This window comes from Sycon ciliatum, chromosome 8 (genome assembly GCF_964019385.1).
Source record: "Sycon ciliatum chromosome 8, ocSycCili1.1, whole genome shotgun sequence".
In the NCBI taxonomy this organism is placed as follows: domain Eukaryota; kingdom Metazoa; phylum Porifera; class Calcarea; order Leucosolenida; family Sycettidae; genus Sycon; species Sycon ciliatum.
In genome coordinates, this window is record NC_088650.1 from 33,779,823 (window position 1) to 33,850,685 (window position 70,863).

Sequence of the window (70,863 nt, forward strand, 5' to 3'; positions counted from 1 at the left end):
ACTCTACAACAGACTGTACATTTGGGTGTGGTCTGGTGTACAACTCAACAACAGACTGTACATTTGGGTGTGGTCTGGTGTACAACTCAACAACAGACTGTACATTTGGGTGTGGTCTGGTGTACAACTCTACAACAGACTGTACATTTGGGTGTGGTCTGGTGTACAACTCAGCAACAGACTGTACATTTGGGTGTGGTCTGGTGTACAACTCAGCAACAGACTGTACATTTGGGTGTGGTCTGGTGTACAACTCAGCAACAGACTGTACATTTGGGTGTGGTCTGGTGTACAACTCAGCAACAGACTGTACATTTGGGTGTGGTCTGGTGTACAACTCTACAACAGACTGTACATTTGTGTGTGGTCTGGTGTACAACTCAGCAACTGACTGTACATTTGGGTGTGGTCTGGTGTACAACTCAGCAACAGACTGTACATTTGGGTGTGGTCTGGTGTACAACTCAACAACAGACTGTACATTTGGGTGTGGTCTGGTGTACAACTCAGCAACAGACTGTACATTTGGGTGTGGTCTGGTGTACAACTCAGCAACAGACTGTACATTTGGGTGTGGTCTGGTGTACAACTCAACAACAGACTGTACATTTGGGTGTGGTCTGGTGTACAACTCAACAACAGACTGTACATTTGGGTGTGGTCTGGTGTACAACTCAGCAACAGACTGTACATTTGGGTGTGGTCTGGTGTACAACTCAGCTACAGACTGTACATTTGGGTGTGGTCTGGTGTACAACTCAACAACAGACTGTACATTTGGGTGTGGTCTGGTGTACAACTCAGCAACAGACTGTACATTTGGGTGTGGTCTGGTGTACAACTCAGCAACAGACTGTACATTTGGGTGTGGTCTGGTGTACAACTCAACAACAGACTGTACATTTGGGTGTGGTCTGGTGTACAACTCAGCAACAGACTGTACATTTGGGTGTGGTCTGGTGTACAACTCAGCAACAGACTGTACATTTGGGTGTGGTCTGGTGTACAACTCAACAACAGACTGTACATTTGGGTGTGGTCTGGTGTACAACTCAACAACAGACTGTACATTTGGGTGTGGTCTGGTGTACAACTCAGCAACAGACTGTACATTTGGGTGTGGTCTGGTGTACAACTCAGCAACAGACTGTACATTTGGGTGTGGTCTGGTGTACAACTCAACAACAGACTGTACATTTGGGTGTGGTCTGGTGTACAACTCAACAACAGACTGTACATTTGGGTGTGGTCTGGTGTACAACTCAGCAACAGACTGTACATTTGGGTGTGGTCTGGTGTACAACTCAGCTACAGACTGTACATTTGGGTGTGGTCTGGTGTACAACTCAACAACAGACTGTACATTTGGGTGTGGTCTGGTGTACAACTCAGCAACAGACTGTACATTTGGGTGTGGTCTGGTGTACAACTCAGCAACAGACTGTACATTTGGGTGTGGTCTGGTGTACAACTCAACAACAGACTGTACATTTGGGTGTGGTCTGGTGTACAACTCAACAACAGACTGTACATTTGGGTGTGGTCTGGTGTACAACTCAGCAACAGACTGTACATTTGGGTGTGGTCTGGTGTACAACTCAGCTACAGACTGTACATTTGGGTGTGGTCTGGTGTACAACTCAACAACAGACTGTACATTTGGGTGTGGTCTGGTGTACAACTCAGCAACAGACTGTACATTTGGGTGTGGTCTGGTGTACAACTCAGCAACAGACTGTACATTTGGGTGTGGTCTGGTGTACAACTCAACAACAGACTGTACATTTGGGTGTGGTCTGGTGTACAACTCAGCAACAGACTGTACATTTGGGTGTGGTCTGGTGTACAACTCAGCAACAGACTGTACATTTGGGTGTGGTCTGGTGTACAACTCAACAACAGACTGTACATTTGGGTGTGGTCTGGTGTACAACTCAACAACAGACTGTACATTTGGGTGTGGTCTGGTGTACAACTCAGCAACAGACTGTACATTTGGGTGTGGTCTGGTGTACAACTCAGCTACAGACTGTACATTTGGGTGTGGTCTGGTGTACAACTCAACAACAGACTGTACATTTGGGTGTGGTCTGGTGTACAACTCAGCAACAGACTGTACATTTGGGTGTGGTCTGGTGTACAACTCAGCAACAGACTGTACATTTGGGTGTGGTCTGGTGTACAACTCAACAACAGACTGTACATTTGGGTGTGGTCTGGTGTACAACTCAGCAACAGACTGTACATTTGGGTGTGGTCTGGTGTACAACTCAGCAACAGACTGTACATTTGGGTGTGGTCTGGTGTACAACTCAACAACAGACTGTACATTTGGGTGTGGTCTGGTGTACAACTCAACAACAGACTGTACATTTGGGTGTGGTCTGGTGTACAACTCAACAACAGACTGTACATTTGGGTGTGGTCTGGTGTACAACTCAGCAACAGACTGTACATTTGTGTGTGGTCTGGTGTACAACTCAGCAACAGACTGTACATTTGGGTGTGGTCTGGTGTACAACTCAACAACAGACTGTACATTTGGGTGTGGTCTGGTGTACAACTCAACAACAGACTGTACATTTGGGTGTGGTCTGGTGTACAACTCAACAACAGACTGTACATTTGGGTGTGGTCTGGTGTACAACTCAGCAACAGACTGTACATTTGTGTGTGGTCTGGTGTACAACTCAGCAACAGACTGTACATTTGGGTGTGGTCTGGTGTACAACTCAGCAACAGACTGTACATTTGGGTGTGGTCTGGTGTACAACTCAGCAACAGACTGTACATTTGGGTGTGGTCTGGTGTACAACTCAGCAACAGACTGTACATTTGGGTGTGGTCTGGTGTACAACTCAACAACAGACTGTACATTTGGGTGTGGTCTGGTGTACAACTCAGCAACAGACTGTACATTTGGGTGTGGTCTGGTGTACAACTCAGCAACAGACTGTACATTTGGGTGTGGTCTGGTGTACAACTCAGCAACAGACTGTACATTTGGGTGTGGTCTGGTGTACAACTCTACAACAGACTGTACATTTGGGTGTGGTCTGGTGTACAACTCAACAACAGACTGTACATTTGGGTGTGGTCTGGTGTACAACTCAACAACAGACTGTACATTTGGGTGTGGTCTGGTGTACAACTCAACAACAGACTGTACATTTGGGTGTGGTCTGGTGTACAACTCAACAACAGACTGTACATTTGGGTGTGGTCTGGTGTACAACTCAACAACAGACTGTACATTTGGGTGTGGTCTGGTGTACAACTCAACAACAGACTGTACATTTGGGTGTGGTCTGGTGTACAACTCAACAACAGACTGTACATTTGGGTGTGGTCTGGTGTACAACTCAGCAACAGACTGTACATTTGGGTGTGGTCTGGTGTACAACTCAACAACAGACTGTACATTTGGGTGTGGTCTGGTGTACAACTCAACAACAGACTGAACATTTGGGTGTGGTCTGGTGTACAACTCAACAACAGACTGTACATTTGGGTGTGGTCTGGTGTACAACTCAACAACAGACTGTACATTTGGGTGTGGTCTGGTGTACAACTCAACAACAGACTGTACATTTGGGTGTGGTCTGGTGTACAACTCAACAACAGACTGTACATTTGGGTGTGGTCTGGTGTACAACTCAACAACAGACTGTACATTTGCGTGTGGTCTGGTGTACAACTCTACAACAGACTGTACATTTGGGTGTGGTCTGGTGTACAACTCTACAACAGACTGTACATTTGGGTGTGGTCTGGTGTACAACTCAACAACAGACTGTACATTTGGGTGTGGTCTGGTGTACAACTCAACAACAGACTGTACATTTGGGTGTGGTCTGGTGTACAACTCTACAACAGACTGTACATTTGGGTGTGGTCTGGTGTACAACTCAGCAACAGACTGTACATTTGGGTGTGGTCTGGTGTACAACTCAGCAACAGACTGTACATTTGGGTGTGGTCTGGTGTACAACTCAGCAACAGACTGTACATTTGTGTGTGGTCTGGTGTACAACTCAACAACAGACTGTACATTTGGGTGTGGTCTGGTGTACAACTCAGCAACAGACTGTACATTTGGGTGTGGTCTGGTGTACAACTCAACAACAGACTGTACATTTGGGTGTGGTCTGGTGTACAACTCAACAACAGACTGTACATTTGGGTGTGGTCTGGTGTACAACTCAGCAACAGACTGTACATTTGGGTGTGGTCTGGTGTACAACTCTACAACAGACTGTACATTTGGGTGTGGTCTGGTGTACAACTCAACAACAGACTGTACATTTGGGTGTGGTCTGGTGTACAACTCAACAACAGACTGTACATTTGGGTGTGGTCTGGTGTACAACTCAACAACAGACTGTACATTTGGGTGTGGTCTGGTGTACAACTCAACAACAGACTGTACATTTGGGTGTGGTCTGGTGTACAACTCAACAACAGACTGTACATTTGGGTGTGGTCTGGTGTACAACTCAACAACAGACTGTACATTTGGGTGTGGTCTGGTGTACAACTCAACAACAGACTGTACATTTGGGTGTGGTCTGGTGTACAACTCAGCAACAGACTGTACATTTGGGTGTGGTCTGGTGTACAACTCAGCAACAGACTGTACATTTGGGTGTGGTCTGGTGTACAACTCAGCAACAGACTGTACATTTGGGTGTGGTCTGGTGTACAACTCAGCAACAGACTGTACATTTGGGTGTGGTCTGGTGTACAACTCAGCAACAGACTGTACATTTGGGTGTGGTCTGGTGTACAACTCAGCAACAGACTGTACATTTGGGTGTGGTCTGGTGTACAACTCAACAACAGACTGTACATTTGGGTGTGGTCTGGTGTACAACTCAGCAACAGACTGTACATTTGGGTGTGGTCTGGTGTACAACTCAGCAACAGACTGTACATTTGTGTGTGGTCTGGTGTACAACTCAGCAACAGACTGTACATTTGGGTGTGGTCTGGTGTACAACTCTACAACAGACTGTACATTTGGGTGTGGTCTGGTGTACAACTCAACAACAGACTGTACATTTGGGTGTGGTCTGGTGTACAACTCAGCAACAGACTGTACATTTGGGTGTGGTCTGGTGTACAACTCTACAACAGACTGTACATTTGGGTGTGGTCTGGTGTACAACTCTACAACAGACTGTACATTTGGGTGTGGTCTGGTGTACAACTCAGCAACAGACTGTACATTTGGGTGTGGTCTGGTGTACAACTCAGCAACAGACTGTACATTTGGGTGTGGTCTGGTGTACAACTCAGCAACAGACTGTACATTTGTGTGTGGTCTGGTGTACAACTCAGCAACAGACTGTACATTTGGGTGTGGTCTGGTGTACAACTCTACAACAGACTGTACATTTGGGTGTGGTCTGGTGTACAACTCAACAACAGACTGTACATTTGGGTGTGGTCTGGTGTACAACTCAACAACAGACTGTACATTTGGGTGTGGTCTGGTGTACAACTCAACAACAGACTGTACATTTGGGTGTGGTCTGGTGTACAACTCTACAACAGACTGTACATTTGGGTGTGGTCTGGTGTACAACTCAACAACAGACTGTACATTTGGGTGTGGTCTGGTGTACAACTCAGCAACAGACTGTACATTTGGGTGTGGTCTGGTGTACAACTCAGCTACAGACTGTACATTTGGGTGTGGTCTGGTGTACAACTCAACAACAGACTGTACATTTGGGTGTGGTCTGGTGTACAACTCAGCAACAGACTGTACATTTGGGTGTGGTCTGGTGTACAACTCAGCAACAGACTGTACATTTGGGTGTGGTCTGGTGTACAACTCAACAACAGACTGTACATTTGGGTGTGGTCTGGTGTACAACTCAGCAACAGACTGTACATTTGGGTGTGGTCTGGTGTACAACTCAGCAACAGACTGTACATTTGGGTGTGGTCTGGTGTACAACTCAACAACAGACTGTACATTTGGGTGTGGTCTGGTGTACAACTCAACAACAGACTGTACATTTGGGTGTGGTCTGGTGTACAACTCAACAACAGACTGTACATTTGGGTGTGGTCTGGTGTACAACTCAGCAACAGACTGTACATTTGTGTGTGGTCTGGTGTACAACTCAGCAACAGACTGTACATTTGGGTGTGGTCTGGTGTACAACTCAACAACAGACTGTACATTTGGGTGTGGTCTGGTGTACAACTCAACAACAGACTGTACATTTGGGTGTGGTCTGGTGTACAACTCAACAACAGACTGTACATTTGGGTGTGGTCTGGTGTACAACTCAGCAACAGACTGTACATTTGTGTGTGGTCTGGTGTACAACTCAGCAACAGACTGTACATTTGGGTGTGGTCTGGTGTACAACTCAGCAACAGACTGTACATTTGGGTGTGGTCTGGTGTACAACTCAGCAACAGACTGTACATTTGGGTGTGGTCTGGTGTACAACTCAGCAACAGACTGTACATTTGGGTGTGGTCTGGTGTACAACTCAACAACAGACTGTACATTTGGGTGTGGTCTGGTGTACAACTCAGCAACAGACTGTACATTTGGGTGTGGTCTGGTGTACAACTCAGCAACAGACTGTACATTTGGGTGTGGTCTGGTGTACAACTCAGCAACAGACTGTACATTTGGGTGTGGTCTGGTGTACAACTCTACAACAGACTGTACATTTGGGTGTGGTCTGGTGTACAACTCAACAACAGACTGTACATTTGGGTGTGGTCTGGTGTACAACTCAACAACAGACTGTACATTTGGGTGTGGTCTGGTGTACAACTCAACAACAGACTGTACATTTGGGTGTGGTCTGGTGTACAACTCAACAACAGACTGTACATTTGGGTGTGGTCTGGTGTACAACTCAACAACAGACTGTACATTTGGGTGTGGTCTGGTGTACAACTCAACAACAGACTGTACATTTGGGTGTGGTCTGGTGTACAACTCAACAACAGACTGTACATTTGGGTGTGGTCTGGTGTACAACTCAGCAACAGACTGTACATTTGGGTGTGGTCTGGTGTACAACTCAACAACAGACTGTACATTTGGGTGTGGTCTGGTGTACAACTCAACAACAGACTGTACATTTGGGTGTGGTCTGGTGTACAACTCAACAACAGACTGTACATTTGGGTGTGGTCTGGTGTACAACTCAACAACAGACTGTACATTTGGGTGTGGTCTGGTGTACAACTCAACAACAGACTGTACATTTGGGTGTGGTCTGGTGTACAACTCAACAACAGACTGTACATTTGGGTGTGGTCTGGTGTACAACTCAACAACAGACTGTACATTTGCGTGTGGTCTGGTGTACAACTCTACAACAGACTGTACATTTGGGTGTGGTCTGGTGTACAACTCTACAACAGACTGTACATTTGGGTGTGGTCTGGTGTACAACTCAACAACAGACTGTACATTTGGGTGTGGCCTGGTGTACAACTCAACAACAGACTGTACATTTGGGTGTGGTCTGGTGTACAACTCTACAACAGACTGTACATTTGGGTGTGGTCTGGTGTACAACTCAGCAACAGACTGTACATTTGGGTGTGGTCTGGTGTACAACTCAGCAACAGACTGTACATTTGGGTGTGGTCTGGTGTACAACTCAGCAACAGACTGTACATTTGTGTGTGGTCTGGTGTACAACTCAACAACAGACTGTACATTTGGGTGTGGTCTGGTGTACAACTCAGCAACAGACTGTACATTTGGGTGTGGTCTGGTGTACAACTCAACAACAGACTGTACATTTGGGTGTGGTCTGGTGTACAACTCAACAACAGACTGTACATTTGGGTGTGGTCTGGTGTACAACTCAGCAACAGACTGTACATTTGGGTGTGGTCTGGTGTACAACTCTACAACAGACTGTACATTTGGGTGTGGTCTGGTGTACAACTCAACAACAGACTGTACATTTGGGTGTGGTCTGGTGTACAACTCAACAACAGACTGTACATTTGGGTGTGGTCTGGTGTACAACTCAACAACAGACTGTACATTTGGGTGTGGTCTGGTGTACAACTCAACAACAGACTGTACATTTGGGTGTGGTCTGGTGTACAACTCAACAACAGACTGTACATTTGGGTGTGGTCTGGTGTACAACTCAACAACAGACTGTACATTTGGGTGTGGTCTGGTGTACAACTCAACAACAGACTGTACATTTGGGTGTGGTCTGGTGTACAACTCAGCAACAGACTGTACATTTGGGTGTGGTCTGGTGTACAACTCAGCAACAGACTGTACATTTGGGTGTGGTCTGGTGTACAACTCAGCAACAGACTGTACATTTGGGTGTGGTCTGGTGTACAACTCAGCAACAGACTGTACATTTGGGTGTGGTCTGGTGTACAACTCAGCAACAGACTGTACATTTGGGTGTGGTCTGGTGTACAACTCAGCAACAGACTGTACATTTGGGTGTGGTCTGGTGTACAACTCAACAACAGACTGTACATTTGGGTGTGGTCTGGTGTACAACTCAGCAACAGACTGTACATTTGGGTGTGGTCTGGTGTACAACTCAGCAACAGACTGTACATTTGTGTGTGGTCTGGTGTACAACTCAGCAACAGACTGTACATTTGGGTGTGGTCTGGTGTACAACTCTACAACAGACTGTACATTTGGGTGTGGTCTGGTGTACAACTCAACAACAGACTGTACATTTGGGTGTGGTCTGGTGTACAACTCAGCAACAGACTGTACATTTGGGTGTGGTCTGGTGTACAACTCTACAACAGACTGTACATTTGGGTGTGGTCTGGTGTACAACTCAGCAACAGACTGTACATTTGGGTGTGGTCTGGTGTACAACTCAGCAACAGACTGTACATTTGGGTGTGGTCTGGTGTACAACTCAGCAACAGACTGTACATTTGTGTGTGGTCTGGTGTACAACTCAGCAACAGACTGTACATTTGGGTGTGGTCTGGTGTACAACTCTACAACAGACTGTACATTTGGGTGTGGTCTGGTGTACAACTCAACAACAGACTGTACATTTGGGTGTGGTCTGGTGTACAACTCAACAACAGACTGTACATTTGGGTGTGGTCTGGTGTACAACTCAACAACAGACTGTACATTTGGGTGTGGTCTGGTGTACAACTCTACAACAGACTGTACATTTGGGTGTGGTCTGGTGTACAACTCAACAACAGACTGTACATTTGGGTGTGGTCTGGTGTACAACTCTACAACAGACTGTACATTTGGGTGTGGTCTGGTGTACAACTCAGCAACAGACTGTACATTTGGGTGTGGTCTGGTGTACAACTCAGCAACAGACTGTACATTTGGGTGTGGTCTGGTGTACAACTCTACAACAGACTGTACATTTGGGTGTGGTCTGGTGTACAACTCAACAACAGACTGTACATTTGGGTGTGGTCTGGTGTACAACTCAACAACAGACTGTACATTTGGGTGTGGTCTGGTGTACAACTCAACAACAGACTGTACATTTGGGTGTGGTCTGGTGTACAACTCAACAACAGACTGTACATTTGGGTGTGGTCTGGTGTACAACTCAACAACAGACTGTACATTTGGGTGTGGTCTGGTGTACAACTCAACAACAGACTGTACATTTGGGTGTGGTCTGGTGTACAACTCAGCAACAGACTGTACATTTGGGTGTGGTCTGGTGTACAACTCTACAACAGACTGTACATTTGGGTGTGGTCTGGTGTACAACTCAACAACAGACTGTACATTTGGGTGTGGTCTGGTGTACAACTCAACAACAGACTGTACATTTGGGTGTGGTCTGGTGTACAACTCAACAACAGACTGTACATTTGGGTGTGGTCTGGTGTACAACTCAACAACAGACTGTACATTTGGGTGTGGTCTGGTGTACAACTCAGCAACAGACTGTACATTTGGGTGTGGTCTGGTGTACAACTCTACAACAGACTGTACATTTGGGTGTGGTCTGGTGTACAACTCAGCAACAGACTGTACATTTGGGTGTGGTCTGGTGTACAACTCAGCAACAGACTGTACATTTGGGTGTGGTCTGGTGTACAACTCAGCAACAGACTGTACATTTGTGTGTGGTCTGGTGTACAACTCAGCAACAGACTGTACATTTGGGTGTGGTCTGGTGTACAACTCTACAACAGACTGTACATTTGGGTGTGGTCTGGTGTACAACTCAACAACAGACTGTACATTTGGGTGTGGTCTGGTGTACAACTCAACAACAGACTGTACATTTGGGTGTGGTCTGGTGTACAACTCAACAACAGACTGTACATTTGGGTGTGGTCTGGTGTACAACTCTACAACAGACTGTACATTTGGGTGTGGTCTGGTGTACAACTCAACAACAGACTGTACATTTGGGTGTGGTCTGGTGTACAACTCTACAACAGACTGTACATTTGGGTGTGGTCTGGTGTACAACTCAGCAACAGACTGTACATTTGGGTGTGGTCTGGTGTACAACTCAGCAACAGACTGTACATTTGGGTGTGGTCTGGTGTACAACTCTACAACAGACTGTACATTTGGGTGTGGTCTGGTGTACAACTCAACAACAGACTGTACATTTGGGTGTGGTCTGGTGTACAACTCAACAACAGACTGTACATTTGGGTGTGGTCTGGTGTACAACTCAACAACAGACTGTACATTTGGGTGTGGTCTGGTGTACAACTCAACAACAGACTGTACATTTGGGTGTGGTCTGGTGTACAACTCAACAACAGACTGTACATTTGGGTGTGGTCTGGTGTACAACTCAACAACAGACTGTACATTTGGGTGTGGTCTGGTGTACAACTCAACAACAGACTGTACATTTGGGTGTGGTCTGGTGTACAACTCAGCAACAGACTGTACATTTGGGTGTGGTCTGGTGTACAACTCTACAACAGACTGTACATTTGGGTGTGGTCTGGTGTACAACTCAACAACAGACTGTACATTTGGGTGTGGTCTGGTGTACAACTCAACAACAGACTGTACATTTGGGTGTGGTCTGGTGTACAACTCAACAACAGACTGTACATTTGGGTGTGGTCTGGTGTACAACTCAACAACAGACTGTACATTTGGGTGTGGTCTGGTGTACAACTCAACAACAGACTGTACATTTGGGTGTGGTCTGGTGTACAACTCAACAACAGACTGTACATTTGCGTGTGGTCTGGTGTACAACTCTACAACAGACTGTACATTTGGGTGTGGTCTGGTGTACAACTCTACAACAGACTGTACATTTGGGTGTGGTCTGGTGTACAACTCAACAACAGACTGTACATTTGGGTGTGGTCTGGTGTACAACTCAACAACAGACTGTACATTTGGGTGTGGTCTGGTGTACAACTCTACAACAGACTGTACATTTGGGTGTGGTCTGGTGTACAACTCAGCAACAGACTGTACATTTGGGTGTGGTCTGGTGTACAACTCAGCAACAGACTGTACATTTGGGTGTGGTCTGGTGTACAACTCAGCAACAGACTGTACATTTGTGTGTGGTCTGGTGTACAACTCAACAACAGACTGTACATTTGGGTGTGGTCTGGTGTACAACTCAGCAACAGACTGTACATTTGGGTGTGGTCTGGTGTACAACTCAACAACAGACTGTACATTTGGGTGTGGTCTGGTGTACAACTCAACAACAGACTGTACATTTGGGTGTGGTCTGGTGTACAACTCAACAACAGACTGTACATTTGGGTGTGGTCTGGTGTACAACTCAACAACAGACTGTACATTTGGGTGTGGTCTGGTGTACAACTCAACAACAGACTGTACATTTGGGTGTGGTCTGGTGTACAACTCAACAACAGACTGTACATTTGGGTGTGGTCTGGTGTACAACTCAACAACAGACTGTACATTTGCGTGTGGTCTGGTGTACAACTCTACAACAGACTGTACATTTGGGTGTGGTCTGGTGTACAACTCTACAACAGACTGTACATTTGGGTGTGGTCTGGTGTACAACTCAACAACAGACTGTACATTTGGGTGTGGTCTGGTGTACAACTCAACAACAGACTGTACATTTGGGTGTGGTCTGGTGTACAACTCTACAACAGACTGTACATTTGGGTGTGGTCTGGTGTACAACTCAGCAACAGACTGTACATTTGGGTGTGGTCTGGTGTACAACTCAGCAACAGACTGTACATTTGGGTGTGGTCTGGTGTACAACTCAGCAACAGACTGTACATTTGGGTGTGGTCTGGTGTACAACTCAGCAACAGACTGTACATTTGGGTGTGGTCTGGTGTACAACTCAGCAACAGACTGTACATTTGGGTGTGGTCTGGTGTACAACTCTACAACAGACTGTACATTTGGGTGTGGTCTGGTGTACAACTCAGCAACAGACTGTACATTTGGGTGTGGTCTGGTGTACAACTCAGCAACAGACTGTACATTTGGGTGTGGTCTGGTGTACAACTCAGCAACAGACTGTACATTTGGGTGTGGTCTGGTGTACAACTCTACAACAGACTGTACATTTGGGTGTGGTCTGGTGTACAACTCTACAACAGACTGTACATTTGGGTGTGGTCTGGTGTACAACTCAGCAACAGACTGTACATTTGGGTGGTCGTGGATGAACAGGACAGGGCTTTTAGACCATGTGTTGACGTGAAATGGTGTGTTGGAGTGCCGTTGCTCTTGCTGCTGTTTCTGTTACTGCGTGTGCTACTGCTAATGTTGTTGTTGTTGTTGTTGTTGTTGTTGTTGTTGTTGTTGTTGTTGTTGTTGTTGTTATTGCTGTTGTTGTTTCAAATCTTTATTCTCACGATAGCCAGTGGCCAATAAGAGATAATATTGTAAGAAAGGAGAAAGAGTGAGGAAGAATTGGGTGAGCAGAGCCTAGGGATTAATGACTACTTATGTCCAGAGGGCCAGCATAGTGGCAGGAGTGTGTGGTGAAAATTTCACTCGAATCCATTGAGAGACACCAAAGTTACGGTCAATTGAATGCCATAAGAAATTTAGGACCAGGCTGCTACCTTCAAAATGTACTGGCAGGGGTGGTCGCTACACGAGCATACAGAGTTGTGCAACAGCAGGGATATCTGGGATTTGAAGAGAGTACGAGGAGGGATTTCGCGAAGCTGGGTGGGCAAGCAATTAAAGTAATGAAGGGCCTTGTACAGGGGAGAATGGAGACAGCGATCATAGTGTGCGGTCCTATTTCGAAAAACAGTCATATTTAGAAGTTTCGTGGCAACTAGGAGCTCACAATTTTTTTAAGAGCTGTTTCTGACTAAGTTGTGGCTGCTGAAGACGATAAAAGTATCGGCAAGTCTGTACAGTTGTCCGTTTGCTAGATTTGGCGATCTTCCGCTGAATACGGAAATTATACATGTACTCGAACCCAGTCATTCTAGAGTAGTGGGTTTCTGCATACAGCCTTACAGAGTCCGTCAAGAAGCCTTTGAGTCAAAGTTTGACGTTTGAAGAAAAGATTGCTCTACAATGTAGAGTGTTTGGTCGTTTTGGAGCCGAATCAGGCAGGCAGACCCGAATCAGGCAGGCAGACCCGAATCAGGCAGGCAGACCCGAATCAGGCAGGCAGACCCGATGTACGAAATTCTCAACATACGAATTCCGTGGGAACTGGAGGATTAACTAAATTTATATCCTCATCACTGACATCAGGCTCATGCTCATTATTCCAACAAGAGAATACATCTTGACTCTTCCTTTCAATAATTATTTGCTCCAAAGAAGTCCAAGCAATGGACGACAGATAACTCGAAAACAAGAATGATTTCATTTTACAAGAGCATAGCAAAAAAGGAACAGCATGCGCACACAAAGGGGTGCGCGCGTATGTAGAACAAGTTATACGTGCACACGTTACACGTATCTGTGTCCGCTGAAGAAGTTACCGGTACGTAGAAACAGTTACGTAGTATGAGACGCACACTACAAACGAGCGTCTGCAATAGCCAAATGGAATGAAAACCGGTAAATAAATATCTGAGAAGACTGTAATTTTAATGTAAGTTAGTTAGTGACTTCAGACAAATAAGAAATAAATGAATAAATAGATTCTTGAACTTTCTAGCAAAATGAGCATTTCCTACACTCCCCCCAATTGGTCAGTTATGGACAATTGTGACTAGACCCAAATTAAATGCAGTTATTAGTGATCAGCGCTTGTCTCATCTCATTTGCGTGAGCAGCTGCGCGTCTCTGCGATCTTGGTCGGCGTGCTGAAGCGTCTTCATGCTGGTCAACGTCAACCTGCTGACTGTTAGACAACTCTACAGGATAGAGGGGCTGGACTGGTCTCTTCAAGTAATGGCGCTTCCGAAATTGTCCGGCAACAATGGATGATCGTCCTTCCATGGTGGTCTGACCTCATACCGTCCATTGTTGAAATCGATTGTCTCAACGAGTTCTTCATACTCCGTCTTGTCCTGGTCTGCAAGTGATTCAATTTCCCAGAACCTTTGCAGGGAGTCAGTGAGCTCTCGATCTGCTGCTGATGCCTCTTCCTCGACGGAGAAGACGTGCGTGGCCAGTGCACTGGTATCTTCTGGCGTGGGAAGTATGGTGGCTGGACCGGATAGGACCCACCCTAGCTTTGTCTCAATGGCCACAGGTCCGTCGGCATCTCGGATGATGTTACCCGTTGCAATAGTCCAGTATAGGTCCGCGCCGATTAGCAGATCCACTGATCGAGTACCTGTGTCATATCTGGTGTCGGCTAGCGCCAATCCATCGAGGTGACTACAGCACTCCACTGACGTGTGCATGGATTGGCCAGTAATCGGGTCACACAATAGCAGCACAGCATAGGCTTGTACCGTGATGTCCTCGCCGTCGGGGACTCGGATTCCAAGTTGAACTACATCAACTACTTGGGACATTGTGTTGTCCTGGCCGAACGCCTTGATGATGACCTTACGTTGATCCAGGACCGGCAGTTGCAAAGCGTCACGGAGAGCGCTCGTAACATACGTCCGTTGGCTGCCGCCGTCCATCAACAGTCGGATAGCGGCGCTGCGATCGGACTGTGTGACATTATAAGCCACGGCCTTGGCGGTTTGTAGCAATACCGATTCCTGTCTGCGAGGGTCCACGGAAGCATTCGCAGCAACAGCCTGCGTGTTCATCTCTGCCTTCTGCTGCCTCTCGCCACTACATATGGCTACGTTGTGGCTCCCACCACACTTGACACAAGAGTATGCATTCGGACAGGTCTTTGCCATGTGATTGCGTTTGAGGCATCGGAAGCACCTGCCTTGCTTCCTCAAGATCTGTCTACGGGTGGCAACATTCGTCACTGTTACGCATCTCCCGGCAGTGTGACTACCATTGCAAAAGAAGCACTTCAGTTGCGCAGGCGCACCAGTGTAGAGTGTTGACGTTGTGGCTGGTGCGGACTTTCTGGGTTGGGCTATCGGGATGGTTGGCTTAGCTGCCGGTGCCGCTCGCTCCCTGGCACACAGCTCCAGATGGACAGCCGATAGCAGCTCACCGATCTCCCAATGCTGCTCAGTCCCGGCAATCTTGCGGCTGACAATGAGCCGGAACTCTGTGGGTAATCGGGACATCAAAACAGACGTCAACAGGGATCCATAAGACTCGCGACTCATCCCGAGGGACTGTAAACTACGAATGTGTGTCTCAACGGTGGTGTATAGCTTCCTGAGGCCAGTTACATCATCCTCGCTGGTGACAGAAGCAACATTCAAGAGGCCCTCCATGTGGCTGGCGACAATGACCTGGACGTTGCCGAATCGTTGCTTGAGGACGTCAACTGCAGCCCTGTAGTTGGCTCCTGTCAGGGCAAATCCGGCAATTGCCTCTCGTGCCTCTCCCACTACCAAGGACTTTAGGTAGTTGAACTTATCAACGTCATCCAGGGTGTCATTGCCATCAATGGCCGACCCAAACATGTCCCAAAACGAGGACCAAGCTCGGATGTCACCGCTGAACTTAGGAATCTCGAGCTTGGGCAGCTTCATCCGGTGGTGGAAGCTGCTTCCACTACTGGCACTCGTACTAGATACTACACTGGAACGCGAGTCACACGGGGCGACAACTGGCGAGTCCTCACCAGTCTCATCTGGAGCTGGTTCCCGACTGTCCAGATTGCCCTTGGCTTTGCTTGTTGTGCAGCACTCATCCTTTCCGGAAACGGGTGACAGTGACTCTGACTTTGGCTGTGAGGATTGGGAAGCCCGTACACTGGCGATATTCTCCAACAGTTGACTTGCATCTGAAATGGCTCGCGTAGCCCTGCCGATGCGGGACTCGTACTTCATAAGATAATCCGCTGCATCACAAATTTCAGATTCAATGTCGTCGTTCTCGATGGCGTCCAAAATTTGGGAGTCCAAGCGACCCAGCAAATCCACTTTCTCCCGGAGTTTCTTCAGGTCCAAGGCACAATCCTCTCTATCATTTACGCTGAGATCTTCCCCTTGCCACTCGGGTGAGCTTCTCGTAACATAGGAAATCCTCTCCACAAAATCATCGATTCTAGATACCAATTTGGAGGCAGCTGACCGATGTGCTCCACGCAATCGAACTAACCGTTGGACCGACACTGTTGTCGTCTTTGGCTGATCCTCAGACTCCGTCTCGGCCATAATCACAAATCAAATTTCTCGGGCTCGTGTTGAAGCTCGAAGGACCATGTACGAAAATCTCAACATACGAATTCCGTGGGAACTGGAGGATTAACTAAATTTATATCCTCATCACTGACATCAGGCTCATGCTCATTATTCCAACAAGAGAATACATCTTGACTCTTCCTTTCAATAATTATTCGCTCCAAAGAAGTCCAAGCAATGGACGACAGATAACTCGAAAACAAGAATGATTTCATTTTACAAGAGCATAGCAAAAAAGGAACAGCATGCGCACACAAAGGGGTGCGCGCGTATGTAGAACAAGTTATACGTGCACACGTTACACGTATCTGTGTCCGCTGAAGAAGTTACCGGTCCGTAGTAAGTTAGTTACCGTATTATCTCTAATATAAGCACGGTCCTTTATTTTTTCAATGTACCTCCGCCCCGTGCTATTAATGGAGACTTTCCTTTATTGGAGACTGTTCCATTATATAGCAATAAAAACTGCTTTATGGCAGTTTTCTAAAAAAAGTTATTGTGTTCTAGTCCATGGACCCCGTCTAAAAAGTAAGAAATTAACGAAATGTGATAGCCGAAAATTAAAATTTCACACAAAACCTCACAATAATCACAACACTTGAAATGCTGCTTTCAACACTAAACTTGTACTGCACCAACAATTGGCAACATGCATGTCATGCATGCATAGGAAAGAGGATCACGAGGGGAAAAGGTCTTCTACATGTAGCTTTTCATTCTGTGTGTGATTATTGTGAGGTTTTGTGTGAAATTTTAATTTTCGGCTATCACATTTCGTTAATTTCTTACTTTTTAGACGGGGTCCATGGACTAGAACACAATAACATTTTTTAGAAAACTGCCATAAAGCAGTTTTTATTGCTATAATTTCTTTTGTTTTTTCTGTCACCAATCAATGGAATGCTCTATATCAATATGTAAATGATGGCCTTCATATCACATCAATACCATCAATACCGTATTATACGCATTGAGGTGCAAGCCTTTTCTTGCAGAAAATGGCACTAGGCTAGCATGTTCTTCTGCGGGGAAACATGTGAGTAGTGATGGACCGTGTTGATACTTTTTTTTATACGGAGGTCATTCTGTGCAGGTTGCTGTAGCAGAATTTCATGACTCTGTCATAATAATAATCTAGCCTTTCAGATATTTCAGATTTCCCCACCCTGGATCAGATTTATTTGAGAAATGTAACCAGGTGCGTGTCGCAGATGTTTTTGTTGATTCTGTGTTTATAATGGTTTATAATCATGGGTTATCGTGATAAGGTCATCCTGCATCATATTGCACTGAAACCGTAATCCTGTTGATGTCAATACAACTTTTGGAAGTAGTTCAATGACTTCAAACTGTTAGTCCACGATTTTCTAAAACAACACAGCAAAGGAGGAACAATAAACATGTATTAAAATGTAAACAAATACATTGCTGAGTGAGACACCTCGTTCCAACAACTACACTGATGAGGATAAAAGGGGCAAGGCTATGCTTGGAGGTACTGAGAGATAAACAAGGCACTCCATAAATAATAAAATCTTACACATCTTTTGGTGAGTATGAATGATATCCAGTCGTTCGACTCTTTAGGACGAACACCAAGGGTATTTATTCTGTGAGTTTGTCTTAACCTATTTTATAATACATGTTTAACCAGTGAATACAATTATTTCTCCAATAGACATACGAATAGATTTCTTCTACAGCGAAAGATTTCTTCTACAGCGAAAGATTCTAAGCCACACCAACTCATTGACTCGTCTCGTATGAAACAAATGAGTCACTGGAGAGGTTCTGCAAAACGAAAATGCGTACAAACTTTCGTTCTACGTCATGAAGTGCGAAACTTCGCACGAACTTTCGCAACTTTGGACGCGAAACTTGCAGGGAACACAAAATGAACTGTCGTAGGAAATTTCGTGAGATCGGGTCATGGCGTACGTGCACTTGGCCCGCGCAAACTACGAAAATGTGCAGAACGCAAAGTTCGTGCAAAAATTCGTACACACTTTCGCAAGGACTGTCGCGAAACTTCGTTCGAACTTTCGTTTTGCAGAACCTCTCTACTGAACGTTTCTTTAGCAGTATGACGGCAGCTGAAGTAGAGGATATAACCCGAGTCAGAGGGTTATACCGGCTGAATATAAATCCCGACTGCGATAGCAGGAGGGATTTATATGAGGGTACGGTATAACCCGACTACGAGGGTCATATCCTACTTATGCCAGGTACCCCTACGCATTTCCAGAACAACGAACCTATTTGGAGATCTCCTACATCATGCAGTACATGAACATCTTCTGATGGTTATCAGTTTTCAGTTGAAAGAATGGTCGAGCAAGGTCAGAAGGAGATTCCTCCGTGGATGTTTGGCATAAGATTTCCTTTCAGTACCAGTGCATATTGTAGCATCTTCATGATCTTGTCTTGAGTCGTGAGCGGTGCGGAAGTCGACTGAATTGCTGCGGTGCTGGAGTTTGTCGTTGAATCAAACTACCGTCACTAGTTAGATTACAGACTCTTTGGGAGTAAGTGTTACTATAATTATGGTCCAGTGCTGATTTTCACATGCGGCATCTTATAATCAGTTTTGCTTGCAAGTAGATGCATTTGCATGCACTGTTTTGTATCACATTTCAATCCAATCTATTGTAGCCTTTTCCACTGAATCGGGTTGAAGTACATGTACATGTACACTGGTATTATAAACTTATTTACGAAGGAGACAGTCTGTTGATGATCTTCAACTCTTCGAAGTACAATGTACATTGCTGACCCATTCGGGATACTTCGTGGTTATTCGACGTTCTTTATCCTCAGATTCAGTATAACAGAATACTCTGTAGACGAATTCCAGGTCATTCCTCTTTTCCATTGTGTACTGTTCCTCGTCAATGTGCCGTTCTGTGTGGAGTGTACACGTGCATGTGGTGTCCGTTGTGTCTGTTTTTGTATGGTCCGTGCGCTGGAGTACTGCCGCCGTACAACTACAAGTAAGTTCACTGCCTTTCAGGCAGTGAACATGTACGGTGGCAGTGCCCTAGCGTACGTACCGTGCACCGGGATTTATATTCTATATAAATCCCGCGCGGGATTTATACTGGCCTATATAACCATGGCTAGACGAGCGCTGATTGGCTGAAACCAGGCCCTCCGTACCGTACCATGGTATAAACAGCAATAGGCCTTATGCACATTGTACAGATGCACGAAATCCCGTAGAATCTTGTAGAATCCCGTAGACCCGGTTGGGTGTTGAATGTGCAGGACCCTATTGTGTTTACTGCTATTTCCACTATGAAATGGGCCATGAAGGCATTTCATACGAAATCTTTTTCCGGCAGAGATCTAGCTAGTCGTTAGTTCAATCCCAAAGTGAAGAAGGCTTGAAAAGTGATCGTTTGCCATGAATTGTAAGGCTAAATGGGTCAAACGCGCATGTATAGCACACAATGAACACCCAACCGGGTATGTACACACCTACGGCCATAGTACAGAACTTCGTATATCTGTACAATGTGCATAAGGACTATAGAGAAAGTACGATACATGTACAGCACATTCTTGCAGGTACTACAAACAGATTGCAGATCGTAATTCTTGCTTTGGCGGCACGAAACTTTATTTGGGGCAGTGCAATCTCGGCGGTACTCACAAATAATAAATCAAACAGCCCAGACTCGAGTGAAAAAATCCAATCACACAAGTACGAGATCTTCACGAGACGAGACTGCACCCATTGGCTTGTTTCGTATGAAGCAAACAAGTTTACTGAACCTCTCCACAATGGAGATTTTCCCTGATACCGTATGCGAATATATTTTGCAAACTCCGTCAATGGGTCCTTGAACCTTTCCCTCCAGATTGGGAACTGCCAACGATAGTATGCCACTGACCAGTGCCTTACTTGTAACGTACCAATGTACAATGAATACTGTATAGCAGGAAATATTCGGACGGAAATATTTTCGGACAAAGCCGAATTTCGACCGTTCGTACGGATTATATTTTCGTACTAGTGCTGCATGCTAAACACACGTGTTTCCCTGCAGTACGCATGTATAGTGTACATAATTTCACATGAACAAATTTTAGTACGGAATTAATTTTAGTACAAAAGAGGCCGTGTACGAAATCGTACGAAAATAAATTCCGTCCGAAAATTTCCTGCTATACAGTATTATAGCAATAAAAACTGCTTTATGGCAGTTTTCTAAAAAAAAGTTATTGTGTTCTAGTCCATGGACCCCGGCCCCGTCTAAAAAAAAAACGAAATGTGATAGCTGAAAATTAAAATTTCACACAAAACCTCACAATAATCACAACACTTGAAATGCTGCTTTCAACACTAAACTTGTACTCCACCAACAATTGGCAACATGCATGCATAGGAAAGAGGATCACGAGGAGAAAAGGTCTTCTACATGTAGCTTTTCATTCTGTGTGTGATTATTGTGAGGTTTTGTGTGAAATTTTAATTTTCAGCTATCACATTTCGTTTTTTTTTTAGACGGGGCCGGGGTCCATGGACTAGAACACAATAACTTTTTCTAGAAAACTGCCATAAAGCAGTTTTTATTGCTATAATTTCTTCTGTTTTTTCTGTCACCAATCAATGAAATGCCCTATCAATATGTAAATGATGGCCTTCACATCATATCAATACCGTATTATACGCATTGATGTGCAAGCCTTTTCTTGCAGAAAATGGGACTAGCATGTTCTTCTGCGGGGATACATGTGAGTAGTGGTGGACCGTGGTGATACCTTTTTTATACGGAGGTCATTCTGTGCATGTTGCTGTAGCAGAATTTCATGACGGTCAAAAAATTGTCTTGCCTTTCAGATATTTCAGATTTCCCCACCCTCGATCAGATTTATTTGAGAAATGTAACCAGGTGCGTGTCGCAGATGTTTTTGTTGATTCTGTGTTTATAATGGTTTATAATCATGGGTTATCGTGATAAGGTCATCCTGCACCATATTGCACTGAAATCGTAACCCTGTTGATGTCGATACAACTTTTGGAAGTAGTTCAATGACTTCGAACTGTTAGTCCACGATTTTCTAAAACAACACAGCAAAGGAGGAACAATAAACATGTATTAAAATGTAAACAAATACATTGCTGAGTCCGACACCTCGTTCCAACAACTACACTGATCCTGAGGATAAAAGGGGCAAGGCTATGGTTGGAGGTAGTGAGAGATAAACAAGGCACTCCATAATAATAGAATCGTACACATTTTTTGGTGAGTATGAATGATATCCAGTCGAACCTCTTTAGGACGAACACCAAGGGACCGATGGTATTTATTCTGTGAGTTTGTCTTAACCTATTTTATAACCAGTGAATACAATTATTTCTCCAATAGACATACGAATAGATTTCTTCTACAGCGAAAGATACTAAGCCACACCAACTCATTGACTCGTCTCGTATGAAACAAATGAGTCACTAGAGAGGTTCTGCAAAACGAAAATGCGTACAAACAGTCGTTCCACGTCCTGAAGTGCGAAACTTCGCACGAACTTTCGCAACTTTGGACGCGAAACTTGCAGGGAACGCGAAATGAACAGTCGTACACACTTTCGTGAGATCGGGTCATGGCGTACGTGCACTTGGCCCGCGCAAACTACGAAAACGTGCAGAACGCAAAGTTTGTGCAAAAATTCGTACACACTTTCGCAATGACTGTCGCGAAACTTCGTTTTGCAGAACCTCTCTACTGAACGTTTCCTTAGCAACATGACGGCAACTGAAACAGCAACAGAGAAAGTACGATACATGTACAGCACATTCTTGCAGGTACTACAGTTGCGCTCGGTGAAATCCGGCCCGAAGTGCAAAGCCGGCGCCGCGAAGCCAGCTCCCATTACATCACTGGCGATTTGTGGGTATGAACTCAAATGTACGCACCTCGTGTAAAAGTTCGGAGTGCACGTGTTGCATGCTAAAAACAGTTCAAAATTTCTTTCATTCACTTCATGAAGTACAGCTCAAGATCAAGAAGAGATAGAGAAGAAGGACATTGCCACTCCCAATGTGTGGGCTCTTCTCAAGAAGAGAATAATTCCACATCGCTGCGAGAATGCTGACCAGCTGGTGCAGGCACTGCACCTGGAGTGGGACTCGTTGGCTCCTGACACGGTTTCCCCATACGTGGAGTCAATGCCACGTCGTGTTGAAGCCCTAATCGAAGCAGACGGTGGCCACACAGAATATGGAAGCCCTGCTGCTCTGTGTATGAAATAAACTGCTTCGAAACGATCTCCGTCTTCTTTACTTGTGCTGAACTGAAATGAATGTTACACTTGTCTTTGTTTGGCGCGGTTTTTTACACTTTGGTGTAAGCATGCATGCGTATGAGTACAGCACAATCATGCACAGTTCATACGGCACACGTGCACACTACTGTCACTAGCACTGTCACTAGCACTTGTACAACTTTGACTGTTTGAGGGCGTCAAGGGCCGCATCAGTACTGGGCGCCAGTTATGCACTTCGGGCCGGATTTCACCGAGCGCAACTGTACAAACAGATTGCAGATCGTAATTCTTGCCTTGGCGGCACGAAACTTCATTTGGGGCAGTGCAATCTCGGCGGAACTCACAAATAATAAATCAAACAGCCCAGACTCGAGTAAACAAATCTAATCATACAAGTTTACTGAACCTCTCCACAATGGAGATTTTCCCTGATATGCGAATTTATTTTGCAAACTCGGTCAATGGGTCCTTGAACCTTTCCCTCCAGATTGGGAACTGCCAACGATAGTATGCCACTGACCAGTGCCTTACTTGTAACGTACCAATGTACAATGAATATGAGTATTTCGACAACACATCTAACATAAGCCTTACCGTCAAGAAGGTGAACTCGCGTTCTTCGCACACTGTAGACAAGGGCAAAGAGATAAAAATGGATCTAAATCCGAATAAAATCAGCACACGTTTCCGTAAATGAAAGGGTGAGCATAAGCAAATGAATCGAAGGAAACCGGTCAACTCAGAGATCACCTGTCATCGAGTACATGTATTCCGTAAAAGGGGGCCTCGGCAGCGGAAAAGCTAAATTTAGAAAAGAGATCCTGCCAGCTTTTCCATTATTTATTGCATTCCGACCAAAATGAGCACACCTTTCGTAAATGAAAGAGTCAACACAAGCAAAAGAATCAAAGGTAACTGGTCAACTCACCTGTCGATATTGAGTAATATTCCGCGAAAGGAGGTCTCAGCAGTGCCGAAACGAAATAAGCCAGGCCAGGATCTTGGAGACGAAATATCCGAAACAGCTCATACAAGAAGCAGTTCCAAAGGAGGAAGTTCCTCGCGCATGCACATCCGAACACGGACTGCACTGCATGCAACACAATGTCTGCCGTGCACGTGCACAGCACGCGGCTACCAACCGTTGGTAGATCTATACCGAGCACCTTACGTAGAAACTTACGTAGCATAGCGGTGTCGTTTTTCTTGCCATGTGAACACAATAATAGAAAAGCTGACAGGATCGCTTTTCTAAATGAGTATTTCGACAACACATCTAACATGAGCCTTACCGTCAAGAAGGTGAACTCGCGTTCTTCGCACACTGTAGACAAGGGCAAAGAGATAAAAATGGATCTAAATCCGAATAAAATCAGCACACGTTTCCGTAAATGAAAGGGTGGGCATAAGCAAATGAATCGAAGGAAACAGTTCAACTCAGAGATCACCTGTCATCGAGTATTCCGTAAAAGGAGGCCTGGCAGCGGAAAAGCTAAATTTAGAAAAGAGATCCTGTCAGCTTTTCCTTTATTTATTGCATTCCGCCCAAAATCAGCACACTTTTCGTAAATGAAAGAGTCAACACAAGCAAATGAATCAAAGGGAACTGGTCAACTCACCTGTCATTGAGTAATATTCCGCGAAAGGAGGTCTCAGCAGCGCCGAAACGAAATAAGCCAGGCCAGGAGACGAAATATCCGAAACAGCTCATACAAGAAGCAGTTCCAAAGAAGGAAGTTCCTCGCGCATGCACATCCGAACACGGACTGCACTGCAACACAATGTCTGCCGGCTGCAGCCGTGCAAGTGCACAGCACACGGCTACCACCCGTTGGTAGATCTAATACCGAGCACCTTACGTAGAGACTTACGTAGCCTAAGTGAAATACCGAGCACCTTACGTAGAAACTTACGTAGCATAGCGATGTCGTTTTTCTTGCCATGTGAACACAATAATAGAAAAGCTGACAGGATCGCTTTTCTAAATTTCAACCTCATTTCAGAGGCATGTTGCCATGCCAAATTCATGTATGACACACACATTTCAGGTTTTTTTTCGCCGGTACAGATAATGAATTTACACAGTGTGCTTATAATGGAGACTGAGCACTTTATTTTTTGAATGTCGCCCCAAGGTGTTCTATTATTGGAGACGTGCTATTATTGGAGACTGTGCTTATATTAGAGATAATACGGTAGTAGAGAGGTTGTGCATAACGAAAATTAGACGTAGTCTGGGCACGAGTAACGAAAAAGGAAAGGAACTTTCGCGAGGATGATCGCGAAACTAACTGTACTTGAAGATCTTACGTTTTGAACTTTCGCTTCTTTCTCGCAAGCTTCTGTATACATGTACATGTATACATGCACATGTAGCTGTGTTGATGCACGTGGTGTCAAGATTTTTTCGCCATGGCTTTTTCAAGTCGTCCTGAGAGTTCTTCCTACTCGGCATCCTGTGGAGCTGATGGATCTCTTTCCCGCTCTCTCAGCGATCCTCTGTCACCTGGATATAGGCACCGGCGGATAATGCTAGTTATATGAGGAAATTGTGCTACTAGCACTGCTAGTTATTTGGAGCGATTATGCTAGTTATAATGCTAGCAGTGCCGATAGTGCTACGAAAATGTCAATCCATACGGTGGGAAATAATGACTTCCCTATGCAGTCACTCGGAATATGGCAGTATCACAGGACAACTCCAGACCTGCCAGACTCTTTACCAGTACATGGAAGCGAACAAATCTCTGATGAATCTTCAAATCTGCATCCACATACCGCAGAACCACTGCAAGTGCCTCTCCCAGGCGGGAAGTTCCATCAAATATGACAGCCACATACGGTGCACCTGATATCTCCTTCTTTAATTCATCTTCCTCCTTGCAGTGCAGGAATGGAATCAGCTGAGCCATGTGAGTGCTATATGTTAAACGTCCGTAACCACTCTCCAGGAGAGGGCGCAGGTAATCCACCTTACTGAGCGGAATTCCAGCCTTTAGGAAAGTCTCAACAACGTTGGCCCGCCGAACAACATCTTCGGACACAGCTTGTGACAGACCGCTTCCCGCCAGGTCAGACGTGCTTTCACTTGAAAACTTTTTCCACGAAATAGTTATTGCCTGTTGGTGAAGTTTCGCCCGTTTCTTACTCTCCTTTCCTTGCACATGTCGTTGGCTATTCACATGCGCTTTCACATAGCCTTTGGGTAATCCTGAAATAAAGATTATTATTATATAAAGATTATTACAATGCTGTGCTTGATACTGATCGTCAAGTTACAAGCTGTGCAGTAGAGTTTCCCCGCAGAAACTGAGAGGTACTCGCCTGGGAATTCTGCTATCCGATCGTGGGTGCTGCGTCGAGGAGCTGCGGTGGATTTCCCAGCTGACACTCTCACGCGCTTCGCTTCCGAATTCTGGCTCGAGTCGCTTGACTTTCCACTTCTTGCAAACGACCTTTCGCGGGCAATAGCAGCTGGTTGTGCTGCTGGAAGACTGTCGGCTGCCGCGTTCTTTTCCAAGTCAGAGCTTCCCTCTTCGCAAACAAAGCCATCACTCTCACTGCTCTCATCTTCTGTTTCAAAACCAGAGCCTCCGTCTCCCGTAGCTGCCATCGGGCCAACAAATTACGACAAGCTACGACAGTACAACTAGTTTGCTCACTTATAGCGAAGGACTCACCACTTTTATAATTATTTTCACTGTCAACAACGACTCAACATGCTAAAGTTGAAGGCCGAAATATTTACAAACTACCGTTCTTACTTGGAAAAGACTCGCCGTATCATTGACATTGAACTTCAAGACAAGCATTGCAAATTTGGAAATCAAATTTGCAAAGAGTGTGCACAATGCTATATTTAGCTCCAAGTACAAGTCAGTGCAGTTTGAACAACTCCGTAAACGCAGTAAACAGTGCCAAACACGCTTCTGGCAACGGTGGCATCCAGCATACACTTTCATCTTGACGTAGTGCTAGTTTCACACATCGATTGTGCTAGACAAGGTCACATTTGGAGGCTTTATGCTAGGGCAGTGCCGGTCTTCCCCACATGGGTCATTATGCTAATTATTATGCTAGCATTATCCGCCGGTGCCTACCTGGATAGCGCTCGGCTAGTTCTGTCAGTTCTGTCAGATCTGGAAGTCCTGTCAGTAGTCCGTGAGCCCAATCTCAGAATCGGCTGTTTTAGCATCGACCGTTGCACCCAGAGAGGGACAAATCGTCCTTCGGCACACCGCTTCACGATGGTATCCTGAAGCGATTTCCACTTGTTGGACAGTTCGAAACTGATCCAGGGAGGTCACAGAAGACGCCAAACATCCAACTTTGCTCACTGACAGCAGCGGCCATTTTCGCCTTCTTCGCTTGATATTTTTGCGCTTGTTCACGGATTCTCATTTTTTGAAGCCATGAGCAGATACCACGAGTGCACATAACGCGGACACCAGTGCACAAAACTAGATTCGAATTTTTTTGCCGCTGAGAATTATGAATCGGGATGCAAACTGCATGCAGCAAAGTCACTACTGTTTGTAGTTACAATGCAATCGTTCAGAACTGACTTCCAAGAATGTCCTAAAATCTCTCGACATATTTGTTCACGACTTCCTAGGCCAATAGGCGTAGACTGTAGTGAGTAACCTTCTGGAGCAAATGACGACTGCCCCGAGCATGAACTTCTTTTCATCCTGTTCAAGGTCAAATATTACTCAGTTTGCGTTGAAGAATAACAATTACATTCGTGAATGGCCGAACTGAGAAAACCCTCATGATTTCTCTTGGATTTCGTATCCCAAGTTCCTCTACTTGGCTGGATAAATCGCCTCTTTACTTCATCATACTGGACTGGAACTTGTAGATAATAGCGAGCAATGAATTGGTGAGTGAAGTATATTTCAAAAGTAATAACCACTCGATTACTGAATAGTAGTGAATACGTAGAATACTCCAGTATTATTATTATTATATGAACACTGAAGCTAATGTGACATTACAGTAGTACAATAGGAAGTACGTCACCACACTGTTGTAAATGCACGCGCTGATCCTATCCAACCTGACGGCCAATGCAAGAGGTTGGAATTGGCTATTGATTTCCTAACACACTCATACAGCACCAAAAGCTATCTGTCATTGCTCATTTTCAACTCAACATAACACAGTTGCAAATCACCAGGTGCACATCTTGGCACATAATGTGTGCTGTCGCAGTCCACACCGCAGAACATAGTAATCCACAGATAACTACCGATATAAGATGATGTCACATACATACATGCATGCATGCGCGCGCACCCACACCCACACGCGTGCGCGCGCACACACACACACACACACACACACACACACACACACACACACACACTTGAAGTAGCTGAATAATCCGACTATGCAGTCTCCCAGGCACGCGCACACACACGAACCAGCTGCCGAATCCAACTATACAGTCTCCCAGGCATGCACGCTCGCACACACACACATGAACCAGCTGCCGAATCCACACAAACACGCGCGCGCGTGCGCACACACACACACACACACACATGAACCAGCTGCCGAATGCGACTATGCAGTCTCCCAGGCACGTGCGCACAAACACGCTTATGCGCACGCGTGTGTGCCCGCACACACACATGAACCAGCAGCCGAATGCGACTATGCAGTCTCCCAGGCATGCGCGTGCGTGCGCACACACACACATGAACCAGCTGCCGAATCCGACTATGTCAGTCTGCCATGACTGCGAAACCAGCAAAGACATACGGTGCATTGGCTGCTGCCAGACTGGTCTGCTACAGGTTTGCGACGCTCTTGAGTACACTTGTGGCATGGCAGGCCGCTCTTCGAAAAGGAAATGTTACAAATACTACACTGAATCCGATCACGGGAGGCCGGCTGTGGTGGTGAAGCAATTCTGAATGCTGTGCGCCACTCTCCTCGCTGCTGTGCAGTGTCGAACCAATGTCCTTCAAGATGTAAGTGATGGATGTCCCTTCGGACAACATCACACCAATGCTGTCGGGTTTCACACACACACACACACACACACACACACACACACACACACGGCGCACACCTTGTCGACAATTGCGGAATCTAAAACCCACCAACGACCTGAAACACGGATCGCACTGGCCGCAGTGGCTGTGGCAACACCGTGCCCCAACACCAGTAGTAGCCTGGGGTGGTGTCACCAACAAAGGAAAACGCCTAGCACGCACATGCACGTGCGCGCGCGCACACATGCACGCTCGCACACACATGCACACTCGCACACACATATGCACGCGCGCGCACACACACATGCACGCGCATGCACACGCACGCGCACACACACACATGCACGCGCCCACACACACAAACACGCGCACACATGCACGCTCGCACACATGCACGCGCGCGCACACACACATACACAGCTAATGGTATACAGTAGTATGTTGCCCGCAAAGCAGCCAGGTGCTCTGGCTTGGACCTCCAGCAGCGCTGGTTTCGCCCTCGCTACTTGTCGTCTTGCCCTCTCCAGTGCTGCCCGCAACAAAACATTCCCTTCCGGAAACTCTGGGTGGACCAGTTCTCCGTGTTGTGTTTACACCGTGCTCTGCTTTCACGTCACCGGTATGGCATTCGTTGTTCGTATCAACCACTAAGCTCCTGGTAGGTGGCCCCTTACTGGCCTTAGGATGTGGCTCTGGGTTCACTACTACATGCACATCACTGTCAGCAAGTATAGACAAAGCAAAATCAGAGGCACTGGTCTTCTCCAGGTTTGCAATTGCTATCACATGGGTGCAATAGACCCTTTGCACAATAACGGTCACGTGATCCGAGACGGGGCATCCTCTTCGATTTTTGTGCAGAGTATCAGTTGTTGAGCATGGTGAAACACTGTATTTTTCCATTTTGGAGATGGAGGAGAGAGTGTCGAGTGGTTTGCCATCGATGGCTGTGGAACCCGTGGAGGAGCTGTCAAATAAAGAATGGTCTGTGAAGGAACTGAACAGTTTTCTGCTGAATGAGGGTGCGTATCTGTCTTGAAAAAGAAGGAGTTATTGGAGCGGTAAGTTTTCCGCAGTCAGTGGATATTTCGGATTACTGTAGATTGAAATTTATTTTCATTTTCTCTACCTTCTCTCCTCTGTCGATGTAGAGAACGCTTCTCGATGCAGAACCCTGATGCTCCTAGAACTAAGAGGGGCACCAGTCTTCCTCGAGTGTACCTTCATCATGCCCAACTTTGTCATGCGTCCGAGTGGATGAGTGATGAACTTCTGTTTCCCAGAGTGAGTGCCACACCATGCGTGCTCATCTCCAACGCAGGGGCAAGTCGCCGACGACAGTGAAGAGGGCTAGGGAGCTGATGGAGTAGTACTAGTGAAGAAGCCCGTGGATAGTGTCCATGAGTTTTACTTTGGTGGCTATGTGCATAATGTGAAAGTCTGTCATATCGTGCACACAGCCACAGCTCGAACTCAGATGACTTTCTCCGCACACCTGAGCGATGAGGCTGCGTCGCTCTGCACTTCAACATCAGCAGCTCGAGCAGCACCAGCAAGCAGTCGATCTTCCCCGCAAAGACAGGGATGGGTCATGCCTTTTTCTCAGGCTCCAGAGTCTCTTGGCAGGGCGTTCAGCGTCTTCGCAAAAGCAAGGATGAAAGTCGTCATCGACAAAGTGTTCCGAGCACAACACTGTGAACGATGTCGCAGCAAACTGCGGCCCGCTTCTCGCCAGATAGCGAGGATTCAAGAGTGTGGAATGCCAGCATAGCCAGGGAATGCATGGAAAGACAAGTGGGTTTCTTAGACTAGCCAAAAGGGATGACGGTTGCTGCAAACAAGAACCCAACAGTGGTCCTTGGAAAGCATTTAGGAACTTCTTCCTTCAGAACTAAAAAAACTTCAAATGAAAAAGGCTGGGAAGTACATACATGAACATCGCGTCAGGACCGTGAAAACACAGCCTGTCACAGGAAACTAACTGTTACTTGATCACGTCCTGCAGCAAACCATGCATGCTGGTTGCATGCCAAACGCGCAGCGCGTGCACAGCATGCCCCGTCTCGACCCCTCTCGCTTATTGTGCAAAGGGTCTATTGCCTCAGTATTGGTGTAGCACTTTTCATGATACCAGCCACACCATTCACTCCTCCCTGAGCTCTTGTGCTGGCAGAGAAAAGCCCAGATATGGTCGTCCTTCTCTCGAGCAGCGCTGACGATGCGACACCAACTTGTAGTCTCGATATTACTCACTGCAGGCTTCTCGTTTTTACTAAATTGGGCGCTGTGACACAGACACAAAATTCCAGCAATATTACTCCGCTGGGCTGTCATTTGCCACTTCGTTGCCGCCAGCTGCCTCATCCAGCACCTCGCTGCCACTAGAAACGTCTTCCTCTTCTTCCATTGTTGTCAAAACAACATCAATGTACACGAAAGGAATAAACTTCAATAAAGTGATCACAATATCCCAAGTCGATATTGTCGTCAACGTCGTCATCTTCTAAAAAATAAGTTATTTTTCCTCACTTTACGCGAACTCGTGTTTTGCGCTTGCTCATACGACGCACACCTCACCACTCGCGTAAAAATATTTGTTCTCACGGTGGAATTTGGTCGAGAAAAGAAGCCCTCGCGAAGGTCTCTGGATCGGTTCTGGAACGTCCAACAAGCGAAAACGTATCCTTTGTGATGTCCTTGACCAACACTGTAAGCGGCGATTTGTCCATCCGAGAGTGCAACGGCACTTGTGATTTTGAGTTTTGGCTCACGGACTACAGTGCTCGCTACGCCCTGTGACAAATTATTCTGCTGAATCCCCGCAGCAGAATTCTGCCACTTCGGCGTCTTCGTCTTCCCCTGCGACGTCTCAGCGAAGGACATTAATTTTGATCTCGCGATGGACCTGGCCATTCTCAGGCAGCTTCGGGTAAAGGTATAGTTTAGGGTCCCAAATTATTTTAGTGGGTCAGCATGCTCTACAGAGTCCCAGGCATGCACATTACACATAGCCATAGGCCTTGGCCACAGCTGACATCGAATACGATGTGGATGGACAACCACTGGTGTATGCAAAATCACCTCACGATGCGAACGAAGACGGCGCAAAGGACCATGAAAATCGCCTGAGTTTGAAGCTCGGTGATGCCGTGCGTGTCTTGAACACCTCCATGGGCAAGGGATGGTGGTGGGTAGAAGTCGATGGCGAGTCTGGCTACGTTCCATGATCATTCCTTGGCACTGAGGATGACCTGCGCGGCGCGGAGGAAGCCTCCTGGCAGAACGACGAATATTTTGACTTCTACCCACCACCATCCCTTGCCCATGGAGGTGTTCAAGACACGCACGGCATCACCGAGCTTCAAACTCAGGCGATTTTCATGGTCCTTTGCGCCGTCTTCGTTCGCATCGTAAGGTGATTTTGCATACACCAGTGGTTGTCCATCCACATCGTATTCGATGTCAGTTGTGGCCAAGGCCTATGTGTAATGTGCATGCCTGGGACTCTGTAGAGCATGCTGACCCACTAAAATAATTTGGGACCCTAAACTATACCTTTACCCAGCTTCGTTCTCACGACCAACTGTTTCGACGAGGGTCTCCAGCCATGGAGATGGGTGCCTGTGAGCTGGGAAACTAGTTACTTGAGCCCAACTCAGTTCGGTGGTGTGCCTACACGTGGGCCATGGGCCGGAGTACACACTTGATTCAAAAAAATTATTCACCACGCGCACAAACAGCGGAAAAAGTACTCGAAAGGGTCACCATCGTCACAATGTGACGATGGTGACCCTTTCGAGTACTTTTTCCGCTGTTTGTAATGTCATTACGTTTTTCGTTGAGCACAACAGATTTTCTTTACGAATTTTCGTCACTTCCAGATGGCTCAGATTCCGAAAGATCTTTACGAATTTTCGTTATGCACAACCTCTCCAGTGACTTCAGACAAATAAGAAATAAATGAATAAATAGATTCTTGAACTTTCTAGCGAAATGAGCATTTCCTACACCCGAATCAGGCAGGCAGAGCCGAATCAGGCAGGCAGAGCCGAATCAGGCAGGCAGAGCCGAATCAGGCAGGCAGAGCCGAATCAGGCAGGCAGAGCCGAATCAGGCAGGCAGACCCGAATCAGGCAGGCAGACCCGAATCAGGCAGGCAGACCCGAATCAGGCAGGCAGACCCGAATCAGGCAGGCAGAGCCGAATCAGGCAGGCAGATCCGAATCAGGCAGGCAGATCCGAATCAGGCTGGCAGAGCCGAATCAGGCAGGCAGAGCCGAATCAGGCAGGCAGAGCCGAATCAGGCAGGCAGACCCGAATCCGGCAGGCAGACCCGAATCAGGCAGGCAGACCCGAATCAGGCAGGCAGACCCGAATCAGGCAGGCAGACCCGAATCAGGCAGGCAGACCCGAAGTGCAACTGTGAACAGGCACGATCTGAGCAAGTGTGTGGCGTGCCAGGATTGATAAACCTGACGCGCAGAACAGGCGCTTGGCAGAGAAATTTACTCCGCAGTGCGCCACATACGAGGCTGAGTTTAGTCTGCTCGATGCTGCTTGTACACCCAGCCACGCTAGAATATTGAACGAACTTGAAAATCAGGATGGTATAGTGAATGAGATCAAGTATCACCGTAGCTGTTTTTCACTGTACGTAAACAAGAAGTCTCTGAAACGTCTTGCTAATGATGCAGTGGATTCTGATCTGGCCCAGAATGGCGATGTGAAGGCGCAGGCATTCATGAAATTGTGTGAGTGGATTGAAATTAGTGTCCTGACTCGTAATTCCGCAACAGATATGACTGAAGTGTGTAAACGTTACAGTTGATTCCTGGACAAACTAGGATTGATTGGTCATGTTCAGAGGTCCTTCGCGATGAAGCAACGCCTCATGGAACACGTCTGCGATCGGTTGCAGTTCCATCGGCCGGTATCTCGCAGAGAACCAGAACTGTGGAAGAAGGCCTTAGATGACCTCTCTGGCATGGCACTGACCCAACTGCTAGCTGCCTTTCAGTGCTGAATTCACCAAAGGCTTGGCTGGGATCTGGGCTTATCACCTACGCTGCTCACCGTGCGCGCCTGGACTGTTGACTGAGGTCGAGAGGAAGCTGAACGAGTGCCTATTGCCGGTCCTGCTGGGGGATGGTGTTCAACCTGCGATTTGGTGGTCTGGCTATCCCGGTTCTCGAGAACACCGCGCCGGTAGAACTGGCTGCATCTATCCGACCGACCAAGCCACTCGTGCAGCTCCTGCTTACCGGAACCTATGAGAGCCCGCGGGGGACCCGGTGGATGGCACGTGTGCCGCGTTATCGCCTGGTTCGGTGCCGGCTGTGGCGGGCGACCTGGCAGATGGCACTCGTGCAGCGTTGTCCCATGGTCCAGTGTCGTACATAGTTCAAGATGGCGTATCCACACTGCCAATTGCACACGCGGCTGGCAGTTTGCAACTGACTGGCAGAGACCCGGTGCTGGATGCCAGGCCAACTTGCGCGATTAGCGCGGTCGGCTTAAGTACGGACAATATGTGCCTGCCAGCAGAAGATCAAGGCGAGTCTAAGCCCGGAGCAGCAGCTTCTGGTTGAGGTCCGAGATGAGAAGGGACTCTCATTTTGGCTTACGGTAGTGCCCAGGTTCCAGGACGGAACAGTTCTGAAGAAGACTGACTTCAGGGATGCACTCTGCATTCAATACGGCCGCCGTTTGGTGGGTCTTCCGGATACATGTGTTTGCGGTGCAGAACCCACTGCACGGCATGCGCTCACCCACACAACTGGTGGCTATATGATAGCGCGCCATAATGAGGTGCGCGATTTGATCGCGCATCTGGTCCGAGAGGCCGGGACAGTGGACTGGTGGCTATATGATAGCGCGCCATAGTGAGGTGTGCGATTCGATCACGCATCTGCTCCAAAAGGCCGGGACGGTGGACGTCGACACAGAGCCGAGATTGTTGCATTGTGCCGGCAGGGATATCCCGGTAGGGCGATCCGTCAACAGGTGTGCCGAAGGTCCTTAGCCTCGCTGTTCTTGGAGCGGAACAGTGGACTGAACTATTCAGTGGTGATGTGCTTGTTGCGCACAAGATTGTCATTTTGTTTGTTTAGATGGGCCGTCACTTGCTTCAGAGGATGCCGCCCATCATACGGCGACAGGCCGCGGTTGAACTTGTTTGTTGCCCAGTATCGCCAGGCTGAGTAGGCACTTGTCCTTGGCCGGGACATTATGTACATGGTGTTATTCCTATTCTATTCTACTCCAATACCTACCACAGGATGTATGGATTCAATACCTACCAGTTCAACATAATATCATCAATGTTTAGGCTGTTCTGTTCAATCATTCACAAATTGGTTTTGAGAAGAGTTTGAGTTGATTTCCCTTATCACCACCTGGTCAAAACAATAAGACCAATGCTTTATTGCTTTTTTGTTCTCTTGTTTATTTGATTTGATTTCCCCAATCACTTTAGTTTGATGATATGCATGTTGACATGCCCGTACAAGTGGCTTTTTCCTATGGAGCTGGCAGTGATTGTTGCAATGATGTCATCATGATGACGACATCAACACTGAAATTCAAGAGCTGTATTGACCTACTTCATCCTGCTGTCTTGTGGATGGCGAGCAAAACTCTGATGCATGTGTTTACTGTGTCATGAACCGCGTTTTTTTGTTTTGCTTATTATGTAAGTACTTCAAAGCTTAGAAACTGCTGAATATGTAAATAATTTGGTTGTGTCACTTGTATATGATTTTGGTCGCTCTTTGCTATTCTTTGCTGCTGCGCCGCTTGAGACAGACATGTAAATAGTTTGGTTGTCTTTTCACTTGTATTTAATTAATAGTCATTGCTGCTTAGAAGTTGCGACTTCGGCGGTAATAGTCATGAAGTTGATTGTTCCAACTAGGAACACACGCTTCTTGCCGAACTTGACACTTGAACTTGTCGCGCTGGAAACAAAGCGTCTCTGTAAGTTTGTATCCCTGGTGATGGTTTGGCCTGGAGAGCAGTATATAAGTGGTGCTTTTCAGGCACAATCTTCCTCAGCCTACTCAAGCTCAACTGATGAGGGGTGAATTCCCCGAAACACCGTGTATTGAGCAGGGTGTGGTGCTTTCTTGCAGGTTTGCCGAGTGGAAGGTGCGACGTGTTCCTCGTGTGCTCCGGATGGCAGTCGTGAGTCAGTCAAGTGTCAAGTTCGGCAAGAAGCGTGTGTTCCTAGTTGGAACAATCAACTTCATGACTATTACCGCCGAAGTCGCAACTTCTAAGTTCGTATTGTTGTCCCTCACGCGGACGTGCGACTAGTTGTTGGAGGTGACAGCGTTGCGAATAGCTATACTGGCTCTCAACGTCTGTTTATCACAACTCCATGAGCGACTCTGACTCACGCTGCTACCTGGAGCTTCACGAGGTGTTTGTCGCGCTGGAAACAAAGCGTCTCTGTAAGTTTGTATCCCTGGTGATGGTTTGGCCTGGAGAGCAGTATATAAGTGGTGCTTTTCAGGCACAATCTTCCTCAGCCTACTCAAGCTCAACTGATGAGGGGTGAATTCCCCGAAACACCGTGTATTGAGCAGGGAGTGGTGCTTTCTTGCAGGTTTGCCGAGTGGAAGGTGCGACGTGTTCCTCGTGTGCTCCGGATGGCAGTCGTGAGTCAGTCAAGTGTCAAGTTCGGCAAGAAGCGTGTGTTCCTAGTTGGAACAATCAACTTCAGTCATTGCTGCTGTATTCTAATTGCTGCTGCGCTTGAGTACATGGCACAGCCAATGTACTTTTCATTTTTTGTAGCACCAACACTAAATTTGTATCAGGGACTGAGCGCCACATTACACAACTCGAAGTTTGACAGCCATGCCACAGACTCGCCGCGATGAAAATCAATTTGATTGCATTTGTACAGTTGCTCGCACTGACCTTGCAAGTCCACCTAAATTTTAAATTTTGCTTTTTATTTTTCAATATATTCAGCTGATTGATGTTTTATTGCCACCTGGGAGTCGTACCCTCCCTGACTCACTGCCACCATCTGGAGTCTAAAACGGACTCTGTATGCAGAAACCCACAATACTCTAGAATGACTGGGTTAGAGTACATGTACAATTTCCATATGCAGCGGAAGAGCGCCATATCTAACAAACGGACAACTGTACGGACTTGCCGATACTGTTATCGTCTTCAGCAGCCACAACTTAGTCAGAAACAGATCTAAAAAAATTGTGAGCTCCTAATGGTTACGAGTTTCTAGAAAATACCACCTCTGACCGTAGACTATCAGTCCGCGGAGTTGGCAAGTCACGAAGTGCCAAGTACGAGAGCGACGTAAATTATACGAAGGTTGCACGTTGCTAGCAGTATGCAGCGAGAGTATATGTGGTGGGGCATAATTGTTGTTGTTGTTGTTGTTGTTGTTGTTGTTGTTTTTGTTTCAAATCTTTATTCTCACGATAGCCAGTGGCCAATAAGAGATAATAATGTAAGAAAGGAGAAAGAGTGAGGAAGAATTGGGTGGGCAGGGCCTAGGGGCTAATGACTACTTAAGTGTACGGGCAGGGGTGGTCGCCACACGAGCATACAGAGTTGTGTACTTAAGTGTACGGGCAGGGGTGGTCGCTACACGAGCATACAGAGTTGCGCAACAGCAGGGATATTTCGGATTTGAAGGGAGTACGAGAAGGGATTTCGCGAAGCTGGGTGGGCAAGCAATTAAGTAATGAAGGGCCTTGTACAGGGGAGAATGGAGACAGCGGTCAGTCCGCGGAGTTGGCAAGTGCCAAGTACGAGAGCGACGTAAATTATACGAAGGTTGCACGTTGCTAGCAGCATGCAGCGAGAGTATATGTGGTGGGGCATAATTGTGGCGCAGAGAATGCGCGAAGAGTATATGTTTAACTTTAAAGCGTGAAAATAATGTTGGCCATTTGATGCGATGCAAAAGGTGGGAGTGTTCTAAGTGTGTGTAAAGGGGAAGGTGGAGAAATATTCTGGCGGCTTTCCGCTGGAGTGGTTCTAGCCTGTCAAGGGAAGTGTGTGACAACGGTGTGAGAGCATTGCTCGCATATGAGAATATAGGTAGTATGTATGTCTGATAGATGTGAGATAAAGAATCACTGGTGAGTGTAGACCTTAGTCTAAAAAGAATTTTGAAAGACTTGAGTGATTTTGGACTATTTATTCAACATGCTCCGTCCAACGGAGGTCATGCTGAAAGATTATTCCGAGGTGTTTGTGTTTTTGTGCTACGGTACGCGGACTATTCCTGAGGGTGATCTGGGGTAACTGTTCAGGGGGGGGGGGGGGGCGGTTATTGTGGTAGAACGGGAGGATGACTGTTTTCTTTGTGTTGATTGATGGATTTTATTTTACTTCGCAAGTTCAAACGGGTTCCTGGCCCAGTTATATGAAAGCGAAGGATAGAATTTGCCAAAATCCTAATGAGCAACAGCATAGGCAATATTATCATAGAAGTGGAGTACTATGCGAGCGAGAATACTGAGAAGAAAGAAACATGTCAAAACCTGACGAAACACAACCTATTTCAGGCATACATAAGGAAGGCAGGCTAGCTTAAAATCTTGCAATCTGGATACGGTGCGCACCTCTCTAGGCAAACTGTTCCACAGCAATGCTCCTGCGGTGGCGAATCTCGTTTGGCCACACCGACTGCGAGCTGGCTGGCTGAGCAGACCATTGGCATGCTGATGGCGCGTACTTCTGCCGCTGCATGCTGCTGGTTTGAGAAGCTGGGCTAGAGCAAGGCTAGTGGAGTCATTTAGACAACGCCAGATGAAGATCAGGAGCTTTTGTTTGAAAAGTTCAGTGACGCGGTAAATCGAGTTGGCAGCCAGGAGGGGCTGCATCGCGGAACATGGCGGGCTGCCATCAATGCATCGGATTGCCCGGTTTTGCATGGCTTGCAGACGCTGAAGTTGGGTCACGCGGAGGGCTGCAGAGAAGCTGCAGGCACCATATATCATATCCGGCATGACAATAGCCTTTACATATACCTTGCGCGAGCTGCGGGAGAGGCATCGACGGGCTCTCCACAAGGCGCCTATCTTCCTCGCAACTTTGGTCACTATGGCGCTGACGTGTACATCCCAACTCAGGCGGTTGTCAAGAAAGTGTTAAAGGGGAAGTCCGGTTAAATTTCAGGGTCGGTAGAGTTTCGGGCGCTGAGTCGAATGGTGTTGGTCCCACGTGTCTCCGACAAAGCGTTCTCGAGATATTTCCGTTTGAAAAACTGAGTTTCGGGGGCTGCGCCATGACGTCATGCGGCCGCGCCACACCCTCCGCAACGTCATAGCGTGCAGCTAGGTCAAAAGGAGTGCGTGAAAGCAATAGTGTCAGTGCTATTTCAAATGATTTGGCGACTGATATTAGGTGGTGCAAGCGACCCCAAGACCTAACTCCTTGTGAGAGTGAGGATGCAGCCATGGCTGACCTTCATGGGTTTGGTCGGGGGGTATTGTAGGGCTGAGAACCTCGGTATCCAGCTGAAGAAATGGCCGCGCGGGACGGTCAAGAGTGAGCGCTACTGAGTTTCCGACTGATGAAGAAGCAGTAGCTATTGCAGACGAGGCTGATATAATTATCAGATCGCTGAAGAGCAGGGTCGCCAAAATGGAGAAGAGTGATGCGAGTGCTCTAAATGTTGTTCCATACCGATTCGCTTAGACTCCAGTAGCCTGCCACATGGTGATGTTTTGGTGCGAACTTGGCATATTTCGGACTACTCAATTGGAGAACAGTGCAGGCTCTTTGAACCATGGCCCGGGCACGACTCTTCGCTCGCAACGCTATGGAATCTGAAAGTTCTAGGTCCGGGAGCTGTTCGCTGTTTTGTCACTTGTCACGGTTGTGCACTCATCGCTGTAGCATAAAATAATGAGGCCGGACTGGAGGGGAAAACTAAAATTTTCTTTCTCAAAGCACAACCACCGGCACCGGCAAGGAGAAACGCACGTTCTCTGACTGCATGACTGTACGAGTGTAGTACTACAGTACATGACACGTCCGTGTGTTGACTAGTTTTCTGAGTCTTGTTGCAGCGAGCTAGCCCAGCACGGCAGTGCGGGACTAGTTCCGTGTGTGATGAGTCTAGTTTGTTGACTGCACTACACGTCTACAGCTAGCATGCACGCAGCGCATTGCTAGAGCCGTAGAGCTAGAGGCATGCTGACGGAAAAAGTCCAACTCGGAAACGGCTAAAATACGGTATAACCTCGAGGTAGCACCCACTACTGAACACTACGAGGTGATTCGTCACTATTTAACACGAAAGTAAAAAAGCCTTCCGTAGGGTTCGAGGTGCGAATCTTTCCATTTCTTCCTCCAAAAATGTAATACTGATGTCCTTAGATTGTGGTCTATCGTCGAAAGTCAAACGTGAAGCGCTCTGTCGTGATTTGGCCAAGTACAAAATTGATGTTTGTGCCGTGCAGGAAACTAAAATTTGTGAAACGAGGCAAGAGTATTGTGGTGGCTATGTTCTTTACACGCTGTCGCCAACCTGTCGTCATTATGGTCTGGCATTTGCAGTAAGAAGCAGCTTGGAGCCGAGAGTCGAGAGAGTTTGGAGCGTTTCTGACCGAGTCGCTGGAATTTCGTTACAATTGGGAAAAAATCGACATTGAGTATCCTGAATGTGTATGCCCCGACGTCAGCTCGCTGCAGAGGCAACAACTTTGAATTGGATGAATTCTACGATACCTTGACCAGAGCTATACATGACGTGGACTCGAGTTCCCTCTTCTTTGTTGTTGGAGACTTCAACGCGAAAGCTGGAACGAAGCAGCAGGACGAATCATGTATTGGCAGCCATGGGCGTGGAATCAGAAACGTCAGCGGAGAGACGCTAGTGCAGTTCTGTGAAATTAACAGATTATTCTTATCAAACACAGCGTTCTGCCACTCTGCAAGGCACAGGACCACATGGACAGGACAGCGACTTGACAGAGCCAGTGGCAAGATTGTCAACATTTACAACCAAATTGATTATATTCTGTGCCGTCAATCGCAAAAGAGACTATTCACCAACGCCAGAAGTTACAATGGAACGGAAGTCACATCAGATCATAGGATTGTGGTGGCTCGCACGCTTTTACCTCGAGTATTCGGCATATGGGGTCGGGCGGCGCGGAGCAGCCAGAAGAAGGTGGATCGCCTAGCAGTGCATCGTTTACCCGGGAATCCACAACTGCAGAATCAGCTAACATTTGCCATCTCAGACAGAATTCAGAGGGTGTCAGAAGATCAGCCCAACACCGGATGGGATGCAATAGCTGCAGAGATCTTCCACGCGGGCAAAGAGATTGTGGGTGTGACAGCCAAGACCAGTCATCGTCACCATGACCCAGAGATCGAGAGACTTTCCTGCATGCAGAGAGATGTCCGACTCCGTATTCAGGGCAGTGATGACCCAATCGAGCGAGAAATGTTGAGGACTGACCGGAATCGAATCCTGCATGATATCAGGAACAGATCCATCACAAACAGAGAAAATGAACTAATATCGCGAGCAGAGAAGATAGAGAGGCTCAAGGATGGAGCCCAGATGTTCCAGGCTGTACACTTGCTCCGGCGAAAGCCATCGCAGAAAGTCGTCGTTAAGGACAGCCAGGGCAAGATCATATGTAATGATAAGCAAGCAAGCTTGGAGATTAAGAATCATTTCTCATCGCAGCTCAGTGACTCTGCAATTCAGCAATTTGGATCCTTCACTGGGGAACCTCGACCGCTGCAGCATCCCGTTTCAACGGAGGAAGTGAAAACAGCACTAGCAAGACTCAACAACGGTAGAGCTGCAGGACCCGACAACATCCCGGGTGAGCTATTGAAGTACTCAGCCGATGCCACTGCTCCCGTCATAAGCCGATGCATCAACAGCCTATTTCAGCAACACCGGGTAGAGCCATTCATCGGTCATGGCACACTAATACCTCTCCAGAAGCCCGGAAAGCCGGTGGGTGCTTTAACCAGTCTGCGACCGATCATCCTCCTGACAACTCTACGCAAAGTCATGTCGCTGGTAGTCCTCAAGCGCATCTCGCCAGCCGTAAACGATTTCCTATCACTGAACCAAAGTGGTTTTCGTGCAGGAAGGTCAACAGCTGATGTGGTCTGGTGCCATCGGTGGTTAGCAGCTACGACCCAGCGGTACCACTGGTCATTCAGCATACTGGGCATCGACATGTCACGTGCCTTTGACACGATCAGGCGAGGACAGTTGATGGACGTGGTTCAGCGATTCTTGGAAGAAGACGAGATACGCTTGATCCGTTACCTGATCTCAGATACGAATTTGGCAGTCAGACTGGGCACGGAAACATCAAGCTCTTTCTCCACTAACATTGGTACCCCGCAAGGCGACTCCTTGTCGCCAATTCTATTCGTGATCTACCTGGAAGCTGCCCTGCAGGATGTGCGACAGCGAATGGCTGCACCTGTGGCCCGGCATCTTCCGTACGATGTGGAGTACGCCGATGATGTGGACTTCATCAGTATCTCTAGTGATTGGCTTCGGATGTTAGAGCCACAGGTTGCCACCATCCTGGGTACATGGTCCCTTACCGTCAACCAGACCAAGACAGAATTCACAGCCATCCAGCGAGAGGCCGATCGTGCTGATGAGCCATGGCGTATGGTCAAGAAACTCGGCTCTCTCCTTGGTGATGCAGAGGATGTCACCCGCAGAAAGCAGCTTGCGGCGATAGCGTTTAAGTCCCTCTGCCAGTTATGGAAGAGAAGAGACCAAGTGAGTCTGGAGGTGCGCGTCCGGCTGTATAACTGCTTCGTGTTACCTGTCTTGCTTTACAACTGCTCCACATGGGGCATCACTCGACAGACAATTGAAGCGCTGGAATCGTATCATCGGCGGCAACTTCGGCATATCTTGGGTATCAGGTGGCCCAACCGACTGTCGAACGATTTGGTTTACGAGCGCTGCAGTGCTGCTCCACTTGGCAACATTCTGGTGAATGCAAGGTGGCGGCTGTTTGGCCACATCCTGCGATCAGATGAGCACACACCGGCTAGGGAGGCCATGAGTGGATTCTTTGGCTGCTCCGTGCCGGGATACCGTGGGCGGCCGCGGATCACGCTACCGGTCCTGCTGAATCAAGACGCGGAGCGAGTCGGCTGCCGTCTGAGGACTCCAAGGGACTTGCAGCTGATGGCTCAGCGAGCACTGGATCGCCGTGAATGGACATATCTGTGCAACGCAGTTACAGATGCGTACAAGGCAGAGTACTGGTGAAGGAAGTTGGCACTGCAATGGTTTGAGCTACATTCTTTGTTGTTGGTACTCTGATTATCCGTATTATCCGTATTCACATGGCCTTTGCCATTCATTCAGTATATTAATGTCATCAATAATGATATTACGAAGTAGTGGTTGCGACTTCGGCGATGATCTGTAAGAAAGGGTTTGCTCCCCACACCGGAGCTCGCGCTATTCCGCCGACTATCTGGTGTTCACGAGGTGTTTGTCGCGCTGGAAATAGAGCGTCTCTGTAAGTTTGTATCCCTGGTGGTGTTTGTGCCTGGAGAGCACTATATAAGTGGTGCTCTTCAGGCACAATCTTCCTCAGCCTACTCAAGCTCAACTGATGAGGGGTGAATTCCCCGAAACACTGTGTATTGAGCAGGGAGTGGTGCTTTCTTGCAGGTTTGCCGAGTCGAAGGTTCGATGGACTTCTCGTGTGCTCTGGATGGCAGTCGTGAGTCAGTCAAGTGTCAAGTAAAGTCGGCGGAATAGCGCGAGCTCCGGTGTGGGGAGCAAACCCTTTCTTAATAATGATATTCTTGTTTGTATTAGTTTATGTGACACCATTTTCTATTTTTCTTTGCCTGCCTGCCTGCTGGTGGCCTTTTTTCGCATGGTTCGGTGCAAGCGAATTTGGGCGAGCCCATTGACGCGGGAGCACAAATAATAATAATAATAATAATTAGATTGCAATGGTGGGTTGTTCATGCACATAATCCTTGGTGTTGGGAAGCAGGGGGCAGTTGAAAAATGGGAATTTTCCGCATATTATTTGTTGTGGTCATTTCTTAACATCATGGTAAAATAGGCCTTAGCAGTACAATTTCAAGTCAGTTTTCAATAGAAAGAGACCCTACGTATCCAGGATGGTCCAGCAAGACTGGATCAAGATCATGTTGATCCAAATACAAGCCATTCACGCTTGCATAGCAGTAGGTGTATCACCCTGATTTCATATGCAATTGTGATCAACATCTGTTAGTAAATTCAGTAATTGCCAATGTTTGGCCATTACCAGGGCCAACACACCCCATTCCTCCTTCCCAGGCGTCGTTTCCAGTATGTATCTATCATATGCTTCCTTTTCAGCTAAATTATATTGTCACTGGAGGTTGAAACCAGCGGCTATGACTCTCTTATACTCTATTTTACCGTAAACATCGCACATGCAGACTGAAAGCTCTTGCAATGTCACTTCCTGAAGGAATATCAGTCTCAATTTTGGAGGCGAACTTGACAGAACATTGACAATGGCAATGGCAAAAAGAAATTTGAGGTGACTTTTTGCAGGCGCTGGCAATGAGATATTTTACCGATTTGTTAAGAAATGACGCAATGTTAAAAAATTACGAATCACCTCGTACAGGAATCTTTGAACGTTTGCACAGTACCAGTCATGTGCTGTTTACCGCCTCCCCGTTGTTGTATTCTAACGTTAACGTTATTCATTGACTGAGGGCCTATCCACACTATGTAATAAAAACGGCGTGCCGTTTCAGAGTACGTGACGTACACGCGATGCTCTGTCCACACTGCACTCTGTCACCAGTGTAACTACAGTGCATTTCAAAACTATAGACGCGTAGGGTTTTTGAAATATTTCAAATTTGGCTGGAACTTTTTGAGAATAGTTTTCGGAATATTGCTCAGGATCGCTCCACAATTACTCTCATATAGTTTCTAAAGGATTGGATAACAGACGCCCAATTTGGAAAAATTTATGCACAAAGTGATCACAGATTTTATGTGGTATAGATGCTGGCATAACGGTTTTTGCCTAGGTACGCGTCTATAGTTTTGAAATGGACTGTAGGTCTACGTCGTGTACCTGTTCATATTTTCTCTATTGCACAATGTTTGTAGCGCGTAGACCAGGAAAGGACTCCCTGGCTTGGTCTAGACCTACCCACTAACCCAGCTAGCTACAAAACAAGTGGCGGCCCAGCGATGGCAGCACGGACGCCGAGCTCAAGGAATATCACCCTGAACTCTGTTCCAGGTGCGGAAATTTGGCAACCGTGTGACTCTCGCGGCAGCGCAGCGCCAAGGTCGAGGCCGGCTGTAGCATCGCTTGACGAACCAGTGTTGGTGGCCGCCGTGTATTTCCAGTAAAACTCCCTGGCTTTGGCCTTCATGTTGTCAATTTTGGTCACAAGAGGGTTCTGCTTCCTCTCCAAACAATTCTTTCAAATCAGTGCTAGATCAAATTTTCAGTGAATTCTCCGAGTCTCGCTACTACACCTTCCTCTTCATCAGACCCCCGGGATTTCTCTGCATGTCCAGCCATGACTGTATCAATGTCGCCTCCGAGTGGTCGCTGAAACGGACGGGTGGCAACTCCAAAGCGAAAACAAACGGCAGCTGGAAACAGCAAGAAAAAACTGCGATCCACAAACTCCATCGAGGCTCACACAACAAACACTGCGAAAACGGCACGTAGATGAGAAACGTGCTTTGTACGGGGGTCCGCGACTCACGTTCCGCGTGAATCCCACGTTCCCCGTTTTCGGCCATTTTTCGTCACTCACCTTGGCAACAAGCATGTTTACGGCGTGTTTACGTGGTTTTCTACCTAGTCTGGACAGGCCCTGAGCGTTCTTTGCTTTGTACTACACCCTGCTATCGTGTTAGGCTGTTTCCTACAATATTTTACTGTTTCCATTCGCTTCCATGTGGGTGACACCGCCCGTTTGGTTCTGCGAATTCAAATAAAAATGTACCTACCTACCTACCTAGGTTTACCGAGCTGAAAATCATAGGGTACGTAGCGTTTGTAACACTGAATCGAATGGTCTTGGTCCGAAGAAGCTGCGACAAACGGTTCCCCAATCGAACGCGCTCCGAATATGGCCGTTTTGTACACAACTAGATGGTGTGGCTACCTGGCTGCACGCTGTGACGTCATCACCTGGATCTGGGTGAGGCGCGCTCAAATTCGCACATGTTCGATTGGGCGTATCTGACGAACCATAGGCCGCAGCCTCCTCGGACAAAGACCATTCGACTCAACGCCCCGAACTCTACGGACTGTGAAATTTAAATTTTTCACCGGACTTCCCCTTTAACCAGCAGGTGCCATCTTTGAAGCCAGTCTCCAGCTGCTGTGACACTCTGTTAGTTTCGGGTGCAGTTGTAGCGTTGGCACGCTAGTAACTCACACAGCTGCAGCGTGAATCACTTTCAATGTATTGGTCACGCGTGTTACACCGCACCCGTACCCCGCACTTGCAACTCTGTACCGTGCTTGCAGATCCATGACATGGATAGCAACTAGTCTCACTGCGTTCAATGTTTCATATTGACCATAGAAATACTGCTGCACTTTCAACCGCCTCTTTTACGCCCATTGCCCACACTGCTATTCAGCTCCTTCTTCTGCACAGAATCAAATGGCACTCCTTGTGCAATGACTGTAGCCCACACAACATACTTTGACCTTTCTTCTTCTCTCTCTGCTGAGCCTTTGCCGTGACCATTGCTGTTGCAGCACGTATGCTGTCTGCCTATAAAAGCTGCTGTTCACAATTCTCTTCATGTCAGTTTAGAGTTAGAGTCAGAGTTAATGTTTAATAATTATTAACAGTGTGTTCACTGAGACCCGTCTGCATTTGCCTCCGAGAGAGACTGCGGCCCGTTACAGAATTGGTGGCAGCGGTGGTTCAATTTTATAATTGCTAGATTCGAACCCACCTAGTATCTGTATTGCATTGATGGCAGCGGCGCTACAGAATTGATGGCAGTGGTAAATTGTTTTATTGGTGTAACCGGTACCAGCATGGCCCAACCTGATCCGCCAGTCGCCGCTACTCCTTCGCCCGCCACGTCTCCCCCAAGCCCGAAATGATGACGGACAGCGTCTCTACCGATCAAGCTCCATGTCCAATGTAAGCTAATTCCCGATATGGCATTTTCTTTCCTGTCTTCCTTCAGTCTTCCTGTTCTCTTCAGTCTTCCTTTATGCGAGTGCGTGAATCCAGTTTAGTTAGGTAGGCGTCCGATCATGGTGAGCCACGGTCTATCTAGCTAACCTGGGACGATGTGTGTGACAATGCCCCTTATAATGTATTCAGTTCGGTTTTTGAACTGCGATTGTGCTGGCAGGTTGTGCCAGGGTTGGGCAGCAAGAGTGCTGTGGTTTTCAAGTCCCATTTGGAGGACGGTTCTTTCCCCTTTTGACCCCGTGAGATCGTGTGAGCCTGGTGTGCTGCTACTTTATGATTTTATCAGTTCATTTCTTCTGTCGATCTACTCCAAACGTTATCATTTCCGATATTATTTTGTCATATTCCGGTTGACGCTGTACCAGTATGATGCGCTATCTCCTATAATGTTCAATGATTATGTTCGCACCACCTCTCAGTCCTGTGATCTGCTGCTGCGCTCCAGCCAGTACTTCAATGTCAGTTGTCCTCATTGCGTCCGGTTATCAACGGAGGCTGTTCACGAATACATACCTGTATATGCAAGTCATCCATTCTGCCTATCTTCTTCCGTCGAGGTTATTCCGACGCGACCATGCATGCCTCCAGTGTCTTCTAATCTCAGTCGATTGTCGGAGTCCGGCTATCAACTAATCTATTATCTTACTCGCCCAGTCTAGTCTGGGCATCTCCGTGATCTTCTATCAGTGTTCGTCACTTCGTGTTCTGCTACTCGGACTCTAATCACGAGGACGTGATTGTGTTTAAAGAAGGAAGGTGTAGCGTTGGCACGCTAGTAACTCACACAGCTGCAGCGTGAATCACTTTCAATGTATTGGTCACGCGTGTTACACCGCACCCGTACCCCGCACTTGCAACTCTGTACCGTGCTTGCAGATCCATGACATGGATAGCAACTAGTCTCACTGCCTTCAATGTTTCATATTGACCATAGAAATACTGCTGCACTTTCAACCGCCTCTTTTACGCCCATTGCCCACACTGCTATTCAGCTCCTTCTTCTGCACAGAATCAAATGGCACTCCTTGTGCAATGACTGTAGCCCACACAACATACTTTGACCTTTCTTCTTCTCTCTCTGCTGAGCCTTTGCCGTGACCATTGCTGTTGCAGCACGTATGCTGTCTGCCTATAAAAGCTGCTGTTCACAATTCTCTTCATGTCAGTTTAGAGTTAGAGTCAGAGTTAATGTTTAATAATTATTAACAGTGTGTTCACTGAGACCCGTCTGCATTTGCCTCCGAGAGAGACTGCGGCCCGTTACAGAATTGGTGGCAGCGGTGGTTCAATTTTATAATTGCTAGATTCGAACCCACCTAGTATCTGTATTGCATTGATGGCAGCGGCGCTACAGAATTGATGGCAGTGGTAAATTGTTTTATTGGTGTAACCGGTACCAGCATGGCCCAACCTGATCCGCCAGTCGCCGCTACTCCTTCGCCCGCCACGTCTCCCCCAAGCCCGAAATGATGACGGACAGCGTCTCTACCGATCAAGCTCCATGTCCAATGTAAGCTAATTCCCGATATGGCATTTTCTTTCCTGTCTTCCTTCAGTCTTCCTGTTCTCTTCAGTCTTCCTTTATGCGAGTGCGTGAATCCAGTTTAGTTAGGTAGGCGTCCGATCATGGTGAGCCACGGTCTATCTAGCTAACCTGGGACGATGTGTGTGACAATGCCCCTTATAATGTATTCAGTTCGGTTTTTGAACTGCGATTGTGCTGGCAGGTTGTGCCAGGGTTGGGCAGCAAGAGTGCTGTGGTTTTCAAGTCCCATTTGGAGGACGGTTCTTTCCCCTTTTGACCCCGTGAGATCGTGTGAGCCTGGTGTGCTGCTACTTTATGATTTTATCAGTTCATTTCTTCTGTCGATCTACTCCAAACGTTATCATTTCCGATATTATTTTGTCATATTCCGGTTGACGCTGTACCAGTATGATGCGCTATCTCCTATAATGTTCAATGATTATGTTCGCACCACCTCTCAGTCCTGTGATCTGCTGCTGCGCTCCAGCCAGTACTTCAATGTCAGTTGTCCTCATTGCGTCCGGTTATCAACGGAGGCTGTTCACGAATACATACCTGTATATGCAAGTCATCCATTCTGCCTATCTTCTTCCGTCGAGGTTATTCCGACGCGACCATGCATGCCTCCAGTGTCTTCTAATCTCAGTCGATTGTCGGAGTCCGGCTATCAACTAATCTATTATCTTACTCGCCCAGTCTAGTCTGGGCATCTCCGTGATCTTCTATCAGTGTTCGTCACTTCGTGTTCTGCTACTCGGACTCTAATCACGAGGACGTGATTGTGTTTAAAGAAGGAAGGTGTAGCGTTGGCACGCTAGTAACTCACACAGCTGCAGCGTGAATCACTTTCAATGTATTGGTCACGCGTGTTACACCGCACCCGTACCCCGCACTTGCAACTCTGTACCGTGCTTGCAGATCCATGACATGGATAGCAACTAGTCTCACTGCGTTCAATGTTTCATATTGACCATAGAAATACTGCTGCACTTTCAACCGCCTCTTTTACGCCCATTGCCCACACTGCTATTCAGCTCCTTCTTCTGCATAGAATCAAATGGCATTCCTTGTGCAATGACTGTAGCCCACACAACATACTTTGACCTTTCTTCTTCTCTCTCTGCTGAGCCTTTGCCGTGACCATTGCTGTTGCAGCACGTATGCTGTCTGCCTATAAAAGCTGCTGTTCACAATTCTCTTCATGTCAGTTTAGAGTTAGAGTCAGAGTTAATGTTTAATAATTATTAACAGTGTGTTCACTGAGACCCGTCTGCATTTGCCTCCGAGAGAGACTGCGGCCCGTTACACAGTCTTGAAGAGTTCTCGCTGTGGAAATCAGAGCGGTGTCATCTGGAAATTGGCTGCAGGTGGTGCCGGGATTCTCATATGCGTGTGGAAGGTCTATGGTGTAGACGAGGAATAGAAGCGGCCCAAGAACAGATCCCTGAGGGACGCCGGCAGGGATCACGCCAACACAAAACGCAAGATCTCAGCAATGCAAACGAAATTCGGCAACGGATGAATGACATGACCACTGAGTATGGCTCATTATGCTTCTCAGATTGCAAACTCGCAATACGTTTATATAAAGAAGAGGCGGCACGGCTGAAACCTCCGCATGCGGAGAGTACTGCCGGTACAAACGAACAATTCTCCACATTCCGTACACGCTCCTCGTACATGTATGTCCGCTCTTCTCCTTTTCGAGCTCACGGTAGACAGAGGTATCCGTCACTATCCGGTCAGTTAGGCGAGTGACATTTCGTCGCTAGATATTTCGAGGTGGTCATTTCATCGAGTGATAATTCGCGACTGAGCAGTTTCACAGCGTGATTTTTTCACCGCCTGACACATTCGGCGAGTACATTTCGACGAAGTTACATTTTCATCGCTGACCCTGTCGCCGAATTGTACTGAAAAACTGAAATCTCTGGATACGAAATTCTTCCTCTTGGTGACTCAATCATGGACGCTCATCCCGATTTTACTGGCCTAACGTCGCGAGGCAAACCTATTAAAGCTAGTGAAGGCTGGATATGCCTACGTGTAAGATAAGAGAGGAAAGGATGAGACTATTTATTGGAGATGTGAACAGTGTGGTGATATTGTAGCACCTTTCCCTGCACGGGTCTTGGCACTCAGGCTGCTAGTGCTGCTGTTCGCACCCTAGGCCCTGCACTGCTGTACCTCTGGCGCCTTGCACATAACACATTCACATGTCACCTTTCAAGCCGCCTTTGCAGCCAGCTTCCCTTTAAAAGCCATTGCGTTTTGCTGATGATTCATTCTCATCTTTCGAAGAGTTGGTCTGCCTTGAGCAGGACACAACATGGCGCAGCGAAAGACACGAACCTCTGTCAAGGCCAAGGCTGAGGAAGCAGCAGCAATCAACGACGGGTTGACAGAGCAGATGCAGCCAGGAACTCAAGAAGAAGGAAGCCTGCTGCAGTCTATTGTCCATTCCCTCAGCCAGCAGCAGCAGATTCTGCTTAGGCTCACAATGGCGCAGTCAAGCCAGCCTGCCGGCAGCGGCCCGCCACCATCCACCTCAAGACAGCCAGAGGCAGGGCCGTGGGCCCGGAGAGCGGAAATACCCCACCTGCCCAGTCCAGACTCGATAGACCTAGCTGGTTTCCTCGAGTGGAAAGTCAAGTGGTCTGACTACGTGTCGTTGACTGGGCTATGCAGAAACGCAGGTACAGTTACACAGCAAGCAGTTCTCCGTACAGCTCTCAATGACGGTTGGGTGCGGCTGTGGCAGGCGGGCGTAGTTCCCATAGCCGACGGCGATGATGAGCGGGTTGCCATCCAGAAGCTGGAAGCTTTCCTGAGAAAGCGAAGAAACCCGTTACTGGACCGCAAGGCCTTCCATGGCAGGAGCCAGAGACAAGGTGAGAGTATCAGCCAGTACTTCTCGGGTCTGTCTCAGCTGCATGATGCGTGCAGCTACCCAGATAGTCTGCAGTGCGGCAGATGTGGGTCACTGTGCGGCCATGAGGCCCAACTTCGGGAAACCCGGCTCCGCGACAGGCTCGTCTGTGGCCTAAGGGATCGAGCGATGCAACGACGGGTGCTCGAAGAAGAGTATGCCAGTGAGTTATCGCTCGATCGGGTCATGCAGATATGCTCTGCATACGAATCCTCTACCAATACGGAATCTGGCCTCGGTGAGCAGCTGCCCGACCTGGCGTTGGCGGCGGCAACGAAGTCCACTTACAAGCGTCAGCAGGCGCAGGCAAAGACGCTGAAGTCGGACGTAGGCACGTGCAGGTTTTGTGGGGAGACTCACCCCAAGGGCCAATGCAAGGCCTATAACCAGACATGCCGCTTGTGCCTCAAGGTGGGTCACTTTGCTAGGGTTTGTCGACAGCGGACCTCGCCCTCACCAGGAACGACGTCTGTCGCTGTTTGTCAACCAGGCTGGTCCTTCTAGGAACAAGCTGGTGACGGTTGGCGTCGCGATCCAGGGAGGATCGTCAAGCGCTATCGGGTGGCTGCCGGACACGGGCGCGGATGTGGACGCCATCAGTCTTACCGACCTGGATGGTATCGACCCAAGCCTCAAGATGAATCTAGTGCCGGACACAGCTGATGTCAAGGCAGCTAACGGTACAGCTTTGGATTCCATGGGCAAGCTCGAGGCTCAGTTGTCTTTGAGCGACACTACCGCCGTGTCGACCCTGCACGTATTCCGGCAGCTGAAGACACCTCTGCTCAGCAAGGACACGTGCATGAAGTTGCGGCTTCTCGAGGATGGATGGCCTCACTCCCGTCTAAGGGTACAGAGCGTGGCAAACATCTCCATCCCTCGGAAGCAAGCATCCGAAGTCGCAGACACGTCAGTAGGTACTGCGTCGACGGCGGCTGAGGAAATCCGACGTACGTTGCTGGAAGAGTTTCCAGAAGTGTTCTGTGATACCCCGCTCAAGCCCATGAGCGGTGAGCCGATGCGCATCGAGCTCATCAATGGCGCGTCGCCATGCCGCCTGTATCGCGCTCGCTCCATCCCATTCAGGTGGCGGGACGCTGTGCAGAACCAGCTGTCCGACATGGTGGGCAAGGGCGTCATTGAGAAGGTGCCTGTCGGCGAAGCGTACACTTGGTGCCACCCACTGGTGGTGGTCCCTAAGAAGAATTCCAGTGAGCCGCGCATCACGGTGGACCTGACGGGTCTAAATAAATGGGTCAAGAGGCCGGCATACCCAACCCGAGTACCTCGGGAAGTCGTCGCGTCGATCCCAATGGGGATGCAGTACTTCACCACCCTAGATTCTCGCCATGGCTACTGGCAGGTACCCCTCGACGACGATAGCACCAGGCTCACAACGTTCATGACGCCATGGGGTGCCTACCGTTTCAAGCGGAACGTCATGGGCTTGGTGTCGGCAGGTGACGAACACAACCGGAGAGGAGACGAAGTGTTCGCCGGGTTTTCGAATCTTCAGAAAGTGGTAGAGGATGTCATCGTGTACGACACTGAGCTTGAGGCGCACACCCAGAGGGTTCGCAATGTGCTCAAGCTTTGCTCGGAGAACCAAATCACACTGAACCGCCGCAAATTCGTCTTTGCGGCACCCAGAGCATCGTACTGCGGATTCGTGGTGACGCCGGACGGCTACAGTCCTGATCGAAGCTTGGTGGAGGATCTACACAACTTTCCAATCCCTACCAACCGCACTGATATCCGATCCTTCTGTGGACTCGTGCAGCAGTTCGACGCGTTCACGCCGCGACTAGCGGAGCTTCTATCCCCGATCCGCTCTCTGCTCTCTCCAAAGAATGAGTTTATCTGGGAGGATCCGCAGCAGCAGGCATTTACAGCTATACTAGAGGAGCTGGTAAGCCCTCGAGTGTTGGCTACCTTCGACCCTGCACAGCCGCTTCGTCTCGAGACAGACGCCTCGCAGTCAAACGGTCTCGGCATGGCACTGTGGCAGCAGCAAGTGGACGGGCGGTGGCGTCTAGTGCAATGTGCTTCACGGCACGTCACTGAGACCGAGGCCAGGTACTCTGCAACGGAGATTGAACTGCTGGCGGTAGTCTGGGCAGTCCACAAGGCTAGACTGTTCCTGGCCGGTGCTGATTTCGAGCTGCTAGTCGATCACAAGCCGCTCATTCCTATCCTGAATGTTAAGACGCTGGATGAGTTGACGTCTCCACGAATCGTGCGACTACGGGAGAAGCTGACGCCTTTTCGGTTCGTGGCTCAGTGGAGACCGGGTGCCGATCACAAGGTCGCAGATTGCCTGTCGAGACACCCAGTAAGTGCACCAGACCCTGACGATGAAGCTGGTGAGGAAGAAATCGAGCACTGCTACTGTGTTCTCCGTCAGCTGTCGCAAGAGGACGAGGAAACAGGCCATACAGTCCTCCCCGACCTTGGCATTACGAAGGTGCGGGCGGAGGGCTCGACGGACCCGGAATACCTCAAGCTGCTGAGCGCCGTAAAGAACGGCTTTCCGGTGGACAAGGCTGCTCTGGACCTCGATCTGCACCCGTACTGGCAGGTTCGGCATGACCTGTCGGTCGAGGACGGCATAGTGTTGTTGGGCCACCGTATTGTCGTTCCCAGAAGGTTACGCCAGACCACGCTGGAGCAACTTCACGCTTCTCATCAGGGACAGACCCGCACACTCCGCAGGGCCAGGCAAGCAGTGTACTGGCCCCAGATCTCCAATGACGTTAAGAACGTCGTCCAGACTTGCAGATCCTGCATCACGCTGCTCCCCTCCCAACCTTCTGAGCCGCTCCTCTCTGACAGTCGTCCGTCCAGACCGTTCGAAGATGCAGCGGCGGACCTCTTCTCCCTAGGCGGCTTTGAGTACCTGGTTCTCACCGACAAGTTTTCCGGCTGGCCATTTGTTGGGCGTTGTGGGAGATCGGCTACCACGTCTGACGTCACCAAACATCTCGTTCAGTGGATGTCGGACGTTGGCGTTCCTACGCGCCTCACGACGGATGGTGGGCCGCAATTCAGATCTTCAGCGTTCGCTTCGTTCTGCTCAGAGTGGAACATTTGCCACGACCCCAGTAGCCCGTACAATCCTCAGTCAAATGGCGCGGCTGAGGCGGCGGTCAAGGCCATGAAGCACTTATTAATGAAAATTGGCAAAGGTGACGCCTATAACAGCAGTGCCTTCAGAGAAGGGTTGCTGGAGTGGCGTAACACGCCTGGTGCAGGAGGAGCAAGCCCGGCCCAGCTGCTGTTTGGAAGGCCAACGAGGACCAAGGTTCCCACACTTCCTGCAAATCTGCAGCAGTACGCTGCCCACAGCCGCAGTGCTCCCCAGCAGGTCTCATCCCAGCTTGGCAAACCTCTGCCCCCTCTGCACGTAGGCGATAAGGTATGGATCCAGAACCAGTCTTCAAAACGCTGGGATATGGAAGGAACGGTCACAAAATGCACGAGAAGAGGACGGAGCTACACAGTGCAGACAGTGACGGGGTCCAGCTTCTGGCGGAACAGACGGTTCCTCCGGCCACGTGCATAGATTGACTGGGCATGCTTCTCTTGCTTTTTCCTTGTTGCTTGTGCGCTACGCTGTGATTTTCGAATTTCAGTTTCAGGATTTTTCTTTGTGTTAGTGCTCCCAAGTCGCACTTAAGCCGAGGGGGCATGTGGTGATATTGTAGCACCTTTCCCTGCACGGGTCTTGGCACTCAGGCTGCTAGTGCTGCTGTTCGCACCCTAGGCCCTGCACTGCTGTACCTCTGGCGCCTTGCACATAACACATTCACATGTCACCTTTCAAGCCGCCTTTGCAGCCAGCTTCCCTTTAAAAGCCATTGCGTTTTACTGATGATTCATTCTCATCTTTCGAAGAGTTGGTCTGCCTTGAGCAGGACACAACACAGAAAGACGAACTGTTCTGCAAAGGCCGCATGAAGACAGAGAGCGAGAAGATAACAGCGTAGAGGGGCAGCCACAACCGCGCGCCTGACTTCAGGAACGGTACGCAACGGACCCAGCCGTTTCATTGCAAATCCGCATGGTTACTGCACTAGCATTCGCCAGACCTGCCGGCCTACCTGATTATTATCAATTGCTTGACGAAAACTTCTCAGAGTGTGCAGAGAATGTGATAACATATTTTGAGGAATACTACATTGGCAGAATCAGAACGAACGGTACACGGCGTACACCAATGCTCCCAAGGGAATTGTGGACCGTACGGAGTTGCATGCTGGAAGGACAGACACGCACAAACAACGCTCAAGAAGGTTGGCACCGTCGTTTTCCCAGCGCACTGACTTGTCACCACCCTAGTATAGCATTTGGAGGCTCATCACCACCTGCCTTGCAGACGAGGAGCGCAGCGCATCACAGCGTTAGGAACAACTAACCACTGGTCATGCAGCTTCTACCCGAAAAAAGCGGTATGTCGAGCGTGACCGTAAACTGCTTCGCATGGTCCAAAGATATGATAACGAGGAACCACTCGTCTTCCTCAGAGGCATCGCCCATAATCTAGCTTGCAACGTAGCGGAGTAAATTGTCATGAAGAACTGACCGCATATGTAACACTTCCAGTAATTTCCGGAATATTAGAACGAACTCTATTGACACGTTTCCGTAAAACTCTCAGACTCCATTGCAGCGTAGTTTTCATATCGGAAAATATCTCCATTGCACACCGTACATAACAGGCTCTCAGCTGCATCGAATAGATTCACCTATGTCAATATTTCGCCCATTGGGCATCATCAGGGCATCCATGCAAAAGAAGATGCAAGCGCCAACATAATATGCTCAGCAGAGGGAAAACACTAGAGACATTCACACCTACAAAAAGTGTAGAATTAACATCCCGAAATTCACGTATTAGGTCCACACATTTGGTAACGCTATACATGTAGATATTCAAGAAGTATTGGATTTACTTGTAATGTAAATTTCATCCAGAGGGTGTGAAACCACACGTAAGTGAGCCATAGAACAGTGAATGTATAGTGATAGCGTAAAGTGTAAGTGTAAGTGGACAAGTCCGGTGGTAGTTCAGTAGATTTCAGGTGATAGGTCGCAGTGCTGAGTGGTAATCCAGTAACTTTGCCGTGATTCAGTCAATTAGGCGCCATCCGTCATCGCAGTTAACTGCTGCCTTGCGATTCCTGATCTCGATGGCCTCCAGAATTTTCCTCGATGGTAGCGAAGCCTCCCTGCCAATAATCTTTACCTGGTGCAGGATGGCTGCACAAAGCCATGGTGCAAGTAACAACCGGAACAACGAGTTTTGGTTATTCCTGTTGTCCTGTGTGGATAACGCCATCAACAGTGCTTATTATGCGGAAAGTCTACTTCAAACGTGACTTGATTTCTGACCGTCACTGAACCCTGTTGTCCGGCGATCAAGACTACTCGTACAGGACTGTAGCCTGCAGGATCTGTACAGGGCACCGCTTGCTACAGGTCCTCCCAGTAGTTATACTGTTGTACTTGTGGATGATGTGTCTCCGTAGTGTTCTTCAGTTGTGGTTGAGTTTTGAGAAGAAAGGGGAACTGCGAACGTACAAGTACTGTCTCTCCCTGAATCATGATGGTTCGAATGACACTGTTGTGGTACACATTGGCAGCGACCGTAGCGTCATTCACCTTTTTAGTTGAAGGTAGTTTCCGTTCTTGCGTCAATTGCGACTCCAGTTCGCTGCCATCGGAAAACAAGGGTTATTGCCGCTACTACAGCTGGGGAGGGTCCAGTCAGGTGCACCATTTCATCTGCTGCAATAATCAGAATGAGGATTCGTACGGTCCTTGTCCTGGGTCGTCACGGGTGACGTATGACTAAGCAAGTGATCCTGAACACTGCGACCATAATGGCAGAATTATTTCACCAAATGGCTGCAAGAAAGGTATTTCTGATTTAGCATGTGGTGGCTGTAGTGGGCAAGAGGAGACTCGGCGCTATTGTAACGGTAAAACGATTGCCGGCACTCGCGGCAGTGGAGTGCCATCGACATGTTGGCTATGGCATATGGGCTGCCTGTTTTGTCAAGCAGTGCACTGGGTCGTCCTATATCAATAGCATCATTTCCAAGAGATCCACAAAGTAACAGGACGTTCATCCCAGCCATGTGTGGCAACCTAGTCTGCGATACAAACCAGGGTGAGACTGCAGCATCATGTTGGGCACCCTGTAAGAAGACCTTAGGGTCTGTTGGGAAATGCCCAAGTAAAGTAATAAAATACAATACTTGTACAAATCATGCCCAATCGACTGCTGTTCTCTCAAAAATCCAGAAAGCTGTTCTCTCAGCCGCAACCTGACTTGCTCGGATGATTGATGCGCGGAGCCAGCATGTTGTCTAACAGAAAATGAAGGTTCTGGAGCTGAGTCTGTCACTGGTCCGGCGCCATGTCTTCACATGCATATTGCTGCTGCTGCTCGCCTTAACATCCATGGCAATGTACCTCATGCAGTGCTAGTTATCTGCGATACCAGACAATGCGCAAATTGTCACACTCTTTCTTTCTTATTCAGTCCCTAATCGGCATTGGAGCTACACTACTACATGTACATGTACATGTAGTAGTGTAGTACGTGGCGGGTTCATGTTAAACCTTACAAACAAGGCCGGTCTAGGCAGTTCACACTTTGCACCAATTTTTGTTCATTTCCGCCCTAATCCTTGTTTGGTGTTTGTATTTGTCACTGTTTGTCTGAAGTCCACTTCCTCTTCAACATTCCAAGTGAATCTGTCAAACTTTCCAAGCACACATTCATGTTCCTAAAGTGCCGACCATAAATTGAAGTTCTCAATGTTGCTGTCCTCATGGTTATCAGTAGCTGGGAGGTTCATGGCGAGTCGAAGCCGAGCACCTGTGATACATGATGCGCCAATCGCATTGAATAATCCACTTGGATTACTCATTGCTATGCGTGCAGCGTTGCTGTGTGCTCCAGTCACCAACGATAGGAGATTGTAATTAGACTCTCCTGTGTGTGTATGTCTGTACTGACGGTGATTTCCCTGACGTCTTCCAAGCTGGACTCGACTAGTAAACACTCAAAAACTAACACATTGAGTTCACTCGACAGTTTTTATTAACCAGATTAAAGCAGGTACAACCACTTTGTACATCGCCAGCAAATCAACACAAGCAGTTATCCCATGTAGAGAAAACGGAAGTTCGTAGCTGTTAGCCTGTTAGCCTGTTAGCCTGTTAGCCTGTTAGCCTATCAGCTCCATCATGGAATGAAGCAAACATCCAAGGAGAAAGCACTATCATCATGGAGTGAAGCAAACATCCAAGGAGAAAGCACTATCATCATGGAGTGAAGCAAACATCCAAGGAGAAAGCACTATCATCATGGAGTGAAGCAAACATCCAAGGAGAAAGCACTATTATCATGGAGTGAAGCAAACATCCAAGGAGAAAGCACGATCATCATGGAATGAAGCCAACATCCAAGGAGAAAGCACTTTCATCGGATGAGGAAAAATACTACTCCATGTGGTGAAAACTTCAAGCCCTTCCCCAGAAGCATTAAGACGTAGTCAATGTCACTCACCAGATTTGTGTGATTTCTCTTCAAGTGAAATTCATGTTTTAAAGCAACCAGAAGCAATGGCACTATGAAATATCTATCCAGTTATCCAGTTACACTGAATCTCCGCACAGCAAGCTCTTTTCACTATATTATGTGTACATGTAGGTGTCCTCAGCGGAACCCAGGGTGACTGGCCGACCCGATAGCAATGAAGTCTTCTGAATAACGAAGCATTTTAAACCGGGTCAAAGCGCTACGGTCAAACAACTGTAACTGCGATAAACACAGCGAGATTTCAACGAAGGCAGACTTTAAAAGTACACGTAGTATCAGAACGGTGGAAAATATGACAACTGTTAAATGGAGTGAAATCAACGCAATAAATAGAGCTAGTTGCGTTTTATGTCCCCATGACATCGAGACCTCAGGTCGGCTGAGGGCAAAAAGCCTCACCATCACTATGCTCCCACTATGCAGTTTTTTGTCTTTACCTGTGAGCTGTGATCATTGAATTTTTGTAAAACACGGTCAGCAGCTCGCAACTCGCTTTATTTACATTAAATGAGGTCGACACACTAACCTGTACGCATCGCTCTGATTTCGTTTCTGTCTCCACGCAAACTGTAATGTACCGAGTGATACTTAGGCTGCGTTCGTTTTTAGCTACTTGGTAGAGTAGAGTAGAGTCACTCTACCGATAGAGGTAGATGGTAGAGGCAAGTGTACGAACGCTGTTCTACCAGATCTAGTAGTTTACACGATGCGTACGTGAAATGTTCCTTTTTTTATGGAGTTGTGTACAAATCCTTGATGTTGACGGAAATCCCGTAGCTCTACCAACTTCTACCGGATTCTACCAACTTTTTCCCGGTAGAGCCGGTAGAGAAAAGTAGAATCTACCCTTTTGAGTAGAATTTTTTTTCAAAAAACGAACACCTCTACCGAAAGAAGTAGTTTCTACCCAAACCTGTAGATCAAAAACGAACGCCCCCTAAATCTACGCAATAAATGTGGTGCAAATAATAAAGAGGCGAGAGATGCAACACGCCGGTGGAAAGAAAAGTACAGTAAAAACCTAGTGGCGACCACCCCACGGTGCAAGGAAAGGCGGTCGTTAAAGCCAGGTGGTCTTTAGAACCAGGTACCACAGTGTCTGTATAGAACTGTCGGTTCATGGAAAAACGCTCGTTAAGAGCAGGTGGTCGCTAAAACCAGGGGTCGCTAAACCCAGGGGTCGCTTACACCAGCTTTTACTCTACAAGTACATTTATCCCAGAAACCTTTGACTGCTATCCCTCCACACTACTGTCACTAGTCTATACTGCTATCCCTCCACACTACTATCCCTCCACACTGCTATCCCTCCACACTACTATCCCTCCACACTGCTATCCCTCCACACTGCTATCCCTCCACACTACTATCCCTCCACACTGCTATCCCTCCACACTGCTATCCCTCCACACTGCTATCCCTCCACACTGCTATCCCTCCACACTGCTATCCCTCCACACTGCTATCCCTCCACACTGCTATCCCTCCACACTGCTATCCCTCCACACTGCTATCCCTCCACACTGCTATCCCTCCACACTGCTATCCCTCCACACTGCTATCCCTCCACACTGCTATCCCTCCACACTGCTATCCCTCCACACTGCTATCCCTCCACACTGCTATCCCTCCACACTGCTATCCCTCCACACTGCTATCCCTCCACACTGCTATCCCTCCACAATGCTATCCCTCCACACTGCTATCCCTCCACACTGCTATCCCTCCACACTGCTATCCCTCCACACTGCTATCCCTCCACACTGCTATCCCTCCACACTGCTATCCCTCCACACTGCTATCCCTCCACACTGCTATCCCTCCACACTGCTATCCCTCCACACTGCTATCCCTCCACACTGCTATCCCTCCACACTGCTATCCCTCCACACTGCTATCCCTCCACACTGCTATCCCTCCACACTGCTATCCCTCCACACTGCTATCCCTCCACACTGCTATCCCTCCACACTGCTATCCCTCCACACTGCTATCCCTCCACACTGCTATCCCTCCACACTGCTATCCCTCCACACTGCTATCCCTCCACACTGCTATCCCTCCACACTGCTATCCCTCCACACTGCTATCCCTCCACACTGCTATCCCTCCACACTGCTATCCCTCCACACTGCTATCCCTCCACACTGCTATCCCTCCACACTGCTATCCCTCCACACTGCTATCCCTCCACACTGCTATCCCTCCACACTGCTATCCCTCCACACTGCTATCCCTCCACACTGCTATCCCTCCACACTGCTATCCCTCCACACTGCTATCCCTCCACACTGCTATCCCTCCACACTGCTATCCCTCCACACTGCTATCCCTCCACACTGCTATCCCTCCACACTGCTATCCCTCCACACTGCTATCCCTCCACACTACTGTCACTAGTCTATACTGTGTATCGTGAGTGTTTGCGTTGTTGTACTGGCATAGTGTGAGGTGTTTTCTGTTTTTTTACACACAGCTTGAGCCTCTTGGACGGGCAAAATACCACATTAAATTTTGTGAAGCATCAACACCATTACATAAACGAATCATCGGATATACATGTACATGTACGTGTAGTAATGAATACAAACTCACTGACTCAGTAGGATCACTGCAGATTCGCTGGATGCGTGCCTCAGCCACCACTAGCACTGCAGAGGACTCAGGCACGGCAGGAGCAAACAAGTGTGCGATTCTTTGCCTTCGGCTTCGGTGCTTCACCTCTAGCCTCTTCATTCTTTTCCCAACAAGTTACTTTTGCAAACTTAGTTACAATGTAATTGTTCGAGGTATGAAAACTGGCGGGAGAAATTCCCTACTTCATAATGCGTATTATAAAATATCTTGACGTCTGTAGCCTTGGAATAGGGGAAAGGCTATTTTTGCTGTCCGTTAATGATCACACGGCTAGATGAAATGGAGTTACAAAAAAATAGACGGTTTCGCGTACCGGGCAGGTCAAGAACAAGGAGTCGTACAACTCCCTGGTCAAGAACCACTTTTCCGCGGCTCCTAAACGGTGGGGGAGGATAGATCAGATCCACCAACCAGAGGCCAAAGGCCTAAATCCCATTTGCCACATCCATGTTTTACTCATGCCAGGCCACGAGTTCCCAATTAACTGTGGGTCGCAGCACGGTCGGAAAAATCCTTCCGCTTCCAAGCAGGACTTGAACCTGGTTTCTCAATCATGGTCTTAGACCAGCCCACTGTGCCTGCCTGCTTATAAATGGAGTTACAGAAGACGTGAATATCATTTCTTGGATGCTGCTTATACATGTACATGTAGCTAAATTAGCACATACATGACTGTACATGTACGGATATTTATTGTGGTGAAATCAAGGGGGAAGGCTACTGCCTGTATCACGTGATCGGCACGCAGTGTACATGTACAATCATGTACATGTAGGCGTGGACGGACTCTCGCTTGGAAATCTCCACATTAGATCACTTCAGAAGGGTCTTTGAGGAATGCATGTGTCCCGCACTACTTCCAGAGCACCGATCTAGCAAGCGCTCCCGCACAACACGTTTTTCATACAGGTGGCAGTGGCATTCAGAACTGCCCGATTGTCGGCAGATAACTAATTACTTCTGTACGCAAAGTGTCAGAAAGGAAGATCTGACATACATGTAGACTAGTGGTCCGTCCCACTTCAAGAAAATACAAGTGCCGCTTTTCTCGCATGCCAGGCCATCAGTGATGATGGTATGTAGACACCTTTCTGCACGACACTTAACAACATGTATCCAGTATCCTCTCACTCTCACTTCACGCCGAATACCATTATGAATGATTAGCACATTGTACGCACCATCTCTCTCATCTCTCTCTTTCTTTATTCCTCACACACACACACCTCAGACCTCAGACCTGCCCATCGCGGAAGCGATGATAGCGAACAGCTATGTTAGACATAGCAACTTGTGCTGGGATTACACCATTCAACAGCTTGCAAGGCTGATGAATTGACCGCCAATATTTTTAGCCTGGTATCCACCACACAGCTGATTGAAGTGACTTTTTCTGGCCAGTGAATCCCTATTTTTCATTTTTCCATTTTTCTTTTTTCTTTTACACACACACACACACACGCGCGCAAGCACACACACACACACACACACTCTCTCTCTCTCTCTCTCTCTATCTCTATCTCGTTCCCCACACACACTCTCTCCCTCGCATCCACATACAGACACACATACATACACACACATTTCACAGTTCACACCCACACATTTCACTCAAATGTGTCAAGCTGAGTTCATATTTACCACTTCAGGATTCCAAAGTTGGGCAGAGTTTGAGCATTTTAATGTGAATGCAACATGATTGATGGCTTAGGTAATGATATCCAGACTCAACAAACCAATGATAAAGTAACGTTTATCACGTTTACGAGTATTCTTAGCATTAGCCGTAGAGAGGAAGCAATCAAGGCTGCGTGGCAACAGCAATAAATACTTAAAACTTCGTGTGCGTAGTGTGTTACAACAGCAAGATACCTAACACAGCACCAGGCTAATTTACTTATGAAATGAAGATGTATAACTTAGGACATACAGAATGTCCAATGGAGACGTCTGGTGGCCAATACTTCGTGTTATGATCATACCGTTAATTCAGTCATCATTCTAATTGTGTTCTCGTTGGAATGCACAAATGACAGCTACAGGTGAGGAATCCTGCATACCTCAATCGACGTAGCACTTCATACATGAGCATTCCTTGATTACCTTGATAGCTACAGATGCCGTGTGTTGTTGTCCGTGATCTGCTGGTATGTTGTTGCTGGGTGACGGAAGCGCAGTGTTACACGTCATGTCGATCATACGGGTCTCGAACTCCGCCCGGCATGTGCGGCATTTGCCTTGCATTCTGAACATGAAGGCGTCGTCGCTGAGCGTCAGACTATTGCCAGGCACCTCTCTAGATCTGCAGGCGCCCTGGCAGTAACCAACATCCACCGTTACACTCTGACAGCCATGCATACTCAGAACACGGGTTTTCCTCCGTCGTCGACATTCCGTGATCTTCTTCACCAAGCGGTTTTTAGACGATGGCAGAGAGGAGCCGGCTAGACTGGAGCGCGGCAGCGGGTGATACAAGTCCTCCTCTTCGCCAATAAGCCGCTCGACGGTTGTTTCAGGACCTGATGGAGTACTGTCGGGAAAAACCATGATGACGGGTTCCAGGGGTGCAGGAACGAGATCTTGCAATGTTATGCTCGCCGTGCCACGTGGCGTCTTTCTGACCACACCACCACCGCGACGCGGCGGAATGGAGCCTCCGGGAAATGATCCAAACCTGCTTTCGGTTGTAGCCGATCGAAGCGCCCTTCCGGGAACAGGGTGCAAACCCGCGGCGGCTGCTTGGGACTGGTCGGCTAGCTGAGTAGCTAGTAGACATGTACATGCCATAAGGACAGTTACACTTACGTAAGCCATTTTAGGAAGGATGGTTGGACTCACCGTACCCTGGCTATAGTAGCAAGAGAAAGAGAGGGTATCTTTGAAACTAACTGTTAATTGTTTCGTTCTTACTGTCTTCAACTTGCAGTATTGACGTTCTTTTATACTCTTTGCTCTTAGCTACAAGTAGTCGAGTTCGCAGATAGGTAGTGGCTGCAAGAGGCTCGTGGCAGAGTAAGGAAGTACTGAGTTCAATGCACTCGCAGGTGCTGCCTGCTCGGAATGGAAATCAGCATCGATTGTAAGTGGAGGGGTTCCTCGCCAGCCCAGCAGGCAGTCCGCAGGGTCTACTCAATCCTAGTGCTGGTCCGACCTTGCTCTGCGTGTGTGCTGTGTTGCGCTTGCCTGCCTACTTAGCTCTGGCGATCCCCCAATATTGCACTGCAGATGCTAGCATGCATAATATGGAGTTTTATGGCCCCACTGATTATGCCCTATATCATGCAGTGGACGCGGAGGACAGCTGGCGATGAGCAATGAGGCTGCGGGTCCAGTGCGGGCTCAGTGCGGGTCCAGTGCGGGCCTATTTTCGGCATTGGTTGTGCGGGCATCAACATGCGGAAATACGCCGCGACCACTAGCAGCAGTATGGCCCAACGAATCGTGCTCTGTTTTGAGTGTGTTGGGTATTACACACGGAACTGGAGTTCACACTCAATCCTCTTTGGCAGCGTATTGTTCTGAAAAGAAGAACAGAGTAAAGGACTCTTGTCCGCTCAGAAGTATCCTTGTCGCCAGGCCATTATTCCACGGCGCTGTTTATAGCTTCGTCGTGGGCGAAATCTATCACAGGCAAGGGCCCGCCCGCTTCGCGCAGCTAGCTGCTACTGTACGGATATGCCCCGAGGCGCTAGATCTAGCTGCAAAGAATGCGAACGGGTTGAGTATAATCTTTCAGTTGCGACCCGCGGACATCCTTTGACTGTTAGGTGACTTGCAGTGCTGGTTGTAGCTGTAAGTCAGTGACTACAGCCGCACAAGTATACTGTATACCAAGTATAGGCAATAACATCACTACATAGTCATTGTATATGTAGCTGTCAGTCTACATGCTAGTGCTGTGACCTTCCTGTGCAGGGAAGGCTGCTATCCGTGCGGTGGTGCTGGGAGAGAGTTGATGTGCGGTGGTGCTGGGAGAGAGTTGATGTATGGTGGTGCTGGGAGAGAGTTGATGTATGGTGGTGCTGGGAGAGAGTTGATGTATCGCGTATCGAGGCCTATTGTACTTGCCGCTAACAGTTTACGCGCGTCCTGTTCACACAATTAAACCGAAAGTCAAGTGCATCATGCGAATCACTTGACCGACGCTTCGTTAACGACATCGCACGCTATCTAACGGAAGGAAGTATCACCCGTTCATGCCTAGACCTGTCGCACACAGACACGTTAAACGCCCTGATTCCACCACCGCGAACACGGCTTAGTATGCCAGAGCAGTTGCCTCTGTTGCTACTGTTATCTGCGCTTTATTTGCATCGTCATCAGGTGGCAAACGGCATTGTCTCAATACTGGGTTCTCGTGTGGGTACATGGATTAGCAGAGGTGAGAGACGAAGCTTCGATTCAGCCTAAGGATGACTATTTCATTTAACATGTTACACGCCAGAAGAACTGTTTATCCCACACAGCCATGGCGTCAAATGTCTGAGAAATGTTGACACTTGCCTTTCCTCCATTCGTCGAAGACATCCAGCTGGGGTATTGCAGGTACATGTATGTCTTGCGTCCAAATCTGTTCATACTCTCACCACATACTCTCAGCATAGCATACTCTCAGCATAGCATCCCAGCATAGCATACCAGCATAGCATCCCAGCATAGCATCTCAGCATAGCATCCCAGCATAGCATCCCAGCATAGCATCTCAGCATAGCATACTCTCAGCATAGCATCCCAGCATAGCATCCCAGCATAGCATCTGGCTCTATGATTCTCTAATTTTCTCTTTGCTACTACAGTTAACACTATATTCTTCTCGGAGCTGTATCTTGTACACGGCCAGTTGAGATCAATCTTCGCCGTTCTCATCCAGCTCACTGAGGCATGCCAAATACTTGGACTTGTGTGATGTTGAGTGCAAGAATGTGAGGTGCTGCCCAGCCTGAGCCATCGTATCAACCCTTGTGTCAGCATGTTGGCTCAGACCACGTACCCACATAAAGCAGATGTACCCTGGACAATCGAACAAGCAGATGGAAGTCAGCCCAGAGCCTAAGTAGTGTGGTGAAGCCTGGACCGCATGATAGATCTAGCGCAGACCATGGTTGAGTGCACGATGACTACGGTCCTGCAACACGCTCCTGTTCTCGCCATGTTTAAATTACAGCAGCTTGAAACCTATATTTTGCTTTTCACATTCTAATAGAATTAAATCGAAATTTGATAAGGAGACTCCAGTGGAGCAATAGAATCTAGCCCACGGGAACGCCAGAACAAAAGAAGGGAATAAATGTAGAGATGTCCTTCACCTAATACTTGTACTGCATAGACGGAAACAGGTATGGTAGCGGTGGATTGTGTTCTCCAATCACTGGGACTCCCGGAGTTGAGAACATATTTACTGGAGTATGCTGGGCACTTTGAACGAACTATTTCAAGCTCGAATGTGTATTCTATCAAACATACCACGAGGGATCCACATAATAGTCAAATATGTGTGTGCTCATTTTCTTCCGTTAAATGCGAGTACATGTACATGTACATGCAGTTAGGAGGAGGTACATGAGATAAGACGTCTTGGTTGAAGGAAAGTTGGTCAGAGGGCGGCCATCGACAGTCAACTCAGTGCCCATGGAACGATCATGTACATATCCATGTAGATACGGTAGTGGATACACGGATAGATGTGTAGATCAGAGGCTTCCATTCCGAGGCTAGCAGTAACACTCTCGCATCATACCTTATACTGCAATGTACATGTAGATGTAGATGATTGCGCGCTCCGTCAAGACATGTCTTCTCGCAGAAGCGATCATAGGGATATGCCGGCAAGGGTAGTGATGTCAGGGTACAAAAGTATCAGAGTACAATTTGGGTAGAAGTATCATACAAGAGTAGGCTTCCTGCAGCCGTGTCCTGCATGTTGGCACACCTTACACAATCTATTACCCATACATGTACATAGTACATGACAATGGAGATCTCCATGATAATGTAGAAGTACATGATAAGGTTGATAATGCACATGTATACACGTCACAGTGCACCACGCATCATTCGGTTGTAATTAATGGTTTCATGCCCATAGCCTAGGCATAGGCAACCATCAGACAACTCATAATGTCCATGGATATACATGTGTTTATTGCACATAATGATGTAGATAATGATATTTATAAAACAAAAAAAGTAAATTATCGTGTCCGTTCCCGAAGGGAACTCACTACAGCCGCTAACACCCGGTAAACCCTAACAGGGATAATGATATTGTAGGGGGCTTACCCTTAATTAATCTACATGCACTTTGATAATGTACATGTAAGTACTTCCAAGTATGCTAGTACACGAAACAGCTCTGGCATTACAACGATACATGATGTGAATATCTCTCTGTGACCATTTGCAATCCCAGCACCAACTGCCCGTATTGCCAACAGCATGTTGACATCGATACAAACATGATTGTACATTGAACCCTGGCCTTACACGGTACGGTTGGTTAACACGATGAGAGTCCACCCCTAGCATCAACACTGCATCATTCCTGGAGCATCCCTGCAATATCTCTGCATCATCTCTGCATCATCCCTGCATCAACACTGCAGCATCAATGCATCGTACCTGCACCATCCCCCCATGAACACTACATCATCATTCCATCACTGTTCTCTCAGGGCTACGTGCACTTCTCTGGTGATTACTATACTTGTTCAAGCACGTGTGTCAGAGCGAAGCGCGGAGTTGTTAAAGGTTCAGCGTTTCGCCAACGGCAACATTCGACCTCTTCCTTCTTGTTGTTGTTACTAGACAAGGACTACGGTCTAGTGTGCAGGCTAGTTGGTATCCTGCGACAAAATGTCTTGGTAATTACGGAACCGCCCTAGTGCACTGATGTCAACATTGTCAAGCAAACTCTAAATACACTGTTTCCTTGGAGCGATTTTAATCATCCTGCCCGCTTGCCTCTTGGCAATGTAGCTCAGTAATTCTAGTCGATCATCATTATGCCAGTTGTTCTCACGTCTCCTCGCCACAGGGCATAGGCACGCACTTTGTACATCTATCAGTTTCTACATCAGCCATTCGGTGTCACTCCACTGCCTGGGTATGCTAATCAGTATCAAAATGTCCATATCGAGAACATTGCTCGTACAGCCAAGTCAAGTATACAGTGCGCGGTGTAAAGAAACGTGATCGCTATCTTGACCTGCAGGGCGAAAACTTGGCTATCACGTTTTGAGCTGATTGCTCCGACCACTCCATATGACGACGTGTGATAATATCTTCAACCATTGTCGTGAAGTTGAACCGTCATTAGCTGCTAACGTGTCAGTTTCTGCAGCTCGCGTCCGCCACTGGTTCACCCTAGGGTGGACTAGCAACAAGAACAGGTAATTGCGCATCATTCTACAAGAGCTCAGACCCGAGAACACTTTGAAACAATTAATCATTGTAGAAATACCAGAGCAATTACACGCTTTATTGGTCTTGGAATGGGGCAGAGAACCCCCGCTTGGGCTCTCCGACAAACAGCACCTGTTGGTTTCGTGAATGAAATAATTATTATGTCTGGAACTGGGCACATGGTTAAGGATATCGTTCTTGGGAGACGAGATTCGTTTTGCTCCACTGGGAATTCCTCTACATCATGTACATCCTGTACATGATGTACACGATAATACAAGTATGACATATCTATACATGTAGAGTAGTTCCGACGCTGAATACACGTGCTTCCAATCGAACACGGACGCTGAATACACGTGCTTCCAATCGAACACGAACGCTGAATACACGTGCTCCCAATCGAACACGAACGCTGAATACACGTGCTCCCAATCGAACACGGACAACAGCATGGGTATCATGCTGCAACCATCACAACCGATTCTCCATTGTATTCGCTACACGCTTTTACAATCTTGTATAGTGTAGCAGAGTAGCTCGCATCATGTCGACTCTATCAACACCTAGGTTCACAGAGCTTTCCAACAGGGCGTTCTCCGCTCAGGTTGCCAAATCCCCTGGAGGCAAACTTCGTGTCCTGATATATCATCACGCAGTCCAAGCAGGATAAAAATACGCCTATATCCGACACGAAGCAGCTCAGTATGCACCCTAGCACTCTACTTGATCAAATTGAAACCGTTATCAGCATACGTTAGGTGCAACTGTTCATTCTGTTCCTGTCGACATGGACCACCTGCGATCCGATTTTCCTTTACGGATTTTCTTTCCATATGCATCATATCGAACTGCAAAGGCTTGTCCTAGTAGCCACGCCTTGACATAACGGTAGTGCACTATCACGGAACATTCCTCTTTCTTTCTTCATCCGGAGGCCTAGCAATCGAGGCTGATTGCTCGTAAACATTCCAACGAGTATTTTGGATCTCAGGCACTTAAGGAGGAACATTAGCCAGCCTAACACCTGTTGCATACACCCATGCACACGCATTGTGCACGTATTGTGTAGGTATCTGGGGTATCATGGTGTGACGAGTGACATCAATAACAAGTCATGTAAACATCCTAGATCAGTGTGTACTACAGCAACAGCAATCGGACACGAAGGAATGCGATCCGCAGGTGATGTGCGCTTTAATTACATACATGCATACGCCGTAGATTTGTAGTGATGCAGCCCTAGTTACTTTGTTATGATTCTCACCCGATCAAGTAACACTATTAGTGTCGCCTTACCTCTACCAAATCATGTAGACATTACGCAGTAGAGACCTCCGGACCTGTCTGTATCCAGAATACCCAGTGCATCACAATGACCAAATTCGCTAACTCTGACTCCAAACTACACGATGTACATGTACATGTATTTGTGTGAGAAATCCGTGTTGCCTCACATTCACATTCCATTCTTACAAACTTGCTGTGTCCACATATACATGTATCACATGGCAATGAGTAATCAAAACAGAGAGGTTCCAGGATGCCCAGTGGAGTACTCGGGCAGAGCTGGTTCCAACAGGGAGAAGATGATGAAAGGTGTGTTGTT

At 47.7% G+C, this 70,863-nt stretch overlaps 2 protein-coding genes and 1 long non-coding RNA gene across 3 annotated transcripts; 1 reads left to right on the forward strand and 2 right to left on the reverse strand.

Annotated features, from left to right (window-relative positions):
* Window positions 1-14,334: 14,334 nt before the first annotated feature.
* Window positions 14,335-16,641, reverse strand: LOC135823706 (uncharacterized). The gene has a single exon (XM_065336549.1). It carries the CDS (start codon window positions 16,639-16,641, stop codon window positions 14,335-14,337), a length of 2,307 nt encoding a protein of 768 aa, XP_065192621.1.
* A 4,598-nt stretch (window positions 16,642-21,239) lies between these two features.
* On the reverse strand, window positions 21,240-23,906 carry LOC135822316 (uncharacterized). The gene is made up of 3 exons (XR_010554472.1): window positions 23,864-23,906; window positions 23,530-23,561; window positions 21,240-21,732 (listed from the first exon to the last, which is right to left on the reverse strand). It is a non-coding gene; the product is annotated as an uncharacterized LOC135822316 (long non-coding RNA).
* A 15,464-nt stretch (window positions 23,907-39,370) lies between these two features.
* Window positions 39,371-45,321, forward strand: LOC135823707 (uncharacterized). Its single transcript, XM_065336550.1, has 3 exons — window positions 39,371-39,470; window positions 40,610-42,699; window positions 45,073-45,321. The coding sequence occupies exons 1-3, from the start codon at window positions 39,371-39,373 to the stop codon at window positions 45,319-45,321; spliced, it is 2,439 nt and encodes an 812-aa protein (XP_065192622.1).
* Window positions 45,322-70,863: the final 25,542 nt, after the last annotated feature.

Excerpts from the sequence above, each read along its gene's own strand:
- LOC135823706 (XM_065336549.1), bottom strand. The coding sequence starts at position 16,641 with ATGGCCGAGACGGAGTCTGAGGATCAGCCAAAGACGACAACAGTGTCG.
- LOC135823707 (XM_065336550.1), top strand. The coding sequence starts at position 39,371 with ATGCAGCCATGGCTGACCTTCATGGGTTTGGTCGGGGGGTATTGTAGG. Across the intron at positions 39,471-40,609 it reads GCCGCGCGGGACGGTCAAGA|CTCGCTGCAGAGGCAACAAC; the intron begins GTGAGCGCTACT and ends CCCCGACGTCAG. Across the intron at positions 42,700-45,072 it reads TATGGAAGAGAAGAGACCAA|CGCGTAGACCAGGAAAGGAC; the intron begins GTGAGTCTGGAG and ends CAATGTTTGTAG.